Here is a 66,802-nt window from a genome sequence, read left to right on the forward strand (position 1 = left end):
AGCAGAGGAGAGGCTCAGGGACAGAGCCCAGGCTGTGAGTTCAAGCCCCAGGACCAGGGTAAAAAAGTGCCTGTGAAACTGGAGTTGCCAGTTTGGCCCTGGTTAGTTCTCTTCTGCTCTTTCTCCCCTTGTCAAATTGTCCTTCTTAGGAATCAAATGCACTTTTTGTTAAGATCTCTTCCAGTTATTGCTCATTCGACTCTTTACCCCTTGCTCATTCAATTCTTTTATCCTTTATATTTTTCTATTACATTCATTATTCTTGAAACATTTTGCATTTATACTATTTCCCTGATTAATACATTTTATCGTTTTGATGAATGATCAGTATGTACTTCAATGAACATATATAATAGGTCTTATCTATTTCCTTATTTTTATTTCTTTAGTCTCCTTAGGTAATAATAAAACTAAGAAGCCAGCCAAGTTCTTGTTAGAACTCCCTAATTTAGGTGAGGGCGAGCCAGATATTAAAATTAAACTGGCTCACTCATGTGAGACTACATGGTAAAGTCCTAAAAATGTGGGAGATTTCAAAGGAAATTTTTATGTCAAATACATTACATAGTCAGAAGAAAGGACTGTGGTTAGATGGAATTTCCACAGGCTAAATCTGAACTTCTAATTACAACATCTGATACTCAGTGGCACCTTCTCTGGACTAGAAATGAACAACCAGTTACAGGGCATATGAAAAGAGAGGGAAGCAAGGTACAAATATTCTACACTAAAGCAAAGGAATAATCTTGGGCAGGAATGCACCAACAACAATATCATCAAAGTAAGATAGATTTGTGGATTTGTTACATGTGATTTTTATCAAACATGGTTAAAAATAACAAAACACCAAGTTCAGCCCAAAGTCCTACCAATAATTAATAATATTAGTAATTTCATATTTTATCATATCCACTACAGTACCACCAAAACACATGAATACTAAACCAACATGCTAATAATAGCAAAATTAAAAGAAATAAAAAAACGTTCAATTTAAGCGTATTTCTTAAATAATTATGACAGTTGTATATGAAAGCTCATATACAGCAAAAGAAGTTGGGTGCAGAATGATGACAATGCTCCTCCTTTCCATTAGGGGGCAGCAAAGCTCTTCCATATTTTTAAGGTGTCAAAGCTTCTGTTTTCTTTCTCCATACTAACTTGGACAGCTTATACCTCAAGCTGAGAAATCATGTTTAATTGGTCCTTATGGAAGGAAGAGAGTTCATAAACATTGAGATTAATGATACATTGACTTCAATGTTATTGGTTAGTAAGAAAATTATCTTAATTTTTTTAAAAGTAGAATTATTTTACTCTTAAATGTAGTCCAAAGAATTCACACCAATTATATTTCTCAACTTCTATTTTTATTAACTTTTTTTTGTCAGTCGTAGGGCTTGAACTCAGAGCTTGGGCACTATCCCTGAGATCTTTCATTCAAGGTTAGCCAGCACTCTACTACTTTGAGCCATATCTCCACTCCCAGTTTTCTGGTGGTTATTTGAAGATAAGGGTTCACAGATTTTCTTGCCCAGGCTGTCTTTGAACTGTGATCCTTAGATCTCAGCCTCCTGAGTAGTTAGGATTACAGGCATGAGTCACCAGCACCCAGCTTATTTTTATTAATTCAATTCCAACGAGTACAACTTCACCTAAAATCAGTAAGTGTCTGCAACAGAAGAAAAATCAGACTATAACTCTCATCTCCTCTCTCACCAATTCCTATCATCTAACCAAAGTCTCCTCTCTTACCTACAAAAGTGCTTCCTTGACTAGAAATTGGAGCTGGCAAATCACCATAACACAGCATGATATTCTATTTCTCTAGAGGTTGTAAAGCAACGGTAGAGAGACTTCGTTCATCTTCAACTTGAGGAGAACTGGAAGGCGTCAGCATTCATACACAGGATTGCTTACTTGCTTTATGTTCAATAAAACTTAAGGTTTGGGTTCTAACTGTATGATTTTTCCCACCCCTGTAGATAAAATTACGTGGCACATTGTTCCCGGTGGAGATCGATAGTTCTAGAATATAAACAGTAAATAACTTCCTGGAATGTTCTAGACAAAACTTCCTATTTCCAAATATTTCTCTTGCCCCTGACATAATTATTCATGCTTTGACTCATGTCAGGGGGAAGCTAACTAACAGAAATGAACAACAATAACTACCCTTGACCATGAGTAACGGATGGCAAAATCATTCTGGAACGTTTCACAATACTTAAGCTGAAATTTCTCCATCACTCTCCTCCTTCCCCAACCTAAATTCAGCCTGTTTGAAGTAGTAATCATTCATGTAGGAGGTCATTTTTATTGTGTTTTGTGGCAGCTGGGGTGTCACTCGGGACCTCTCATTTGTTGGGTAAGTATGCTAACTCCTTAAGCCATTGCTCATGTGTGTACTACTGAAACAGGGCGATTCTGAAATAGGGCTCCTGTTTGAAGAATAACTGCCTCATAAAGATTTGTTGATAGGTAGTTAAGAGAAAGCAGACAGGGAGCAAGCTTTATTTTTTCCTGTAACATAAACTTATGATTATCTATATGTCATAGACTCCAACAGGCCCTGGGGACATATTGATAAATAGGTTGGTGAGGATCCCTGCTCTCATGGAATCTGCTACTTAACTACAACCTATGTTGTATGTTATTTGTAATCTAACAATCAATTTGACTATAATCCATAGGGGAGTTAAGGAATAAAAGGTAATAATAGGGGAGCTGATGGAAAGGAAAGCAAATACAGGTCTTCTACACTTTAGACTTAGAAAGTGTAACAGGAACCTGAATTCAAAAGAAAAATGAGACTTTAGAAACAAAGGCATTGACATTAAAATTAGGTATTCTAGCTAAACCAGCTAAACCATAAGCACCAACTCAACAGACTTGCAGAAACGAAATCCAGATGCTGTTAAAATGTAAACAATGAAAAGAAGGGATTATTAAAGTTGGAAAAATGGAGTGAAGTGAAAGTTATAGGCATAAGATTAAGTACAGAACTATTTAGATTTCTCAAGGGAATAAACATTTTGTGAGAGAAGAGGATTAATGTAGTTCTTCTTAAACATATTTCTCTATGTCAGTTGCCAGAGGCTCATGATTATAATCCTAGCTATTCAAAAGAGATGCAGAGAATCATGGTTCAAAGTCAGCCCAGGCAGAAAAGTCCATCTCCAACATAACCAGCCAAAAGCCAACCTAGAGGCATGGCTCAGTGGTAGAGTACCAGCCAAGCAAGCAATGCTCAGAAATATGAGGTCTAGAGTTCAAATTTCAGTACCAATAGAAGGGGGGAGGGGGATGATATTTCTCAATCTCTTGGACGACTGGTAATGATCTCCATGGAATTCTAGTTACTAACGTGGAATTCTGACAAAAAGTAGCCCTAGACAGTGCACACGAATGACTCACTTCAGCTGGATTCAGCTGGAGAGAATTAACTGTAATGTATGAGATCTTTAAAATGGCTTCCTTAATCCCACAAGGTCTTCACCTCTCCATTCCTATGCAAGTCTTTCATCTGGGCCTTGCCATCTCTCTAGCCTCACTCTCCAAATTTTCCCCATATCTGTTCCTCCCCACATGCACAGGAATCTGGTCACACTGAAAACTACTCAGTCTGCCAAAGAACTTAGAGTTTTTGATAGTTACTTGCCTTGTATATTCTCTTTCCTCTGCTTAGCATAGACTTACTGTCTTGAGAGATGAAAAAAAAAAGTCAGACCAGTTTGCTAGGACTGCCATAAAGAAAGTATCACAGGAAAAATTAAACACATTTTTTCCCTCACAGTAGCTCTGGAGGTTAGAATTCTAAGGTCAAATGTCAACAGAGTCGATTTCTTCAAAAGCATCTGCCCTTTTTGCATCTGGCTGTCTTCTTCCTGTGTCTTTGCATTGTCTTCTTTCTGCAGATGCCAATGATGGGATTAGAACTCACCAAACTTAGCTGTCATTCCACAGACTCTACATGCAAATATAAAGTGACAGTCTAGATCACTGGAGTTAGAACGTGTGTGGACAAGGGAAAGGCACACAATTCAGCCCACAATGTGGATGAGTTGTTGATGTAATAATGGTCTGACATCAACTTCTTCTGGACAACTTTGGGGTGAATTTTTCTTTCTCGGGCTGGGTTAGATTTCTTTCCTAAGAACTCCCAAAGTAGGATATATATTCCTCTGTCATACTGGCAGATTTGTTTCTGTATGTCTTCCTTTTCCTTACCCCATCACCTACCCTATGCCTAGCACATGACAAGTGTGTATGACTTCATCTTGAAGATTTATTGAAAGTTGACTGAATTGTGATACCACTTCATGAAACAGAAAACACAAGATCAGCAAGTTTAGCATTATGTTTCCAATGAAGCATGTTGAGTTGAAGAGCTGTATAAAGGGAAACATCTCCTGGGAAATTGGAGATATATGCATGAAGCTACAGTTAGAAGAAACATGCTGAGAGAATGGTTTGGTTAATGGATGTGATCATTCAGGGAGAGCAGAGAATGATAAGAATGGCATGTAAGACATTTTAAAGGAAATAGTAGAATGTCAAAGAGAGAAAGAAAATGATATAAAAAGGTCAGAAATGTAAAAGAAAACTCAGTGAAGATGCTTCGATTTATGCCATTTTCCATTCTAGATTCAGTTTTGTAATGGGCTGTTTTTCTTTTTTATTGCCACCAGAGGTCTCCAACTACTTCGACAATATCCTGGAATATCATTTAGCTCTAGTGAGAAGGTCTTTTTCAGCAGTGATGTTTAGAGAGCTAGAAAGTCAGGTGCGACATGATAGTTGCAGTATATTGGATGTCCAAGGCTCTTGTAAAAGTTGAAGTTCAGATGAGTGACTTCAAATGACTTCTCCTGAAATTACTCATGGTCTGCTGAATGCTAACTTCTAGACAGTGTCTTGTACTTGTTCACCTTGTCACATGTTTTGGGAGTACAGGGAACAGAACCCAGGGCCTTGTACATACTGGGCAAGTATTCTATCACTGAGCCATGCTCCCCTCCCCGCTATAATGTGATAAATGAATGAGATACATTCTTACCTATCTTCTGCCTAGAACATACTGGAATGCAATACATAGATTGCATTAAAGTTAGTAACTAAAGATCTGTTGGAAGCAAATGAATATTGAAAAAATTACTTTTCCTTTAAAATAAATTTATAATTAATCATGTATCAGGCACTAGGAATATAATGGTTTTCTAAAAATCATATCGATTTATGTTGAAATAACTGTTCTTGTGATTTCAGAAATTTTACTTCTATCTTCTTAAAAAATAACTGTCTTTAAAGAAAGATCCCTAGATGAGAAAAGATTAGTCTGGTTGAAACTGTCCAATTTATTATTTCCTTCTCCTAGTTATTTTGACAGACAAAATTATTTCTGCAGTGACAACTTGATTGTATTCAACCGCTCATCATGTAGTTGATTAGGCCATCCAACCACCCACCCTGCCACACACACACATAAAATTTAAAAGCTTACATCAACTTTTAATGTAGAAAAATAAAGATAGCACAACAATCCTATAAAATCATTCAATACCCTATTTAATTAGTATTTTTCTATGGTCATTTCTTCTGTATGTGTTTGCTTAACCAATATAAAATAAATTATAATTGTTATGCTGTATTAGCTTAATCAACCTAGCATTTATTTCCAGAAAACAAGAGCATTCTTCTGTCATATATCTATAACATTTGACTTCAGAAAGCTTAAGGACACCTACTTCCCAGTCCAATAAGCCATATTTTTCAAGTTTATTTTTAAAATTTTCAAACAAGAATTTAAACAAGGATCATGAGTGTTTATCTTTTTGTTTGTTATGCTGGTCCTAGGGCTTGAATTCAGGGCTAGGGCCTGAATTCAAGGTTAGCACTCTACCATCTGAATTACAGCTTTACTTTCAGCTTTTTTGTATTTTTTCTAGTCTTGAGGCTTGAAATCAGGGCATGGGCACTGTCCCTGAGCTTCTTTTGTTCAAGGCTGGCACTCTACCACTTGAGCCCAGTGCCATTTCCAACTTTTTCTGTTTATGTGGTACTGGGGAAGTGAAGCCAGGGCTTTACACATGCTAGGCAAGCACTCATCCACTAACCCATATTCCCAGTCCAGCTGTTTTGAGTTAGTGGAGATAAGAGTCTGAGGAACTTTCTTTCACTGACTGGCGGGCTTAAAACTGATCCTCAAATCTCAGCCTTCTGTAGAGCAAGGATTACAGGTGTGAACCACCACCATCTGGCTCTAAGGGAAGAATTACTGAAGAAAAGCTGATGAAATGTGTTAGACTTCACAGCATTAAAGTCTAAACAAACACCAGCTCTAAACTGCCACCACAACCCTTGGGAGAGAGGGTGTTCTGACTTCCAGATCTACTGCATTATTTTATTTAAAATGTTCATTTTTCAGTGGAAATTATGAAACATGCAAGAAAAAAAGAAACTGGAGTAGTCTATATACAAGGGAAAGGCAACAAATAAAAATTGTCCTGAGAAACCTCTGGTGCTCAGTTCATTATATAAAACTTTAAATAATGCAAAGGTGATTAAAAATATTTTAAAATGCTGTGTCTCAAGAAATAACTTAAAGCATAGAAATAGAATCTGACCAAGGAGAAAATATGTAAATGATAGAAATGATTGCGTTAGGCAAACAGAATTAATGAGAAGTGCAACAATTAAAATGCAAGCTGGCCTAGTCAATCCCAGTGCTCAGGAAGGAGGTAGGAGTTTGAGCCAGAATTACACAGCAATATCTATTCACTTGATGATGATAAAGAAGAAGAAGGAGGAGGAGGAGGAGGAAAAGGAGGAGGAGGAGGAGAAGGAGGAGGAGGAGGAGGAGGAGGAGGAGGAGGAGGAGGAGGAGGAGGAGGAGGAGGAGGAGGAGGAGGAGGAGGAGGAAGAGGAGATAGCTTTCTTTAAAAATAATAAAAAAATTTTCTATCTTAGATTTAGGAAAGCATTATACTCTTACATCTTTGTACTAAGTGTCATATTGACAAGGAGATAAGCTCTCAGGAAATGAAGTGAGTTGAATTAACTTAAATGAAATTAGTGTCTTGCTTCCGGCAAAGAAATCATCAATTAGCTTTCTGTTGATTCATCAAACTCAGAAAAAAAAACCCACAAAATTATATACATAATTTACAGAGAGACATAAATCTTAACCCAAAGAAAACAAACCAATGAAATCATCTACCTTTGATACTCAAAAAAAAAAAAGAAGCTCATGTACAGAGGAACACAATTGTCATGCACATGAAACTTCTATAATCTGTCAGAAACTGATGAAATAGGATGAAAATTTTGGTGCACAGTTTTTCACAAATGGTAGCCTTACTTGGTTTATCATCCATACTAATCCAAGTGTTTAAATGATAGTCTTCTAGAAGCTGCCACATTCTCTTCTGGTCGAGGCCAATGTTATGTCAGAGTGCATTTTTATCCAAAGAATAAAAGCCTGCATTTTAAGTGGAAAGAATCCACTCTTCTTTCTGAATTATAATTGATTTTCCTTCCTATTTAAGGATCACAACAAAAGCTACACTAAAATAGTCACCAATAGATAAATGCTACCCTTTTTAGGACTTCTTCAACTTATGAAAAAATAATAAATGAGTAACTCTGTTCACACTGAAGCTTACCAGAGTCTCTTATTTATATTACTGTTAAGAGGCAATTTTAAAAGTACATAAAATTCTGAGCTCTGGAGAGACCATATGCTCACAGAAAGGGAGTTTTAAAATCTGAGATCTTTTTATAAATTTTTCAGGTAAATAAATTATCATATGAGCTGGATGCTGGTGTCTCACACCTGTAATCCTAGCTACTCAGGAGGCTGAGATCTGAGGATCATAGTTCAAAGCCAGCTGGGGCAGGAAAGTCCATGACACTCCTATCTCCAATTAACAAACAAAAGGAGGAGGAGAAGGGGGAAGAGGGGGAGGAGGTAGAGAAGGGGGAGGAGGGAGAGGAGGAGGAGAAGACTACGACAGAAATGGAGCTATGGCTGAATCTCAGGAGCAATGGCAGGCCCTGAATTCAAGCCCCAGGATTGCTTTCCCTGCTTTAAAAAAAAAAGATAATTTAATAGATACAAGAGTGTTTTTGTTACCAGAGATTCTTATTCTAATTCTACATAAGAATACTCAGTTAAGACAAAGTTTTATGTCATAATTAATACAGAATTCAAATGCAATGTTTGTCAGCCTTCTAAGTTGTGTAGAAATATCACGTGGCACTTTAGGTTTCCTTCAAACTAACTTCTTTTATTCTGTACTAAATAATACAGTGGCCCCTCCTGGAGAAACATAATTATATTATTCAGAAAATAGAGTTCTACAGTAGTGGAATAATGTCATATCTAATGGCATTTGTCTCCACTTATGTCACACTCCTGGCTCTTTGGTCACAGAATGATGTTTCCAGTGGTATTCTGATTCCTGTCTAAAACATTCAAAGCCTTACTACCTCTAAAGACATCAGTCTACCTGGGGAGCATACAGTCACAGGCAGCAATTCCCCAAATAACACTCAACACTGTCTACATCTGCCCACAAAGCAAAATAAAAGTATCCTGTTCCAGCACACACAAGATTTCCTAGGCTATTACCTCAATGCTAGCTAGTCAAATTCCAATGCTCTCCTTCAAATCTTCTTTTTTTACAATTCTATTTTTAATCACATTTTCTTTGCCAAAGAAGTAGTGAGCATATACTTAGCATTGCTGTTAATATTTAATACTAATAGGTTAAACAATCTAGATCATTCCTTTCTGAGCAAACTGCATGGTAGCTACAGGCAGAAGCCCTCACAGAGATGTTTTGCTCATGTGATCACTTAAACAGTAACAAAAACAAATAAAAATAAATTTTTAAAAAATCCTACAGTCTGGGGCTGGGAAGGTGGCTCAGTGGTAGAGCGCTTGCCTTGCATGCATGAGGCCCTGGGTTCGATTCCTCAGCACCACATAAGCAAAAAGAAAAAAGCCAGAAGTGGTGCCGTGGCTCAAGTGGTAGAGCGCTAGCCTTGAGCTGAAGAACTGAGGGACAGCGCCCAGGCCCAGAGTTCAGGCCCCATGACCAGACCCAAAACAAAAAAATCCTACAGGCTGTCAGAGACCATCATGGCTGACTGACATACCTTCTGTCCTGTGCTTGGTATAATGGCAACTCCATAATTATTAGCCTTATAAGACTTCCTCATCATGCATCTGATCCCATGGTACCTCCCAGAGTTCCAGAATAAACCCTGTCCCAGGAAAAATTCCAACCCCTTACAACCCTTTCCCCAGGAAGAATAATCCTCTCCCCTACTAAAATTTGACCATAAACCACATTGCTCCAAACCCTGGTATTAAGCTCTTAAATCCGTTCTCAAGCTTGACTGTATTTCCTGTCTGAAATGAAACTTTCTCCTACTTCCTTACTCTGTCTTCTTTGAATTCTTTTCTTATGGTGATAAGAACCTAGAGACATTAGGTAGAGGTGTCAGTCTCCTCTCTCTGTCTCTGAGAAAGCCTTCATGTACACCACCATGATGAAGGTGACATGAGAGAATAAATCTGGATTATAGTAATAAAAGAGACAGAAATGGAGAGACAGAGACAGAGAGAATTGACTGCTTTTTGGTTCCAGTGATGACCAAGTCTCTCTTCAATTGTTACTCAAGAAGACTTTATAACAAATTTTAGGGTATTTATTGGAAGGTGTTGGTAACTTCTTGAACCTTTCAACAAGTTATATGGCTGAGAGGATCTATGCTCCAAGCTGTCTCATTGGAAAGAAAGAAAAGAGTTCATGACAGATCAGTAATTCTGTTGAGAAACTTTTTCTACCTACTAAAAATCGAAGTTAGTAGAAGGTTAAAAAAGCACATGACCAGCTAAATATAAAGGCTATACAGGGCATATAAAGTATGCCCTGTCTTGTACGTTGGCTTGGATTTTTCAGAAGTCAGAGAAATGGGAACAAATTATTCTCCCTGTGTCATCAAGTATCTCCTATCTATTCCTTGCTTGATTCTTTCTTCACAGTCTTCGTTTTAAAGCACAGTTGCCTAGGATCTTCCCAAGGGTCGGTAGGATGAAACTCGCTGTTTTCTCTGGCTGAGTCAGTAGGCTCAACTTAAAACATTTGAATGGAGGATAATAATCCCCCCCCCAAAAAAAACTTGTTAATATCTTAATTAAGAACTAGGGCTGAAGAGTTGAGATGTAAAGATTCTACTTGGCAAGTGTACAGTAAAATATCATCATCAATACGGTCCATTAAACGTCTGTAAGTGATATTGGCCCTTTCCCCATTGCATGAAGTGGACAATGCTCCCTTGAATCAGAATAGATCTTGATGACTGCCCCAACCAAAAAGAATCTAACAAAAGAATGTTAGATTTATGAGGCCAGGATATACAAATAACAAGCACTTCTTACTTTCCGGAGATACGCACCCTTGGAAGCCAGCTGTCACGCTATGACAGGTGAACACAACTCTTGCAGAAAGAATTGAGAGGGAGGCCTTGTGTGGCTGGCCATGGTGATAGGCCTTATCAACAAGACAGGTGAAGATAATTCTATCCTTGAATCATGGACTCACTCCTAAGCTTCAAGTCTTCCAATTAAAGATTCAGCCACAATGGAACAAAAAACCTTTTCTGTGTGTATATCCTCACAACCTCCCTGCAGTTCAGTGAATGATCCGGTGAAATATCTGAGGAATTTAGAAAAGCTGTTATTTTCATGGCAGATTTTTCTTTTATTGAGATTGGTCTTCTTCCCTTAAACTTGGACAGATTTTTGTGATTATCTGAAACTATAGAGCATGGTGGAGAAGACAGCATATGATTTTTTTGCAGTTATAGTAAGGTAATAAAGAGTTTATTTAATAGTGAAAGTAAAGGCGACTCAAAAGAATGAACAGTGGGACCTGGAAACTGATTGTCCCATGGAATATTTTCAAAAGGAAGGAAGTGAAGAAATCATCATGGACTGAGAAATAAATGACAAACCACTACTGGTGTTTTAGTGTATTTCCTTCATGTTCCTTTCCTGTACATGTTACAAAAAAACTAAATGTCATTGCTCAGTAGTTATGCTAAATCTACTATATGGCTCATTCATTACCTACTTAGTTAAATCCCAGTGTTTGGTCAATTTAAAAATAATTACAAGTAATAGCTTGCTCTGAGATATATTGGTACCTGTTTTCTATTAAAATATCCTCAGAGGATAATTTGTAATTTTATCCAAGATGCTAATGAACAATAATAGCTGTACCAGGCTCACATAGGAGACCTATGGCAAACTTCAATAAATGATTAACTTCTCTAAGAAGCCTCTTGGGACCACAGTAACAATTGAAGAGAAAGGTATATCCATGTTAATCTTGAAATGTTATTTCATCTACAATACAAATCGTTCTATACTTTCTTGTGGTGGTCACAGTATGTTTAAAACTGAGCATTTATTTAAATGTTTTTTTCTTTCATGCAATTGTTTCTAACATATTTATAAGATGATTTCTATGCTGCTTTGTATGTCCCTCCCCCATGATATAACCCCTGCTTTCACTGTATTTGTTGTTGGTATAATTTGTGGAGGGGAAGGGCAAAAACAAATTGTTTAACTAGGGATACAGGTGGACCCATTGCAACAATGAGATGTACAAGTCGTTATGTGGAAAATGATCTTTACAACTTTGGTGGGGGGGGAGGATAGAGTGGGGGAGGTGGGGAGAGTATGGAAAGGGATGGGAAGGGGAAACAAAGAAGAGGCAACAATGCTTGATAAGAAATGTACTCATGGGGCTGGGAAGGTGGCTCTGTGGTAGAGCGCTTGCCTTGCATGCTCAAGGCCCTGGGTTCGATTCCTCAGCACCATATAAGAAAAAAGCCGGAAGTGGCGCTGTGGCTCAAGTGGTAGAGTGCTAGCCTTGAGCTGAAGAGCTGAGGGACAGCGCCCAGGCCCAGAGTTCAGGCTCCACGACCGGACCCAAAAAAAAAAAAAAAAGAAAAAGAAATGTACTCATTATCTTGCCCATGTAATTGTAACTCCTTTGTACTGTATTCTCACAATAAAAAAACTGAGCATTTATAAACACATACATTATATGTGTGTGTGTGTGTGTGTGTGTGTGTGTGTGTGTGTGTGTGCCATATAATCATCTGTATTTTCAACTTAAATGTTTCTTTTGCTCTACAGTCTCAGCTAGCTCCCACTGGACTCTCAAAATAAATTTATCTATCTATCTATCTATCTATCTATCTATCTATCTATCTATCTATCTATCTATCTATCTATCTAACTAACTAACTAAATTCGTTATTTTTCTCAAGTAGACTTCTTTCTCCTTTTCTATTTCCTATAGAAAAAAAAGTATATGGCATAAGTTCCATTTACTTTGTGACCCAAAGTAGATTTCAAGAAGATAGGATAGTAGAGTCCAATAGGATTCATACCCTCTCTCTTTTCAAGAAACAGATAATTCCTATATTTCTTACCTCTTTAATATCATTTTAAAATCCTTCTACTTCTCCATGTTCATTACTACATGAGCCCTCAGCATAGTTCATGTGGGCTTTAGCTAGAATTTCTTCTTTTTATGTTTTTTATTGCCAAAATAGTGTACAGAGGGGGTACAGTTACATGAATAAGGTAATGAGTACATTTCCTATTGATCATTGTTACCTCCTCCTTTGTTTTTCCCCCTTCCATCCCTTCCCTCCCTACCTCCCAAACTTCTCCCTACCCCATCTGCCAAGTTGTAAAGTTCGCTTTCAACATTGTCTCTTGTATATCTTATTGTTACAATAGGTAAAACTGTATCCTTATTTCAGCATTTTGTTATTTCCCTTCCTCTCTCCAAATCAGAAAAATGTATATACAAGATGCAGGGCACCCACATCAAATACAGTGAAAACAGGGGTTATACCTTGGGGGAAGCACATTCAAAAGAAGCAAAAAAAAAATCACATAGTACATTTTCAAGACGTTAAAAATAAAAGCAAGAAAGAAAAAAGTGTGTCCCTATCTTGGGGTTCATTTAACTTATCATCTTATATGGCCATATGTACATAGCTTTTGACCTTTTCTACTTGTCCTAGACTTATACTAGTTATTGCAAATAAGAGAAACCATGGGACCTATGTTTCTTTGGGCCTGGCTTCACTTAATATAATTTTTTCCAAGTCTTTCCATTTCCTAACAAATGGGGCAATGTCATTTTTTCTGATGAAGGACTACAATTAATATATATATGTATATGTATAAATATATAAATACATATATATATCACATTTGCTTGATCCATTCATCTACTGAGGGGCATCTGGGTTGGTTCCATATCTTAGCTATTGTAAATAATGCTGCAATAAACATAGTTGTGCTAGTAGCTTTAGTGTGGCCTTGTTTGTGATCATTTGGGTAAGTGCCCAAAGGTGGGATTGCTGGGTCATAGAGGAGTTCTATGTGGAGTCTTTGAGGAACCTCCATACTGCTTTCCAAAGTGGTTGAACAAGTTTACACTCCCACCAACAATGTAGTAGGGTTCCCTTCTGTCCACATCCCCTCCAGCATCTGTTGTTATTAGAGTTCTTGATTATAGCCATTCTAACTGGGGTGAAGTGGAATCTCAATGTTGTTTTGATTTGCATTTCTTTTATGGGTAGAGAATTTGAGCATTTCTTCATGTGTCTTATTTCCTCTTCAGAGAAGCTTCTTTTTAAGTTGATGGGGTGGTTGTTTGAGGATTTGTTGTTGGGGGATTTAGTTTTTTGAGTTCTAACTATATTTTAGATATGAGACCCTTGTTCCTTATATGGCTGGTGAAGATCTTCTCCCAATCCATGGGCTTTCTATTGATCTTGCCAGCTATGTTCTTTGTCATGCAGAAACTCTGCAGTCTCGTGCAATCCTATTTGTCAACCTTTCTTTGATTTTGGTGTGTTTCTGGGTCTTTTTTTTTTTTGGGTCCGGTTGTGGGGCCTGAACTCTGGGCCTGGGCGCTGTCCCTCAGCTCTTCAGCTCAAGGGTAGCACTCTACCACCTGAGCCACTGCGCCACTTCTGGCTTTTTTTCTTTTTGCTTATGTGGTGCTGAGGAATCGAACCCAGGACCTCAGGCATGCAAGGCAAGCGCTCTACCATTGAGCCACCTTCCCAGCCCCTATTTCTGGGTCTTTATTAAGAAATTCGGCCTGTGCTAAGGAGCCCTAGAGTTTCTCCTATTCCTTCCTGTAATGTTTTCAGGGTGTCTGCTTTAACTTTGAGGTCTTTGACCCATTTGGAGTTGATTCTGGTGCAGGGTGATATATAAGGATCTAGTTTTAGTTTTCTACAAGTGTTTAACAAGTTTGTCAGCAGCATTTATTGAAGAGGCTGTCTTTCTTCCATTCTATTTTTTTAGCTCCCTTCTCGAAGATTAGGTGGCTATAGGTCTGTGAGTTCATTTCTGGGTCTTCAGTTCTATTCCATTGGTCCTCAGGTCTGTTTTTGTGCCAGTATCAACTTGTTTTGATTACTATGGCTTTGTAGTAGAGTTTGAAATTTGGTATTGATATTCCTCCAGCACTGTTGTTTCTGCTAAGGGTTGGTTTTGCTATTTGAGGTCTTTTATTGTTCCATATGAATTTTTGGGTTGCTTCTATTTCATTGATTGGTACTGCATTCAATTTGTAGATTAGCTAGAATTCCTTAATCACTCTTAAATTCTTACATTTTCCCCATCTTCCTAAACCTATTCATCCCAAATAAAAGCAAGATCTATAATTGTTGGGCCAAGTAGGCTTTCTGGCTTATAAATTCTGTAGAAGAATGTTCTGAAATGTTCAAATGTCCACAGACGAATACCAATTTTCTTCTAGTACCCGTTATTCTTCTTGTATAATGCCTTATGATACTTGAAAGAGAGTTGTCTCTGAGATATTTGGAAAACCTATCCGTTTGGGCTTTAGTCAGTATGTTGTGCTACATGCCTCTGCATTGGCACCAGTCTTAACTGTTTGGGTCAGAAGTCCAAAGTTACCCAAGCTGGGATAAACAAGAGTCTTTTTGTCTGAGGGGTCAGAGGGCCATTCTTGGTCTTTTGCTGAAACTAAAAGGTTAACATTCATACGATGAGATTGCCTTTATTGGAAGTCCATATGTGCAGAAAATAGCTAAAGCTAAAGCTAATGCAGTCAGGGCATTGTGAGAGTCCACACAGCCCCTGAGGAAGAGCAGCTCTCTTGTTTGCAGATATTATATATTGCCTGGCTCCAATCCCAGATGCATGCTGGCTCTTAAGTTTTGAAAGAAACATCTGTGTCTTGAAAATAAAATGACACCTTTAAAAATTGCTAAATAATTCCACAGGGTTTCTAGTACTTTCAATTAAGTACTAGAACAAAAGCCAAAGAATACTCCTTTCAAAAGCTTTTGTAAACAGCAATACTCCCTTCTGCAGGATTTTCTCATTTGTGCTTTCTCCCTGCCTGTAACACCTCATTACTCTTACAGGCCTACCACCCTAACTGTCAACAACTTTAACAATCTGTAAACAGCTTAAGAAAAGAGGAAGTGTCTTACATGTGCTTATATTGCTCCACTTTCCATTATAGTACAGGGCATATAAATATTCACTACATTTCCCTCATCAGAGATAGTAATTTGATCACCTAGAGTCTGACCTGAACCTGAACATAAATTATTCTGGCCTTTATAAACAAAATCTATTTTAGCATGTATTTGTGTCTATCACTGTTAATACTTGCAGTTGCTTTTTAAAAGAACATTCTATAGTATCCAGTATATTGACTTCATTTCTACTTTATTTGATTGCCATTTATTTGGCTGATGTTTCCATGAGTTTTGTGGAGAAGCCAAGTCAAACTTTGACCAAAGCACTTTGGTAACCGCAAAGGGAGCTAAAATTGTAAAGTAATATCTATCTCCACAATTCCACCAGCCATACACTTCCCAAAGTCATCAATGATGTTTTTGTTAGGTCCAGTGTACATCTGACCTTTCTTTACAATCTCTCATTGTTAATGGATTCCTTCTTGTATTTCCTTTCTTGACTGACTTGGCTGACTTCTCTGTCTCATTTTTCTTTTCGGGGTCACATCCTTTGACTAACCTTTATCTCCTTTTCACTTATCTCTCATTCAGTCTTGCTGAATTATTGTCTTTGATGTTTCTTATTTTTCTATCTCCCAGGCTGTGTTTATTTCTGAGACTTTTATTTGTTTAATTTAGATAAGATGCTGACTTCTAAACATCATTTCAGTTTTAAGATTTCTATTTTGATATGTCTCAATTTCAAACTTACTACATACCAAACCATATCTTTTATCTTTAGCCCCCATAACTGAACAAAACTCTGCCTTTCATTTTGTATTTTTCTCTCTTCTTGAACTACCTGCAGAATGGATCAGTTTGAAATTGATCATAGCAAATTGTGTGTGTTGACTTTTGCTCCTTCCTCCTCCATCAACCACATCTTGTGGCCCTTCTACATCTTAATATCTCTATAGTTTTTCACTTGAATAACTAAATAAGGACTTATAATTTAATTCTAACACTTGCTACTTCAATTTTGTTTCTATAATTTACATATATTCTATAAATAATTGTTTAAATTGGCAGAGTGAGAATTCTAAGTAGATATAACAGAATTTCTGTGCTCATCCTTGCCAAATTGTTCCCATAAAAAGTGATTCTGGAAGGGCTGGAAAGAAAAAAAGAAGGCAAGCAGAATTTGATGGCGTCCTCTCTACTATTCTCCCAAATAAGTTCCCCAAAATTTGTTACTATGTTTGTCTGATACTTTACTTGACATTTTCCATCTTTGAAAAAGAAGAACTTGTTTTATAATAGCTAGACCACAGAGTTTGCACTGGGCAAACTACAGGAGCCCAAACTTATCAGGACAGCTTAGGGAAATGAGTCATAAACATTTTATGTCAACTGAGTTAAAACCAACCATAATCCATTTTTGTTCATTTTATTTTTAGTTATTAGCTGGAAAAGGAGAACATGCATATTATAAACAAATGCTCCGTTGAATAACATTAATGACTAATCAAGTAAAGGGTTGAAAGTCTTGGCTAAAAGGAGTTTTGAGTGTTTGTTGTACCAAATTTATTTCCAGAGGACTTAAATGTATGCAGTATGTAAAACTTTTCTTTTTCTTCTTTCTTTCCTCCTGCTTCTCCTCCTCCTTTTTCTTCTTCTCTTCATTATTATTTTCTTTTGTGGTACTGAGGATTGAACCTAGGATGTTGCACCTAGGCAAGAGCTTTGCCCCTGAGCTATATCCCAGCCCGAGAAGTTTATTAAGAAAAAAGGAAGTAGATGACAAATTAGGTTATTACTTATCTCTCCATTTTCACTTGCTATTATCAGTAACTGAAGAAAATTGCTTTATCCTTAGTAAGAATGTTGTTTTCAGTCCCAAATATCCTAAAGACGTTGTCATAAGACTTATAAGCACTTGTTGTATCCCCAACTGGGGGAGCGTGTGGCAAGTCCCTGAAATCCCAGGGCCTCAGTTTCCTGAGGAATAAAGGAAACCGTATTAATTAAGTCACAAGTTCTCATCCCCACTGATGGTATTCATGGCAAGTGCGCCTAAATAAGGGCAGAAAAGGGATCCTGATTCCGTGTGCCAGTGATGCTGTGAGAAGTTCCTCATTGCAGCCTCATTGAGACTCAACAGCAGCCCATTTCCCACAGGGGACAAAAGACAAGCCTTTCTCTCCAACCTGCTTCTGAAGTAGTCCACAGCATCTGGGAAGAATGGGATACTCAAAAACATCACAGCAATCTTCACTGACATTAAGAATACAAGTTAAAAGACCCAGCTGGTGTTTGGGACAACATGAAGAGAGGAATTCGAGCAAAAGGATATATCTCTTTAACTCTGGACGGCTACCTCTATCTTTCTTATCTATCTTACTATCTATATCTCTATATCTATATCAATCTGTCTTTCTATCATCTGTGGAGAGAGAGATTTACATCTCTAGATGTCTATAACTCAATAGTGAGTGAAGTTTCTAGAACACAAAGACCATCACTGACATCTCAGACAACCTTTACCATCTCCTCGTTTCCTTTTTTTTTTGCCCTGAAAATAAACCAAGAAGTCATCATTGTGATCACTGCTCCTCTGGACCTGCATCAAAGGTCTTCCTAAACACAGGTGGATTCTGCAGCCTTGGGAGGGGCTCTGCCTCTTCTCCGGCTCGAAGCCGTCGGATCCCAGCTCCCGGTGGCTGCGCGGAGATGGACGGATGAAGCGTGAGTCACCCAGCGCGCTCCGCTGGGCTCCGCCCCTCACCTTGCCGGCTCAGTGCTGGGGCCCGCGAAGGTGCGTGCGGCGCTCGATGATTGGTCGAGAACCAGCACTGCCGGGTTCCCATTGGCTGCTGGGACCTCTTTGTTCCCGGTCTCTGCCGCAGGACCGCTGTGGCCGACTGCGCAGCGGAAGTTCGACGGCGCGGGCTGAGTGGCTGCGGCTGCGGCGCCTCCCGCGGTGCTCGCAGTGGAGCGGGAGGCCAGCCTAGTTCGGGCGTGATATCCGGGACAAGGACGGATCCCCCCACCCCTCCGCCCGACGTACCACCATGGACCTGGAATCCAAAATGATGAAGGTAAGGGGGCTGGGGTCGTGACTTCACCTGAGCGGGCGGCGCCGCCCCCTGGTCACCATGGGCGAGTGGGGCCCGAGGACCGCCCGGCGGCGTCCCAGGACCCCGGGTCCGGGGAAGGGCACCTCGAGGAAGCACGGGGGCGGGGGTCCCGGCGGGCCCGCTCCTCCCCCCGCCCCCAGCCCGGGGATGCTAGGAGCTTCCTGCGGTGAGGGACGAGGCTCGCCCAGGTCCCCGCGCAGGGGTTAGGGGTGATCAGAACTTTTCCTGACTATGTTTCAGAGACCTCTTCCTCCCCCGGCCCCGCACGGGACCAGGCTGCGGGGAGAGCAAGTTCGGGCTAGACCCTGACACATCTTCCTGTGTCGGGAAGTTCAGCTCTACCCCGCCTGCCTGTGTGGTGTAGGGGCGCAGATGTGGACTTGACACACACACACACACACACACACACACACCGCCCCCCCCCACACCCCGCCCCCAGGGCTCTGAAGTGAGTGTTGAGTTCCTGTGCTTTCTATCACGCCCGCTGGGGCCTGATAACAGATAAAGCGATGATGTATTTATTTAGGTTTGGTCACTCAGCACAGGGTCTGCCAGAGCCCCACCTCTCAGAAAGTTAACACCAAATGTTCCCCGGATTAGGCAGCCGGCCACCCACAGCCACAGATGGTCCACCAGCGCTGGGAGCCGGCCCCTGGGGGAAGGGTTACCAGGACACCACCAGAAGCCCTGCCTGGGTATGTGGAGTCTGAGGGTCGCTAGGGGGTTAAGGGGTGGGGACCGGACTGTGACTCAGTAAGAACACTGATGTCACCCACATTCTGGTGTTAACCTCTGTGTGAAACCGTCTGGTTCCTGGGAATTCCCCATTCACTTCGCAGGAAACTGAAGCTAGCAGTACCTTATCAAATAAGGAAGTTGTGCACAGAAAAAAGAAAAAGCAGAGAAAACGTACAGCTTCTCTCACTCAAACATCTATGGTACCGTCTTAGGTAAAAGCAGTTTTTCTCACTTGAACATTAATTCCATTTTGTGCTCGGAATTGAATTTTTGAGCCGATATGCAAATGCAAGGTGTTTTGTAAGAAATCTGTCTGCCACTTAAAACTAGAGTGGGAAACTGTTCCTTAGTTCCATAGGACTGAAATCAGCACTGACCAGGGAAGAAGAGGAAAGCAAGTAAATTCTGAGAGTAGTATAATTACATTGTTCCCTTTCCAGTTGATTTTTTTAGATTTCTCATGAATAACTTGCCAGCATATCATGTTTTGCTGACTCTGGTTTACAATGATGTATGATGGTGTATGTATGCCTGAATTTTGGGGGGGACAGGGGAGGAGACTCTACTTGTATATAAAGATTGTTTCTCAGTACTTACTAAAATTTTTGGGAAGAAATGACGAATGTAGAAAGTGCAGAGGATTTTTATGGCAAAGACATTTTTTTATGACACTATAGCAGGGAATATGTGTCATTAGACATCTGTCAATTGCCAAAAGTGAACCATAATGTAAAATATGAACTTTGGAGATGGTAATGTGTCAGTCTGTTTCATCAGTTGTATAAATGAATTTCTCTGATGTGAGCTGTTTGTAGGCTGTCATGTGGGGCATTTGTCCTTTCTGTTCAGTCTTGCTGTGAACCTAAAACTACTTAAAATAGTTTGTTCAAAAAAAAAAAGGCCAACACCCAAAAGCATTTAAAAAACTTGTTTACAATTAATTCTGACAGGAAAAGTCCAACATTAAAAAAATATGTACTTGTAAGAGAAGAATCTGCATAATTATTTATTAGTAGTTTCTTAAAGTTTCAAAATGTGGGTTAGGATAAGTAATGCTTTTGACATGTGATATAGTTTTCCTTCTCCATCCCCCTTTTTATTCTACAAGGATATATTTTCAACCAGGTATATGAGCCCTTTCTGAAATTGAACTCAGCTTGACCCCATTCCAAGAACTAAAGGCTCAGACCTGTAATTCTAAGCTACTCAGAAGGCTGAGATCTGAGGTTCAAAGTTCCAGCCCAGTCCAAGCAGCAAACTCTGTGAAACTCTTATCTCTAACATACTACTCAAAAAAGCGGGAAGTGGCTCAAGTGGTAGAGTGCTTGCCTTGAGCAAAAGAAGCTCAGGGACAGTGCCAGGCCCCAGAGTTCAAGCCCTAGACCTGCAATCCTGTAGCATTAATAAATCCCTCTTTCACTATGGCATTCTCAGAACAGGGTCCTCAACCAGTTAATTGGAAAGGGCAAGAAGACAATAAAGGCATGTAGTTAACCAACCATATCCTCACTCTTGCTTTCTAGGGGACCTATCAATGACAAATTTGATTTTCAGTTAAATAGACAAAATGTTTCTCAGTTTAAAACAGTCTGAAGATCCCAGAAATACATTTCTGTCTTACCTATAATCTTTTCTTGTTGTTGTTTTTCCAGTACTAAGACTTGAACTCAGGGTTTGGAGCTCTTGATTGTTTATTTCACTCATGACTAGGCCTCTAGTATTGAGCAGTGCCTCTAGTTCTGGCTTTGTAAATTGTAAATTTCCTTGTAAATTGGATATAAAAATTTCATTTGTCTTCCCAGACTAGCAGTGCCCAGTCTCCAGTGTCCAGCTTAGCCTTATCATAAAAATAAACTTACATTGTCTTTAGAAGTTGTTTTCAAACATACATGAAGAAGAAAAATTACCAGATTACAAGATCATTATTAGCCGAGCCTACTTTGATACTTAGAGAATTTTCCGATTGAAAGGATCCATCACATCCATGCCAGGGGACCACACAGAGGCAGACAGGCACAGGAGAAAGATTATTACAAGGTTTATTAGAGGAGCTATATTTCCCCCGGAGAGAGAGCACATGGCAGCCTCTACTATCCAGGTAGTAATAGGGGGGGTAGGAAGTGAGATAGATGGGAGCTCAGGTGGGTCCGGGTGGAGAGAGGGAGGGGCCAGCTATATGGTGGGAACTCCAGGGCAGGGAGGAGCTCAGGTCTGGGTAGAGCTGAGGACAGAGGTGGGCATAATGCTTACATTCCCTTCTCTGTTGTTTAATAAAAATAGGGAGTACCAGGCCGGTGCAGGGGGTATGGGTGGAGGTCGTTTCTTCTGGAGCTACTTCCTGCTGTAAAGGGGCTAAGTAGTCAGGGGTCTCTGGTTTATTGCTCAGCCAGGTACCATCCAAGAAGCATCTGCTTGACAGTGGTTGGTAAAGGTCCTCCTTTTTCCATGATAAATAGTTATCTAAAATGCAAAACAGAGTTAATAAAAGGCAAAAACTGCTGTCAGCAGAATATGCCATGGAGGAATTGATTTCCAGAAGGGACTATCAAAGACCTGAATTGCCTTTTCTGTCTTAGATTGGAGACATAACATGGTCCATGACTCCCGGCATCCTGGAGGAGGGGGAGTAAGACTTTTTCTGCTTTAGGATCACAGTAACCTGAGGAGGAGGTAGCGAAGATATTTAAAGGTACCACAGCCAACGGGTGTCACAGGCTCTTTTGGCTACTTCCTGCTGGCATGGGAATATCAAGGAATCCCCGGAGCTGGGGTCTTTAGGGTCTGGGTCTGCAATGGGCAAGGCAGGGCAGTGTAAGTGATGTCTGCAGTCGACTGAAGGAACAGGATGGCCTTGACTTGTTCCCAAGTCGTATAACATAGGAGAACACACATTGGCATGGGCCAGAAAAGTCCCATAATCTTTCTCCTGTGCCTGTCTGCCTCCGCATGGTCCCCTGGCATGGATGTGATGGATCCTTCCATTGATCCTTTCACCACTCATTTCCTTTTTGAAGGAAGTAGTGGTTTGAGTATTTGAGTGCTCCTTGACAAAAGGAAGGCTCAAAGTTGAAATAAAAATATAACTATATAGAACTAAATTTGACTTTAACATACATGACATTTTTTTTCATCCAAAGCTCTTATATTACATTGTTGATTTCATAAGAAATTCCTCCAAGCAGATAATAAACATCTGGGGGGTGGGGGGATGTCAGTCCTGGGCTTGAATTCAGGGCCTGAGAGCTGTCTATGAGCCTGTTGATGCTCAAGGCTAGCCCCTCTACCACTTGAGCCACAGTTCCATTTCAGGCTTTTTTTTGGTGGTTTATTGGAGTTAAGACTTTCCCACCTTGACTGACTGAATGACAGTCCTTAGATATCAGCTTCTTTCATGCAGCTGCAGGCACCTGGCTATCTTTTTCCCCCTATAAAATGATTTAGGATTATTTTAGGATTATCTTTACTAAACAGTGAATTAGGTGATGAATATTATTATAGGGTTCCTGATTTTTTAAAGAAGCACTTGTCCATATCATTCATACAAATATGTGTTGATTACCAGTTTAACCCACTATCACAGAACAGAGGTTTTTATAATTTGATTTAGCGTTATTTTGTTTGAAGTAAGTGTGCAGTTGTTAAAAATGGAGTAACTAGGTTCATTAGACCAAGTTTTTGTTTTAATATTTTAAAGCAGAGTTTGACTTTTATGTCTACTTTTTGTCCTCTGAGTTACTCCTCTGGGCCTTTCCCTTACATCTGAATGCCCTCATCCTAATTGACTTTGTGTCACCATAGTCTGTGTCTGCTTGACTCTGTTTCCCCTTGCACATACCTCCCAGGCCAAAAAAAAAAAAAAAGAACCTCTCCAAAACAGTAAGCTTTGAGAAGTAGAAAGAAAGTCTCAATTTGTGATGAATGGTAGATCATGGCCCACAACCAGCTATTTTCCTCTTTCCATTCTTTAATGAGAATAACTTTTTGTTTTCTTCTTTAAAAACATGCCAGAGAGAGAAAAACCTCCTGTAATTCCCCTTGTGCTGCCTAAATTGCTGCAGGGCTTTAACTCTACTGTGCTCATTTTTCACATTCTTTCTAACCTCCTTTGATCCATTCTGACATTTTGCATACTTTCCTTAGGACTCATTTTGGTATTTCTTTAACTTTACTTTTTAAAAAATGAGATACATCTTAAACATTAAACAGCATTAAAAATTCCCTCTCCATCCAGTTTATTTTAAAAACTTCGGTGATAGGCAAAAAAAAATAGGTAGTGATACAAGTGAAAAAACTACTGAATGGCAAAGATTATTTCTGTAAGAAATTAAAATGAGCCATATCTCATAGGTAATCCCAGTGAAGTGAAGAAAGCTTGATGCTCAAGTCCACAGATGGTTTCCTCTGCTTGTATATTGCTGCAAGAATCTTTGAAGCCACTTTTGCTGTAAGAGTCTTTGCAAGAGTTGGGGTAGCATGAGCACAAGACACATGCAGTCCTTTTGCTTTAGATGTGGGTTCTCTGTAGCTCAGAACAAGTACAGAAGAGAGTTTAATACCTAGCTAGGTTTTTAGTAGTTAGCTAGGGTTTTCTCTCTTCTAATTCATGATGGGACTAATTACATTGATTGCATATGAAAAAAGTCACTTTCGCTTTCTTGTTCTGATTAGTCTGAATGAAACTGTAGGTTTTTTTCCAAGACTTCTAAAACAAAATAAAAGAAAAAATAGATTATTAATGATGAGAGGAGAACTATTTGTTTTAATTTCCCATTCTGCATTTAAAATTATTGGCTGGAAAGTGGTGGAAAACACCGACATGATGATCTATTTCATGAGATTTTCAGTGAAATATCAGCATTGTAAGCATGGAATTAGCATTATGGTCCAACAGTATACCAAGAAAGGTTATTGAACAGAGCTTTCTCAGCTGAAAAATAATGATAAACTGGAAATACAGGGCTACTTTCTTGGTTCTTGAGAACTAGAAAACAGGATTTTACAAAGTTTACATACTATGGTTTACGAAACCATAGTCATATTTTCTGTTCTTATTTCCTTAAGTATTGGTAATGCAAATGAAATGAGAAAGGAGGTTTTGTTAGAATGTGCAAATGATTACTAATGGCTAGACTAATCATTTCAATGTTACATTTAGGGAGTACACAAATAAGAGGCTTTCTTAATTGCAGATTACTTATGAAAGCATCATCCTTAAGTTACTTATTTGCAGACCTCACAAATTTTTGTTTGGTACCTACTACCATGGTAATTGAAATGAAAATTTTTTAAAAGTTTGATCAATAGGTTATTAATATGCAATACATGCAGGAGATAAAATGCTTATGGAAATAATGTAAATCTTCACTAATGAAATGAACTTTTTCTAGGAGAGGACTAATAATATTAAATCCAATTTTTAAAACCTCTTTGATTATTAATAAATGTATCACCATTCTTTTAGAAACACTCAAAGTTTACCTCAGGCAGTCTTTAATAGAAGAGTACATTTAGAGGCTGTATTTTTCAGTTCTCTTATACAAGACCTACCATAAAGTTTATTTTCATAAATTATTTTATGTATTTTTTAAATCCAGGATTGTCCAATCTACCTGGCTTCCTACTTAAATGATAGAGAATCAGAGAGATAACGGTTTCGCCTGCTTTTATTTGGTCATATTTACAAAATTAAATGGACATAGTTTAGAATTGCCAGTTTATCTCATCATTTTTTGTTGTTGTTGTTGTTAGTCGTGGGGCTTGAACTCTGGGCCTGGGCACTGTTCCTGTGTTCTTCAGCTCGAGGCAAGTGCTCTACCACTTGTACTACAGTGCCACTTCCAGTTTTCTAGTAGTTTGTTGGAGATAAGAGTCTCATGGACTTTCCTGCCTGGGCTGGCTTTGAATTGCGATCTTTAGCTCTCAGCCTCCTGAGTAGCTAGGATTATAGGCGTGAGCCACCAGCACCCAGTTTATCTCATTCTTAATATGAAGTCTGTCTGGGTTTGGATGAGTTTTCAATACAAAGAGCTTTCTAAGAAGCCAGACAGGAGATTGCTGAGATCCTAATGGTAGCAAGACTGCTACTATATAAATATATTTAATCTCTGTAACACTGAATCATCCTTGAATGATTTAGCTTGTGTTTATTATAGTAAGGTTCTAACCATTTCAGAAAACTGTAAAAGGTATTGTAGGGTGTTGTGTCTGTTGCACACCTTATCCAAACAGTGAGCCTAGCCAAAAAAAAGTATAAATGTCTCCTTAAATGTCTCAATGCGGATACATTAATACATCAAAGCCACAGGAACATTCCTTGTTTTAGTGCCATCATCTTTCTTTGTAAACTGGTCATGCAGATATTAAAGTGGTCTTGTTTTTATCTGAGCACATCATAATAATGGCATTAATAGAATGACTCATTTGGTAAAAGGTCTTTTTTTTTCCCCTTGTTCCTTTATAGGGTACTGGACTACAATAAAAACAACTGGGGCTTAACAGAAAGTTATTTTTTATAGAGACAATTCTAGTTTAAGCCTTCAGACTGTACAACTCCATTTCTATCAATATCAACTCTTGAGCTTGTATTCTCTAAAACATTAGGCAAAGAAGGCATTCACAGGAGAATAAATAACATGAACTGTACATGATTTTGGAAAGACAGAAAACTTGATTATAATCCTTGCTATTCACACTTTCTGTTGACGTTTCTAAAATAAAACCCAAACACAGTAATTATAGTGCTTTGTAGTTTTCCCAAAGCACAAGTGTCACACTAGCTAATTCAAAGCCTAGCTGACCACTGAGTATCCACCCCTATTCGAACTCTTAAGTGTTGCAGCTTTGGACTTCAAGTGCCAGTGGCTCAGCACCCAGCATCTGGTGGGTGTTACAGCCTCAAGCTTAGGGTGGTCCTGACCTTCTGCTGCTAGTGTTCCAACTCTTCAACAGTTGGGACTAGTACCTCTCTGAAGCTTCTGGAACTCATCCACCAGCCAGAGCCCGCAGCTTTTACAGCCTCGGGTTTCTGCATTTCTTCTCCTTTGCAGTCTCCGCTCTCTGTACTTCTTCATAGCTTCAGCTCTCTGCAATGTCCTCTCTCTGGGCTGCTCTGGAACTCCTTAACTGCCCTCTAGGTGCTATTGGGTGTTCCTGAGGCTGGTAGTTCTATATGTTGTCTGCTCTCCTCTGCCAGTCAGTCCACTTTGACTGTGATAAAGATCATAAGTAGGCAATAAAACAAATAAGCTTTATTGATGTCTGGACTGCAGTACCAAAGGGTTAATGCACAAGTTTCCAGAATTGCTCCAAGGAGAATGAGAATTGCACTACTCACATAGCCAGTCACACAGGTCTATTAGCACCATGGATCTAGGAGGCACTCTTCTCTAGTCAGGTTGAAGACTGCTGCCAACAAAGAGGTCCTAGGGCTGTAAGCAGACTCAGACTCATTCATCTGTCTTGGCTACAGATGTGTGTGTGTGTGTGTGTGTGTGTGTGTGTGTGTGTGTGTGTGTGTGTGAGAGAGAGAGAGAGAGAGAGAGAGAGAGAGAGAGAGAGAGAGAGAGGTGTCAACTAAGGGTTTTTTTAAGTTGTCATAGCAGAAGCAAAGTCTCCCAGAACAAAGCCTCAGTTAGCCAAGTGGTGGCCATGACATCTAGAGATGGTGTTTCCCACAATGGGAAATAAGTCTTTATGGCCTGTCAAGGCTGGTTTGAAGTCTTCCCTGGGGCATAGGCAGCTATATCGGTGCCTCCTGCCCCCAGCTCCAAGCACTCATCAGATATAAAAAAATAAAAATGGCTGTCATATGACAGTTCAAGGAGCTGCTGAGGAAGTGGCTATTTGAGTGACAGCTCCTGTGGTTTGCACTGAAATTGTGAGCTTGAAGTTGTGGTTGACACTGCCCCCTATGGACCTTTAGAAGTATAAGCCGTCTCTGGATCCCTGGGGACAATGGTACCCCCCTTGGGGATAGTCCTTAGGTGCTGCTCCTGCAGTGACAGAGAAGCTGTGACAGCTATCCAACCCCTGAACTAATTGAGCCCAACAGCCTTAGGCATTAAAACCACTGAAGAATGCGTAGAGCAAATATCCAGAGCAAAATCAGCCTTCTTTTTCAGTGAATATTAATAATGCTTCTGCATGTCTGGTCACGTGACTGCAGGGATGTCTGAAGATTGACAGGGGGCACCCCCAGATGTGGGTGCAGTTTGTGAAGTGATCACACACCCAAGGCCATGTCCAGCTTGGCAGCCATGAGGCTATGGTAATGATAGAAGTGTTTAATATTAATAGTCAAGACCTGGGATCGAGCGAGGTGGGGTCACATGATCCTGGTCACATGTGGGTCACATGATGGGGGGGTCTTATGACATGGGTCACATGATCTGATGTCATGTGATATGTTTATGTGGTACGAGTTGTTTGATGTGTGACCATGTAATGTGGAGGTCACGTGACTGGGAAATCATGACAGGAGTCACGTGCCTGGGCCATGCGACACGGGATCACGTGACCAGGGCGTGCTTAGGAGCCACTCGAAGCCTCCAGCTGTTTTGGCGCGGTGGGGAGGCTGATTGTGGGCGCAGCCGCAGACCTGGCCATGGCGGTTGCCATGGCTGCTGCTGTTCCTGGCGGCGGTGGGGCTGATGCGGAAGTCATCCCGCGTGCGCTGGTGCGGTGGTCCGGTGGTCCGACGGTGCGCTGGTCCGACGTGGCCCCAGCCGGCCCCCTCCCTAGTACGCGGGAGGGCCCCCCGCTGGCCGCACCCAGCCGCCCGCCCGCAGCGGGGCCCTGCACCGGCTGCTGCTCCGGTGGGACCGCTGAGCCCGGAGGACTTCGCGGCCCGCGTCGCACCGTCCATCGGGAGCGGGCCTTGGTGTTGGCCCCAGCCTCGCCGGTGCTCTGCGGTCGGTGCTCTCCCCGCCTACCTGCAGGAGAGCGGCCCAGCCCCTGCCTACACCTGGCTGCCTTCTGGGGGCTGAAGCTCAGCGCTGGCCGCCCTGCCGCTCCTGCCCCGGCCGGCCGGCTCCGTCCCACCGCGCGCAGGCGGGTCCTCAGGGCAGTGATGAGGCCGTCGGCCGGTGCCCGCCGCGCTCAGGTCCGAAGATGCCCTTAGGCCGCCGTCCTCACCGCAGCCCTCCGTCCAGGCGGACCCCGGCCGAGCCGCGGTGGCTGAGGTCGCCGGCTGCTTCACACGCAGGCCGCAGAGCCCGGGCCAGACGACAGAGGCCCACGAAGCCTCTTCTGGGCCCAGAACCTCTCTGTGGTCTTGTACAGGGACCGTTAGGAAGACCTGACCGTGTTCGCCTTTGGGGTGCAGAAGCTCAACCTGACTTTGCTCCATACATTGTTAGAAGGCATATTAAAAATTATTTCAAACTTCTGACAGAACTGTTTTTTACTGGAAGAGTCATCTATGATTAGATGATAATGGCGGCAATTCAGTCAATACAGAAAGTTTATAACTTCTTAAAAATACAATCTTAAAAGGTACGAGATGTTCAAGGATGTTATTTTTGAAGAGAGACTAGTAATTAGAGGTACTGTCCATCTTGACACCCACTAACTTTGCGTTGTTTGCATTTTCTCATTCAATAAATGAGTATAATATTGGCATCAGCAAGAATAGAAAGGACACAGCCAACTATGTTGTATACATTAAGCAGTAACTGAAGAGGCAGGGCCATCCCCTGAGCCGGGAGTTTTCAGTTTTCATCAGGCATCACTCATATGTAACATAAGGAAAATAGAACTGTCACTTCATCCCACAGATGGTTAGAAGTTTCTTAAATCACTACACTTTCCAATATTTACCCCAGTATAAAACTGTGGAAAATAAGACTGTTTAGAGTGTTAGAATAAATGATCCAACCCCATAATCCTAGGGGCTCCAGCTGTCCGAGTCTCTTCCCAGCCATGCTCAGGGCTGAGGGGATCAATAACCCATCAGTAAATACTTGCCACAAGCTGGGAAGCTCAGAGTCAGAGCATCTACTGTTGTGATGGTTCACAGTGACCCAAATGCATCACCTACTATTTTTACTGCTTTCCTGTTGATAGAGGAGCACTGTGGGGTAACTCACCTGCATTTCTGTGCCCACTGGCTCACTGACTTTTATGACCTCTGTATGGTGGTGATAATATCTCCTCTTCCCGAGGTTCTGAGAATTCACAAAAGGATGAGCTCAGTGGAACCACCTGCCCTGCTTCCCTCAGGAGTCTTCTTATGGTACTGTTGTTCATCTAGGCTGGCATGGTCAACTATGTGGAATATTGATCCCATTAAATGAGATAAAGGGGAGAAAAAGGTTTAAAGGAAATGTTGACTTTATGCCAGAAAGATCCACGTAGAGATACCATGTTGGTCAGATGCTTTAAGATACATAGTCAATTCAAGAGATTGGATCACTCAAGGAACTTTTTTGAAAATAAAGATGACTTTGCATGTACCCTTAAATAATAGCACAATGTAAGGAATAAGCAGAGAAAGGTTAATAACTAAACTAGTCTGGGAAAAAAGGTAAGAAAAGTAGTAGTGTTAAAGAACCCAAAGGACAGTGGTCAGGACACTTAATGGCACTGAGTATATCCAACAATCTCTGTTATTTAGAACATTATTAGAACTACTTTTACCAGTGAACCAAAAAGTTCTTATGAACTATACTTCATGAGAGCAACATGAAATCTCATTGTGATTAAAATCTCGATGCCAGAATTTAGCACCAAAGTAAATAACCAACTTATCATTATGTAAATGTCAAGAAAACTGATGTAACAATTGGACTGACATGGGTGTCAGAAAATAATAGGAACTTCTTCACTAAGGAGAATCTACAGCATTAAATACTGGTAGAATTCTACTCACCCATTGGCCTAGCCCATAGAATCATCATAAAGATTTGACAAACAAAGAACAAATGGTAACTCCTGAAAGTTATGTGTAAATGCTTGATTGAATTAAAGTCTGTTGAAGATGCTAAATTTAAAAAGAAACGTGAATTACTTCCATCTCTGAGTATTTTGATTTGGCACAAAAATGTCTACTGTCTGAAATATGATAGTCTCTTTCCACAAAGAGGAATATTATCTTAATTATAAGTTATCATCAGGAATGCAGTTTTACACCGTTGCACCAGTTTAATTACTTGGAACATCTTTTAATCATGGAGTGTGTGAGTAAAAGATTAATACTGGTCTGGTGACTGCAATTCTAGTATATTTTGCTTGAATCCTTCTTTAGCAGAACAGATATATATCCAGCTTAGAGGCAGACCATTCTTAGTTATATATGGAAAAATTTAAGGGAATATAAGAGGACTATTTTGTAGAGTAACTACGAAGCTCTTTTCAGAGAACAAATCCTAAAAAAAGAAGCCAAATACAATGAATTAATTCCAATGAAGAAAATTTAGTTTTAAAAATCCTTGGTCATTAGAAGAGATGGAAAAATATTCTGTATATTGAGGTCTGTTTCTTAGGTTTGAAGGCAATAAGACTCATAGGTGTTATTTATAATATATATATTTATAATAAAGAGAACTTAGTTTTCTAAATATTAATGATTCCACAATGGCTCCTTCCTTGTCTCCATGGTATAGTGTGCTCTAAAAACACTATGTGTGTTTTGGCTTTTGGGTTATGAAGACACTTACCTTCTGGGATGGTACTTGACAAAACTCAGGGTTAGATGTTGTCTGGGATAAGCAGAATAGTTGGGATTTTCTCTCCAAATGGCTTCCTCAAATGTGGACACTAGATTCCTAAAAGAAGCATTCCAATAGAGAAATGCTGTCATTCTAATTATAAATTACAGTTGAGCTTCACATATTATCCATCACCATTTGTGTTGCATTCTGTGGGTGAAACAAACCACAAGGCCACTCAGAATCAAGATGATGAGAAATAGAATCATCATTCAGTGTGAACTGTGGCAAAGAATTCACACTCATCTTCACCACAATATGAGACAACCCCAAGGTATTCCTGAAAATATTTGAAAAGCATACTATATGAAGTCAATGCCTTATATTAGAAAGAGAAAGCATACATTAGTAGAATTGACTATAACTATAGCTCCAAACCTATCCGTACAAACCTAGAATAAAGGCTAGGAAAATTCCAGTCTTGACACAGCAACTTCTAATATACTTTCACAATCACTTGTTTATCATCACTTTTACAAAGATGATGCATTGCATACTCAGGCTGTCATGCATATATCTCGGGGATTTATCACATATGCAGCACCACACTCTCAAACTAGAATTTTTCAACTTTTGTTCTTCTCTTTTAACATACACCGTATTCCTCCTTGTCTTTCTAGTGCTTTAGGAAAACTTTCTAAATGGCCAGAATTGTGTATGCTTTAAATAAATTATTACTATCATGCTTAAATCAGCTAGAGCTTATTTCTGTTGCATCTCCCCAAAGCTCTAACTGAGAAGAGGTGAAAGCCAGCAAGGCAAATTAAATACAAAGTACTCAAACATCAGAAAGACAGGAGCTAAGGTGCCATCTTATATATACCTTGGAAACAAGGAGGGAAAGATCATAGGTGCAGTGTTAGCAAGGAAATAATATATGGTGCCCTGCTGGAAAATCTAAAATTAAGTGTGTGGTTTTTGTTTTGTTTTGTTTGGGGGAGGGAAGAGGTGGGCACATACTCAAACCACTTGTTGGACCCATTAAAAATTAGAATGGTTAATAATTAGTTAAGGTCGATACGTTTACAGGCATACCATATAAATACAATTCTGGTTTGTTTGTTTTTTTCCACACTAAGAGACAATATGGAAAGGCTAGGTAGGAAATACATTAGCAGAAATGAGGACCTGACAGTAGGGTTTCTGTATCTGTTCCCTCCTTTCCTGGATTTTAAGACCCTTATCTATGCTGTAAAACTTTGTTTATATTCTAAATGTACTTCCATGCCAATCCTAGGGGAAATTGGAAAATAAGCAGATTTTTTTTTTGGTACCCTTTTCTCCATTTTCTTGTCTCCTTTAAGCCATATTGTCCAAGTTCCCTTGGATTTTCCTGCTTTCCTCTAAGGCTCTTCCAGCTACACTGTGAGCATGGGCCTTTCCTCCCCATTTTGTTGAAACAAATCTCTCTGTGCTCCCTTTTGGATGCATGTGCTATAATCAGATATGGAATAAATGGCAATAATTAATTCTTTGTGCACCCACAAAGCAAACTATACTATAAACCTCAGGCATGCTGAGAATGATGGCAGTATCCAAGTTTTGGGTATAGTGTCTTGATAAAGGCCTCTCAATATACAACTGACTCACACTTGAATGCCAGCAGTTGGAGGTACTAACACAAGACCAAATTAGGAATACTTGCTGTGATCCAAATTCTTTTAAAGAACTCCTACAGGTACCCTTTGGAATCAGATTCTAAAATCTGTTTTATAGCTAGTAAATAGAAGGTTTGAGGGCCTGTGTGTAAGAACGTCATTGCAGAGTCGTTCAGTGGAATGAATCCTCGTCATTTCAACAAGTCATTGCCTTTATAGCATTGTGACACCTTTATAGCATTCATTGTCTTTTTCAAAGTAACAGGAGCTGCTGGAGGCCATTTCTTTGTAGTTTACAAAAGAGATACTCTATTGGTGAGCATGTTATAAAAGTAATTTTATAGTAGTCTGTTAGAAAATGTTTATAAGGAACCCATATAAACTAGAGAGACAGAATACATTTCTGTATTCATTTGATTACCTTGCTCCTCATACTACTGTGAGGAAAAAAATTAGTTTTTGGGTAGACAAGTAGAATGGGAAGAAAAGAATTCAGCTATAAGCACTCTGTTTATTTGAACCAAGCAGTTAACATCCTGATAGTATAGAGTGTTGGTTTTCTTTTACCTAATTCCAGCTCCAGACAAATTTAAATACTCCTTTTTTTTAATTTTTTTCTCTATTCTTTAAGGAAAATAAAAACATATTCTAAAAATTGTGGGCAATTTCTCATAAATATATTTCTGGAATTTTTTTACTAATCCAATCTGGGTCATAATATTTTATAATCCTAATTGTGACTATATATATATATGTGCACATACAAGTGTTTATAACTGTGTATATAGTGAAAAAGAGAATGAGATTTAGAGGGTAAAAACATACCCTGACATTCATAAGACAGTTTCTTGGTCCTTACTGTGTAAGCAACTAACACATTGACAGGAAGGGAAAGTATTTATAAGAAAGGAGCAAGATTCTATTTTACTATGCTTAGTAAAACTAAAGCCAAAGAAATTACCAATTTCTTTAGCTCCCTCTCCATTTATAATATGTCTAGTGTTTCCTCACAAATCATTTAGTCTTTAGGTTCAAAACCAAAACAGAAAGAGAATGTAGTATTCTGCCTGTAAAGATGGCCTCCAATGATTTCACTACTCTTTCTCATACTCTTGTGTGTTCCCTCTACTTGAGTATGGGCTAGACCTGTTCATTTGCTGCCAAAGAATGAAATCTAGAAGAAGTGATGGTGTCACTTCCATGCTGAAGGGTCCTGGCTTCCCCTTGATGTAGGCACTGTCTGGAGAAAGCTCACAGCCAGGTTTAATTTTCTGTGACATCTACCTCTTCTCTCTCTCTTTTTTTTGTTGTAGAAGTCTTAGTAAAAATTAGGAAACAGGCAATGATATGAAGAAATTGAAACAATTTATCTTCTCTTGTCAGAAATTAATCAATATGTACTGAATAGGAGGTGACACACTTTATAGATTACATTTGGTTTCTGAAAGAACAATGTGCTGGTATTATTTAGAAATGTAGTTCTTTTATCCAGGATACCCATCTATGTGATCAGGATCTAAAATGCTTCATCATAGGCTTAATATGAAACACACACACACACATATACACAAACACATGCACGCATGCATGTCTATTACAGGCAGGTATGTGAATGTGTGCATGCACGCTTATAGACATAGAGAAAGAAAATGTGTATATTTTATATAATCTGCCTTGGAAAACTTCATTCCAAAGTGATTAATGAAGTCTTAGTACACTTACTTGCTTAGTAACTGTATATGATTCTTTGCTCCAAAGGGAAATTTGATGATGAAAACAGTATGAATCAGATGATCTCACCCTGAATACTGCATAATATCTTCCAGATCCGAATCAACCCAAACCATGTTTGAAATACCAGATGTTTCATACCCTCCCCCCTTTTTCTTTAAAGTATCTGACATGCAATACCCTCTTCTGGGTCAAGAAGGTCACTTGAAATGTTGCCAACCTATCTGGTTGCTTGAAAAGATGAATATGGAGAAACTTATTCTGTTCCCATATCTTTTCTGAAAAATAAGCAGGGGAAAGGAGCTCAGTCAGTTTGGGGAGGTGCAAATTATGGAAGTGTAAGTTCTGGAGCACATAATAGATATATTTTTTAAAGTCCCAAAGTTCAACAAAATAAACACCAAGAAGCGGGTACTTCAAAGGGGTGGGATTTGGGGTTTAAGGGTAAAGAACTAGAGAAGAGGGAGGAAATGCAGTCAAGGATTCAATGGATATCCTACAAAATTAAGAAGAGTGAAGGAAGGGGTGGATGGGGTGGGCTGGGTGAAAGGTGACACTGATCAGGATGCATTCATGTATTATGTATTCATAAGCTGTTTTGTTAATAGAAACTTCTTTTCATATCTACTTAAAGATTTTTTTTAAAAAGATGCATTCCTGTATTTCAGGACAAATATGGGACATTTTAATTTTTTTCAGAGGATCCTGATAAGTATTCTTAAGCCTGACTGTGTTTCTCTAAATGTAGTTAATCCAGGGGACCTGTTTTCTTGGGCACTGAAGAAGAAAAATTAATCTGTCATATTTTTGTATTGACTCTGGCCAGAATGCGTTACTAAAATTATATGAAGTAGACAGCTTTGGGACTGTGTGCTTATGAAAACCATGTGTTTTTAAGTACTAAGTATGGACGTGTAGGGAATACCATTCACATTGCTGGGGAAATAGTTACATACCAGCGAAGTGAGTTGTATCACTCACAGCTCAAGTCTTTTGTTTCCTATTTGTACTTGACAGACTTCTCCAAACCGAGTTCCAAATGATTCTGACATACAAGAGTCACTTATATACTAGCTTTCTCAAATAATTCTCTATGTAGACCAAGTCAAATAGCAACTAATCTACGTTACCTGATGTATAATTCAGTCATAATGGTAGAATTAAAATTTTTCTTGAAGGCAATTTAATTCAATTTCTTTATTAACTAGATGGGGGAGAAATGACATCTAAAAGTTATTGAACTTGACTGTGACACTGGTAGTTTTCTTGAGTCTTCTGTAGCCAACCATTTTTATTTTTTTTAACACACAAACACGTATCTCAAATATTTATTATCAAAGGATCTGGATTTCACTTTCTAAAGCAGCCAGTTTGCCTCTGTTTACAAGATGATGTCTTCTTGGCTCCTCTTTTCTCAGTTTTCCACACCCCGAATGCATCCTGGGTATTATTAAATAACACATTCCTTATTCTTAATTCTCACAAAGTATTCTCAAACACAGACACTAAGCAGGAACTAACCTATAACTTTGTAAATCCAAGAATAATAGCCATGGCTCTTGAGAGAAGGAGACGAATATGAGCCAGAAGGTGTTGTCTGTGCCGAGGATAGAGAGAAAGGAGGTGATATTAAGAAATTCTGGATCCTGGCTTAAGGAATCCTGAGCATAATGTAAGGAGGAGGATGGACTCCTAAGAACATAGGGTGTTGTGTATCCTGGAACTAAAAAGAGTTAGGGAAACCTAGAGCCATTTAACAACTACCCCAAAAGGGATGAGAATCCGTTTTGGAAGGTGCTAGTTTTGAATCCTACACTCACTTAACCACATTAATAGAATTAAAATTTTTCCCCTTTATCTGAAGTTTGTAGAGTATGAATGCATGCCCTTCTTGTTTAGGTGGCATTTGGTTATTTATTTGTTTTTTTCATCCTAACGGAAGTTGAAAAAAGATGTAAACTTCAGAAGTTTTCACACAGTAATATGGTCTAAGAGAGACCTTCAGCTAGGCCTTAAATAATTTCTCATATTGAAATTCCCCTAGAAAAAGAATTTTATTAGCTGACAATGATCTTGAAAATGGGTGTCTTTGTCTTTGTTTTTAATTAGGCCCACTTCCCTGGGGTTATGGCAAATTATATTGCTGTGACCTCCTTCTACCCTCTTGCATTTACTTGTAGCCTGTGACATTTCCCACGCACCCTCTCTCCTGTCTGAGCATGTGGGGAAATGTGGGAGCTACAGTTTGTCCACAGTCACAATTGGTGCTGGAAAGAGCCTACTTGGAAGCTGAATTCACTTTCATTTTTTTGTTTTTTTACAAAAAAGTATTTATCTTCAAATGGTTGGACAAGGGTCTTAGGATTTAACACATATTTATGTGTAAAGCGCACTTTCATCAGTCACCTCTTCCATCGTTCTGCCCACCAACTACCCCTTTCTTCCAGCAGTCACATCAAGTTTTCCATTTCTGTTTCCATAAATGTACATTATTATGACTATTTGTCCCTTACTTCCTTGGGCATTCATCCCTCAGCCTCCCATTCGAAACACATTTCCATTTCCTTGTCAAAAAAGAAAAAGGGCAGAAAGGTACTCTACAGTCCAACAGGATTTCTTTGTTAGGAAACCCTGGGAAGGGCAACCAAGTTTCCTTCAGCCCAGCTGAAGGGGAGATGGAGCACCCCTCCCCCCACACTAGGGTCTGTTAAAGTATGAGGCAGAAAAAGTGATGTCAGGCAGGGCAAGTGGGAGCCAGTTGAGATGGAGGCAGGTGGAAGAACAGGTTATTTTGCCTGAGGAGTTTTAAGGTCTCAACAGTTCCTCTGTCCACTAAGAGTGTCAGCCTCAGACCTGGCCTTTCTCTCAGGCTCTCTTCCAGGACCACCAGGTATGTTTGTTCAGGGGGAAGGGAGGGGAGATGGTTCAGCAGGGTCAGCCACAAGGACAGTTCTAAAGGTGAGTGCTTTCAGTTTAAGTTATTTTCCATCATTACTGAATATCATTTTGCATAGGTTTTACACCATAGCGTATCACTCCTGCATCTACTGTACTTTAGTCAGCTTGATCATATATGTGTGTGTATATGTATATATGTGTGTGTATGTGTGTATGTGTGTGTGTGTGTGTATATACATATATATATATATGTATATATATATGCATATGCCCCTGTTTGTACTTACAAGAGAGGCAGTATTTTGGGTCTATAAGAGGAAAACATTGGCTCTTTGTCTTTCTGCGACTGGCTTACTTCACTCAGTATGATTTTTTTTTAAAGTCAAGATCCATCTATTTCCCTGCAAATGACATAATTCCATTTCTCTTGATGGCTGAATTAAATTCAGCCCCAAATATGATATTGCATGCTTCAAGATGGTATATTTCCTCCAGTAAGAAAGAAGTAATAAGTAGAACAAAACACCTGTCTGCTACAAAAAGGCTACTCCTTATCACCTTGGCACTCTTCCCTCTGTCAGGCAGTCAGAAAGGAAACTCCATTTAGAGCCAGACAGAGTTTTAGCCGAGAAGAAATCAACTCTCTTTTCTGAATTTGTGTTTTCTGATTTTTCACCTGAAATTCCTAGTCTTGTGTGCAGTGCTTTAGAAGAGAAGATATTCAGAAACACAACCAGTTCTAACTCTAATACATAAGTTGATTATCTATTGTAAGAAAATTAAAAGTAGGTAGAAAAGAAACACGGTGTCCTTTTGCAAATTGCCCCGATGAGTTCTTTAATGTAAACACTGTTGACAAATCGAGATTCTTGTTATACTAGCTGAGCTTTCAAGTTGCATTTAGAAATAGGGAAGGCGATCATATTTACTTCATCACCATACTTTTGGTGATATTTACACTTTAGCTAGTATTCTGGCAATGGTCCTTTTCATCAGGAAGAGAAATGAAGGGCTGCATTGACACTTTGGGGCTTTTTCAAGGCTGCTTTTCTAAGGAATGTTATTATAATGTCGTTTTGGTTGTATACTGATTAAGCTTGATAAAGTTAGAAAAGGGGGACATTGGGGAAAAATTTACAGTTTGACATTTGAAATACAGAGTAATCTTGTCTCTGGTGGTTTGCTCGGTGCTTTTGCACAGCCAATTGATCCTTCTCACTCTTAACTAGTCTGACAGAGGAGATTACATTGCTGTGCCCTTCCTCTCTATCCACTGCACCTCTTTAGCTTATCAGGCCACTTATCAGCAAGTTACCAAGGATCCTTGGTATATAGATTAAAGAAAAAACAATGATTTACTATCATAAAGATAATATAGATGATCTTCCAACCCTGGTAAGCACTCTATCCTTTGGCGTTAGAGCTCAGGCCTTAAATCAAGTTGCTGCACATGGATCTGTTTTCTAACCCTCATTGACATTTTGATCTGATGTAAGTTCTGAAGTATCTGTGGAGTGAAGTAATTTCTAAAATGGAGAATTAATATTATCTACTTAAGAAACATTATATGAGATTTTAAAGGTTTAATAATCTATTAAATAATCTATTCTTGGCATCCAAACACTTTTGTAGTTATGATTGTTGCATTTTTCTCAATGTAAAAATAGCATTCTCACATAAAATAAAATAGCATTTTTTACATAATATAAAATAATATTCTTCACACATTAGTTGTTTGCTGAAAAATAAGACATCTGTGTCCAGGTTGCTCTTTAAGCTTTGCACTCAGATCTTACTTTATCAAGAACAGGTTGGCCATGACATAAATTCATGACTTTCTGTGACTTACAATATTTATAGTCTTCCAAACAGCTGTATTTTGATGTTTTCTTACGATCAAAAGCAATGAGAATATAAAGTATGTTATCTATGTACTTGGAACTGCCATTTACATAGCTAAACAATGGGATACTCATAAAATATTTGTTTGAAAGTTGTATCAACAAGAGTGTTAAGTGGAATTGAAATTGCAATTTATTGCATTTTTTAGATTTTTTTCTCATACATAATAATAGGTCCACTTTGTTTTCCTTTTAACAGATGGGCTTAGGCCATGAACAAGGATTTGGAGCCCCCTGTCTAAAGTGCAAAGAATGTGAAGGATTTGAACTACACTTCTGGAGGTAATGTCTTGAAGAGTACAGCATCAGCACCTTTCACCTTATGGTTTCCGATAGTGCTGACCTTTTATATGTTCTTAAGCATTGTTGCTAAGTTTCAGGGCTGTTATTTTCTGAAAAATGAATGAAGAGTAAAGCTGCTCTATATTCTGGCCATTAATCTGTTTTTTTGTTTGCTTATTTTGCTGGTATGAGGATTTGAACTCAGGGCCTCACCCTTACTGTCTTGCTTGCTTGGCTGGTGATATGTCACTTGAGTCTTGCCGCCAGGCTAGCTTTATTGCTGGTTATTTTCAGACCTGGAGCCTTGTGGACTTGTATATGCCTCAGCTGGCTTCAAATTGTGATCCTCAAATCTTAGCCTCCTTAGTAGCTAGAAGTACAGATGTGAGCCACCAGAGTCCAGAGCCCAGCTCCTGGGTCAGGTTTTTTTGTTTGTTTGTTTGGTTTTGTTTTTGTTTTATCAATCATGGAGCTTGAACTCAGGGCCTAGATGCTGTCCCTGAGCTTTATCACTCAAGGCTACCCCTCTACCACTTTGAGCAACAGCGCCACTTCCAGTTTTCTGGTAGTTAATTGGAGATAAGAGTCTCATGGACTTTTGTGACTGTCCTGGCTTCAAACCATGATCCTTAGAGCTTAGCCTCTTGAGTATCTCGAATTACAGGCATGAGCCCTTGGCATGAGCCATTGGTACCTGGCTCCTGGTTAGTTTTGACTGAGTAGATTAGACAAAAAACACTCTATTTAGAGTTGTTTGATTTATTCACTGCTTTTCAGTTTACCTATTAGTGTAAAATATTGAATATTCCTTTTTTGAGTAAGCAAATAAGTTTGTGGTAATTGCTTGGATTATTAATTTAATCATGATTCTTCACCATTGCTTGTTTCTCATATCTCATCTCTGTAATTTGCACTGAATAATAAGTATGAATATTTAATTTAACATTTACGTATTTTTAAGAAAAAAATAATTTATTGCCAGTGTTCTGGTTTGAATAAAGTACATGTATCTGCAAAATAGTTACTTATATACTAGATCTTGGATAAAAATGTACATTTTTGATAGGTCTTATTTTAATGTTGTTTCTTCTTAGTTCTGAGGTTTGAACTCAGGGCTTTGCACTTGCTTGGCCTGCTTGCTCAATTGACATCTCTACCACTTGAACCAAGCTTCAGCTTTGCCCTTTGTTGGTTATTTTGGAGATGGAGTCTTTCAGACTCTTCTGCCCAGGCTAGCTTTAAAGAGCGATCTTCTGTATTCTCCGATCCTCCTGAGTAACTAGGATTAAAGGCCTGAGGCAAAAATATCTGGCTTGTTTGAATGTTTTACAACTAATTTTTTGTGTATCATTCTTATAAGAAATGTATCTGTTGTTAATTAGTGCCTATCAAGATCATTATAGTAGTTTATGTGTCTGCTCTAAGTTAGTATCAGCATGTTCTTGTTAGAAGAAAAAAAGCTGATCAATTAAATAATAGGAGACCAGCAGCTGCATTGTAACGATGAGCATCACTTGACAACTACTTTTGTATTACAGATTTCCATAGGAAATTCTAGAATAAACAGTCTAATCAGCCATTATAGTTGTGTCAATTAAAGGAGGGTATAAGAATAAATGAGTTTATTAGACTTCTTTAAGAGTTAATTTATTTAATAATTCTTAAGAAATAATTATTTGTTTTTAAAACAATGATAATAACAGAAACGGCAGTCTTCCCAGAAATGATGATACAGTATTTTTAGAGAGCTTTTTTTGGGAATATTTTCAAATTCCAGGCTTAAGTGTGTTGCCTCTCAGAGCACAGAGCAGTTAGTCATGTGCCTCTTGGAGTCTAAACACAAAATAGTTTTCATGGATTACAATACAGTTACCCCTCAAGAGTCAGTTTCTGTATGTACCACAATCAACCGATTCTCAAGTCTTATATTAAGTTGTAATGTTTGCACGTAACCTACTGATTATTTACAGTGCCTAATACTATGTAAATAGTATTATATAATTAATTTTAAAGGTCTGAATATGTTCTGTCCATATGCACCTTTCATTTTCCATCGGCTGCATGGATGCATAACCAAAAGGTACTGGGCCATTCCACTTCTGTATCCAGCACTTTCTCTGATGCATAGCAATTGAAGGGGACTCCGGCGCCCTCTGCTGGACATGATTTTTACTTTGTAATAGTAGTATCTTTTTAGCTCAACCACATAGTTGCCAAAATACTGCTAATAAGATTTTGAAAGGCCATTCCTAAGAAATAATTTCTGTTTTGTTTGGTCTATATTACTTTCATATTTCAGATTACTGAAATATGTAACACTTTCAGGTTAAAAAATATCAGGCAAGAGCAAATTTCTATGACATGAAACCACCTTTTTATTTTTGTTTCATTATATAAGTTTGTCTGATAAACTGGGTATGGACTTTGAGTCTAAGAGTCATAAAACTCTGGGGTGCTGGCCTTAAACTTAGCTGGTATTGATATAATCCATCCAGGTGGTTTTTCTTAGTTCTGTCATCTTCTTGGCATGAGTCCAGACATACTTCTCTGTTATATTCTTGATCATTTCCTGACTTTTTATTTTACCGTAACTGGAAGAGCAGAGACAGATATCTTTGACCTCCAGATCCAGCCATGTCTTTGAGGTAAAATATTCTAGACTATTAGTCCTGAGTATAACAAAGATTGCACCTGTAGTCCAGGGTCACAGGGCTTGCTTCCCACTTAGCCTCCTCCTTCATCTTTGTGGTGATCCTTGACTTCGAAGTTTCTTTGAGCTTCTCAGACAGTTAGCAAACCTGAGTTTAACTGTCCTCCCTCCACCTCTTTACCAGTAGGCCTTCCATGTAACTGTGGAAAGGTATGTTGAAAATGGGGAAATGAATGCTATTACAGTCTTCCTATAGCTTGAACCCACTGGACTTACTCTTTCAGGCAAAATCTTTGGTCTTTGATGGCAGGCAGAACTCAACATTTGGCTTCTGTTTGCTTTTCCAGCTTCCCTCACTTAGTTCTGAGCATTATATGATTCTTGCTCCTTCCTGAAATGTTCTGAATATCTTAATTCTTTGTGTCCTTGCTTGGGAAGACCCTACCTCCCAAATCCAGGAAACAAAAAGCCTTGCTGTAGCACTGCCTCTGAGAAGTATTTCTTATACCCTAATTATTCTCCTGTGGACATTTTAACAAAACATCGTAGATCTGGTAGTTTAAGCATAATTTGCTTTCTGGAGAGTTGAAAGTCTAAAAACTAAATGGTTGAGTTTTGATAAAGGTCTTCTTTCTGCCTTGTAAACAACCACCTTCCTTCTTTCCTGTGTGTGTGTCTGTGTGTCTGTGTGTCTGTGTGAGAGAGAGTGGTTTGTGTGATGGTATTGGGGCTTGAATTTAGAGCCTTATACTTCTGCTTAGCTTTTTCATTCAAGGCTTAAACCACTTAATAAACCACATGGCCCACATGGCCATTTCAGCAACCCCCCCCTCCCCCGTGTGTGTGTGTGTGTGTGTGTGTGTGTGTGTGTGTGTGTGTGTGTGTGTGTGTGTGTGTGTGTGTGTGATGGTCAGTTGGAAACAAATGTTTGCATATTCATCTGCATTGGCTTGCTGTGAACCTCAGTTCTCAGATACCAGCCTCCTCCTCCTCACTAGCTAGGATTACTGACATGAGCCAATGGTCACACCCAACTTAGCCACTTTGTATATCATGAATCCTCACATGGTTTTCTTTCTTCGTGTGTGTGTGTGTGTGTGTGTGTGTGTGTGTGTGTGTGTGTGTGTGTGTGTGTGTGTGTGTGGAGAGAGACAGAGAGAGAGATTGAGAGAGAGAGAGATTATTCACTTATCCTTTTCTTACTTAGTCACAAATCTATCTACCCTTTTCTTATGACCTTATTGAACTTTATACCTCCTAAAAAACAAACCTTAAATCCACTATTGTCACATTAGGGGATAAGGATAGGATATGTCTTTAGACAGTAACATCTCCTTCCCCTACACCCACACATCTCCAATGGAGAGATCACTTTCCCCTTTAGCCTACTGAATACACTGTAGAAGTCAGGAAGTAACTATTCAGAGCTCATACTTCCTTGTTGCTTTGCTCTCCAGCTGCACCTCCTGTCACCCCACTGCTGAGAACCAGGTTGTTCACTGGTGCGGGCAGCCTCCCGCAGGCTAGCCCTGTCCACTGAAGGGTAGAGAATTACCTAAGAGGGGTGAATAGAAGAAACCACTTGAGAATATGTCACAAAAGTTGAAAAAGTCTTTAAAAAATGAATTTTTAAACCTAGAAAAATTTAGAGTAGAAATTGCTACTTTGCAACTTTGCAAACTTTATTTTATAGATCAAAGAACTAAAACTCCGAAAAGTCAAAATGACTTGTTTTTGCTTTTAGGCTATTAATAGAAATAGAACTTATCAACAAGTCTTGTGTAGAGTATCGGAAGCACCTGAAATAGTTACTACAAAAAATTGTTTTGTTACTACAAAACAAATCACCAATGTAGGAGAATGAAACATCTATCGATTAACTCAGCACCTATTTATTCTGTAGGTTAAAAGTCTGGCTGACTAGGAAGGAAAGGGTGTTGGTTGGCCAAGCTCATTCCCTCCGTCCTGGGACCCAGAACTACAGGAAAAGAATATGCTTCTAAGTTCATTCCTGCTGTTGATAGAATTTGATTCTTGTGGTGGTTGGAGAACTAAAGTTCCTGTTTCCTTTACGTTTATCAGCAGTAGGCTGCTCTCAAATTCAGGAAGCTACTCTTTCCTTGACATACAGACCCTTCCATCTACCCTCGATGCCAACTTCACTTTGTGCTTGTGCTTAGAATCCTTTCTGTTGTTCTGATCTCTCGGATGTCCTCTTCTCCTTTTAGCCATAGAAAATATGTTGCTTTTTACAGACATGGCTAGCTTAGGCACACCTAGATAATCTCCTATTCACCATATACAGTAAAATAAACATGGGAGTGGTGTCAGGGCAAAGGTTTTAGTATCTGTCTTAGGATTCTGCTTAGCACAGAACTTTATGTACCTGATTGTACCTAATTTTCCTAATACTCATTTTGCACATGAGAATCTTGAGTGAAGAGAATATTATCCCCTGTTGTCACTGTATTTGATTTTCGCACTCTGATATTGTATGTACATCTGTCTAAATTAGGGAAGGGAAAGAGAACAACAGAATGGTAAGACAAAGGACAAGGGAGGAACCAATGCAACAGCGATATACACAGACAGTATATTAGAAATAATATGTACAACTTGGGAGGTGGTTGCAGGGGAGGAAAAGTGGGAGAAAAATGAGGGACCAGGTAACAAGATTGACAAGAAATGTACTTATTACCTTATAGTTACCTAACTGTAATCCCTCCATACATCACCTTGACAATAAAAATAAATTTAAAAAATGAGATAACTTACCAAAGTCATGGTTTATATATGGAAAAGCTGATTTTGAAATTGAGTCTAGATGACAGGTTCGAAACTAGAACTTACATTTTTATTCCACAGCCAGGGGACTCTGAACTTCCCCAAAGTGTCCTCCTTGTGACGTACACATCCTGGTGAACAATGAGGTCCTTTAAATGTGAGTCCTCCCCTTCTTCAATATGCTGATGATTTCCAGACTAGAGGAAGAAGGAAGTTTGACAACTCCTGATGACTATGGGGGAAAAAAATCTACTATCCATTCACCTATATCTAGACATAAATATTTCTGAAATGTCTGAGGCAAACCCAGGATTTCAAGTAATTCATAGTTAATAATATCCTCTTGAATTTAGCAACATATAGATAGAAATATCATTGTAGCCATAGATTGCTTACCACAGAAGTGATTATTAATTAATTATTAATAATTAAAAATTACTGTTTTGCCTTACCTGGGCAAAAATCTTCCAATAAAAGTTACATTTTAGGGGCTGGGAAAGTGGCTCAGTGGTAGAGTGCTTGCCTTACATGCATGAGACCCTGGGTTCAATTCCTCAGCACCACATACGCAGAAAAAGCTGGAAGTGGCGCTGTGGCTCAAGTGTAGAGCACTAGCCTTGAGCTGAAGAGCTGAGGAACAGCGCCCAGGCCCAGAGTTCAGGCCCCACGACCGGACCCAAAAAAAGTTACATTTTAGAAAAAGAAAAAAAACACCAAAGTTATTACTGTGCATCTGCTCAGAATTTCTAATTAATGAGTGCTGGCAGAAAAGTGACAATTCCCCACCATAAATGGCTTAATACTTGTGTTGAATGCTAGAACAGAGACCCATGTTCAAGTCCATATATGTATATCCCTGTTACAGAAGGGCAGCCAGCGTCCAGCCCTTTTAAATTACGGTTTGTAGCCATGCCCTGGCCTTGCCTTTAAATCACTGTGAGTACTGGCAGCATGTCAAGACACTCGTTTCTGCTACTTGCTGGAAATATAACAAATTTTATGAATAGCGATTCAAAAACAACTCTCAGGCAGATGGATAGTTTCTTCACTGCTTTTAGCTTGGGACTCTTAAATCTATTTTTCTGTGGTTTTTCTCTCTTCCTCTGATTTAACTCAAGAATTTTCAAGTTGTTACATCAAGTGTTCAGTATACGGTTTTGGCTTGTCCTGGATATTAGTGTTTTGCATATGTATGTGTATTAGCTACTAAATTTTTTGTATAAATAACTTTTTAGTACAAATTCCTACCCTTTCACACGCATACACACAAGCCTTCCCAGGCTACCTCTCTATCTTTTAACTAATTCTGAATCGCCTCCTCTATATTTCCCCCATAAATGACACTGTAGCGTAAAGCCATGAGAGAAAATTTTAAAACCATTTTAAACTTTTAAGCAGTAAATGCACAGATTTCCACAGTGGCTAGCCCCTGGTGCCTGGACCTGATTTTATGGGTGTCTTTGCTGCAGAGTGGTTTGTATCTGGCTCTTCTCATTTGGAAGTGGGACTGCAGTGTAAGGTTGCTGAAAGGATGTGGTCACTTCCAGCTGTTACTGTGATGACAGCTCCAACCCAATGGACCAGCATGTCATTTCTGAGTCACATTCTTACCAAACATTCTTGAACCCTAACTCACATGTGGGAATGAGAATACAAAAGACTGGGCACACTTAAACATTATTAATAAATCAACCATAGGATTTCTCCCTTTAGAAAGCTGATAATTGAGCACATGTGACTGTTTCAGTTATTTCTGTTCTCCTTATCACTATTGCTGGTGTGTTGTGTTTTGTGTTTTTTTTTTAACCTGATTTTACTTGTCAAATACATGTACATTGGATGCATAAGAAAATAGGCTACTTCCAAATGTGAATCTGCCATAAAGTGGCCAAGAGAAACAATTGTAGAGATGGTTAAAAGAAGCATTTATATTTAGCACTTTCACAGGAAATATAATTTGTTTAACTATGCTTTAGCTTGCTATAGCTCATGCTTTAGAAACCAGCAGGCTTTGTTTCCTTTACTTTGTCTTTTATTGTTCATTTTTCAATATCTAAAACCTGACTCCTTAGTTTTCAGTATGTTATAGTGTAGAACTTGACCATAAACATTTTCAAAGCCCAGACTTTATGTCCTACATCTTTAAGGCAATCACATTGCTCATTAGGATGCATGCCACAGTTTACAGCCATATAAGGATCTATTTAGCAATATGAAGGGATAAATTTCTACTCAACCTATTCTTACCACCCAGGAAGATATAATTTTAACTTTGAGCCAACACCAATGTGAAAGTTTTGTAAATAATTCCATTGTTCTTGGTAACTGAAGAACAAGAATAAAGACCACACTGTATAGTAGAATAATATACTTCTTTCCACTAGATGGGAGTATGAGATAACCAGATGGAAGAAAGAATCTTTTATAGCTGTAATAAAATATGCCAATTCTCCACAATTTTTTTAACCAAATAAAGTTTCCTGACAAATGTGTATACAAGGACAAAAGCTGCTGCTATGTTTTCCTCCTCCTTCTCTCTTTTCCTTCCTCTCTTTCACACTCCAAATAAGATCCAGTATTTTGAATTTATATACTGAGAAGAATTTTAAGAAAACTCAGGACACAAAAATATGTAGTTGCTTGATAATTTGTTATTTGGCAAAGATTCGTTTAAGGTTTTATTGTTTGTTTTTGTTTCAGGTATAGGGAAATCTTATGGTTTATGTTCATTTTTCCCCCCATCGGTTGTACAGCTTGAACTCTGGGCCTGGGTGCTGTCCCTGAGCTATTCAGCTCAAGGCTAGCGCTCTACCACTTGAGCCACAGCTCAACTTCCAGTTTTCTGGTGGTTAATTGGAGATAAGAGTTTCACAGACATTCCTGCCCAAGTTCTCAGATTTCAGATCTCAGCCTCCTGAGTAGCTAGGATTACAGGAATGAGCCACCAGCATCCTGCTAAATTTTAACTTGAGAAAATCTATTGAACTCTCCTTTTTTTTTTTTCAAATTTTGTATTGTGATTAAGTGGTTACATAATTTCCCAAATTTCACAGTATTGTGGGATAGTGATGCTCAATTAAAGTCACAAACATTCTAACTTTCCTGGAGCAAATTATCTATCACGGTCTATAACATTTATGAGTTATTGAACTTTTCTTAATGATAATACATTACAGTTATTTTTTAATGAGTCATACTATCTGTAAATAACTACAGTATAGTCTATTCTGATAAATTCTGTTGCTTTTGCATTTTCTTATAGTTCTAACTAGTACCAATTTAACGATATTAATGATAAGATAATTTCTAATTAATTGGAGTTATGTGCTAAGTATACCTGGTATATGTTATAAACACACATATTGTAAACATACATATTTGTGCTTATAACATGTGTGTATACATGTACATACAGATGGATATGTGTACACACGTGCTATGAACATATATAGGTCTAGCTTCCACTATGAGAGAAAATATGTAACCTGAGTCTGGCTTACTCTGCTTAATATTATGGTCTCTGCCTCTTCCATTCATTTACCTTCAAATAACATAATTTTATTATTATGGATAAATAATGCTTTTGTATATATACCACATTTTTAATATATACATCCATCCATTTATGTTTTTAAAATTTGTTCATCTGAGCTAAGTGCTGGTGGCGCATGCCTGTAATCCCAGGTATTCAGGTGGCTGAAATCTGAGGATTGCAATTCAAAGCCAGCTTGGGTAGGAAGGTCCATGAGATTCTTATCTCCAATTAATCACAGACAAAACTGGAAGTAATGCTGTGAGTGGCTCAAGTGGAAGAATGCTAGCCTTGAGCAAAAAAAGCCCAGGGACAGCACCCAGTGCTAGAGAGTTCAAGCCCTAGGACTGGAAAAAAAAGAGTTCATCTGTTATAAGTCACCTGGACTATTTCCAAAGATTGTTAAAAATAGTGCAATAAACATAGTAATTTCAGGTGCTTGTATTATGTCCTGGCTTATATTGCTTTGAATACATGCCCAAGAATAGCATCACTAGATTGTATGGTAATTCCTTTTTTTTTGGGGGGGGGTCTGGTTGTGAGGCCTGAATTCTGGGCCTGGGCACTGTCCCTCAGCTCTTCAGCTCAAGACTAGCGTTCTACCACTTGAGCCACAGTGCCACTTCTGGCTTTTTGTTGTTGTTGTTTATGTGGTGCTGAGGAATCGAACCCAGGGATTCAGGCATTCAAAGCAAGCGCTCTACAACTGAGCCACCTTCCCAGCCCAGTAATTCCATTTTTTGTTCTTTTAAGGAAGCTCCACACTGCTTTCCATAGTGCTTGCATTAATTTACATTCTCACCAACTTTTATATTCTCATCAGCACTTGTTTGTGTGCTCAATTATAGTCATTCTGACAAGTGAGATGTAATTACAGTTTTGTTTTTATTTAATTTCTTTGCTAACAGGGATACTGGGCATTTCTTCATGTTTTTATTGCCACTTGTATTTCTTTTTTGGAGAATTATCTGCTTAATTTTCTTATTTATGAAGTTGTTGATTCTTTCAATAATTTATTTTTTAATTTTTTATTTATTTTTTGTTGGTCGTAGGGCTTGAACTCTGGGCTTGGGGGCTATCCCTCAGATCCTCAGCACTCTACCGCTTGAGCCACAACGCCACTTCTGGTTTTCTAGTGGTTTATTGGAGATAAGAGTCGCGGGGACTTTCCTGCCCAGGCTGGCTTTGAACCACAATCCTCAGATCTCAGCTTCCTGAGTAGCTAGGATCATAGGCGTGAGCCACCGGTGCCCAACTACTTTCAATAGTTTAGTTTTTGATCTCCCTCTAGATTTTGTAGGATCACATTGAATTCTTGACTGCATTCTCCCTCTCTTTTCCACTTCTTCTTTTCTTATTTTACAGGTATTTCAAACTTAATGGATAAGTCTGAGGCTTAATGGATAACTTGGAGGTTTTTACCAACCTTCTCTGCACCTACTCCTTACCTCAAATTTATTTCTCTTTTGTGTTTATTGTCTCTTTATGGAGGGATACTAGGATTTGGTGCTTGTATATATACATGCACGTATGTATATATGTATGCATGTATGTATTTTGGTGAGATTGCAGAGTACAGGTCAGAGTCAGACATAACCCTTTGAAACTTTCTAACCATCACCTAATTTTTCAGTCTTACAAAGCAAGTACATATTTTTGCATGAATTTCTTCTTAAATTTATGAATATTATTCCTCCTTGTGTGAAAAAAGGCTTGACTATACATACCTTTATAGAGAGAATATATTTTGTAAGTATTTTCTGAACCAGAAATGCATGCCCATGCTTTATTACTATTGATTCACCATACATAACTACTTTCTCATTATTTCCTAACTTATAGAAAAGTATGTCGTAACTGCAAGTGTGGCCAAGAAGAGCATGATGTCCTTTTGAGCAATGAGGAGGATCAAAAAGTGGGGAAACTTTTTGAAGACACTAAGTATACCACCTTGATTGCAAAGCTAAAATCTGATGGAGTTCCCATGTATAAGCGCAATGTTATGATACTGACTAATCCTGTTCCTGCCAAGAAGAATGTCTCCATCAATACGGTTACCTATGAATGGGCTCCTCCTGTCCACAATCAGGCATTGGTAAATACTATTGGAAGAAGGTTTAATTTATTGAAGTTCCTGGGACTATGTATTTAGGACACTTTCCTAAGTGACCTGGTCAGCCTCACATATTCTAAATCTATTATTTTTCTGAAGTTGCCATTACTTTAACTTCTTCCTACCATTACAGTCTTTGGAAACTAAATACCTCATAGACTACCTAGATCTGGGTTTTTTAACTTATTTGTGAGAAATTTAACATTTTTAATGATGACATGAACGTCACATATTATGGCAATCTAGTAATTCTTCTGGTTTATACTTGAGAAAATTTCTGTCCAAATGGTATGGAATATCTAAAGAGTGGAATTTCTGCCTGGACAAAAAATATTTTACTATATAAGGCCAAAAAATGCAGTTTGGTATCAAGCTGTTTCCACTATAATGAAAGCTAGATTAAGCATTTGGGAAGCTTTTTTAGGAAGGTTAGTTAGATCCTTAAAGTGAATCTTGTGATATTTTTATACAAAGAACTGTTATTAATCCATAGGCCATTCCAGCAGTGCCCCCCAAGACAGTTATGATCCCTTTCAATCTGACATTTATTGATTTAGACAAGTAATAATCCAGTTGTTTTTACAAACTGACAAGAAATTTCACAGAGGAAAATATGTTGATTTTCCCACTAAATTTATATAAAGTACCATTTTTAGTGCATTAAAATCAAGGTATTTTTACAGGATGAAGATAAATTCTTACTAATGGATAAAACCTGCTTCTTTCTTAATAACTTGCTCCTGATGTTTGCTATGAAAGATTGCACGGTCTAATGGCCAGGGCTGCTTCTCTCAGTTAACAGGGGTCTCCCTCTGGTTCAGGCTAGACAGTACATGCAGATGCTGCCTAAAGACAAGCAACCAGTGGCAGGCTCTGAGGGGGCACAGTACCGGAAGAAGCAGCTGGCAAAGCAGCTCCCTGCACATGACCAAGATCCATCAAAATGCCATGAACTGTCTGCCAGCGAGGTGAAGGAGATGGAGCAGTTTGTGAAGAAATATAAGAATGAGGCTCTGGGAGTAGGAGATGTCACACTCCCCTGTGAGATGAACGCCCACGGCCTTGACAAAGTACATATCTCTGGCGGGGACAGAAGCACCCCAACAGCAATGGGAGCCCTGGAGAAGAAGTCTTCCGTCAACAAAAAATCCCAATATGTAAGTAGATTGGTCACACTGTTGGTCTAGTTTGTGTATTTTACAGGTTCTTTCCCTTTCTTCCATCTTTAATGTGGTGCTGTTCCTCATTTTCTAAAAATAACAGATATAGGAAAGACTTAACAAAATTAGTATCCATTTGTCTCAGAGTTTGAAACTTCTAAAGCCAACTTTTGTTTGAATAACCATGAACTTACGTATACACAGTAGTCAGCATTGGCGTCCTGTTAGAAGACAAAATCCCAGTTTACTATTAGTTTCTAAAGATAATTTTGGTGTTTATTCCTTCCCAGAAATTAGAATGATATATGCTTAGATTAATTCAACCTTGCTTATGAGACTATGCCTGAATTTCAGACTTAAATTTATTTCAAAATAAATTTTATTTATTTATTCATTCTATCATTTGTGTTTATATGCTTATTCAGTGGTACTGGGAATAGAACTTAAGTTCTTGTGATTGCTAGACAATGGCTCTACCACTTGATCCTTAGTCCTAGTCTTTTGATTTTAATTTGTTTTCCAAACAGGGTCTTATACTAACTTTAGCCCTGACTAGTCTCCAGCCAATATTGTCCCATTTCTGCCTTCTCAAAATCCTCCTGTGTATCTAGTGAAGTATTTTTCTAATGATTTGAAATTAGAAGACAATTGTGACACAAGTGGAGAAACCATAAAAACTGTACTTACTGTGCTTTGTTTTTCATGGATCCATTGAGCACCTAAAACCAATGAGGTTTAGTCTTGAAGAGAATTTACTACTAAGCTCTATGATACTCATTTTTGCAAGAACTCAGTTAAAATTCAGTTGAAAATTATGATCACCCTTTCCTATAAGTAAATTCGATTCAGGAAAGTGCTTTATTATAATTAGAGTGAAAAGTAAACTGAACAGCCTAGAGACAGACAAGACATTGGAATATGTGCAAGTATCAACATCTCATTTATCGTCTAGATAATACAGATCGATAGCTGCAGTAGAAATTTCTTCCCTTGAAGTTGTTGGTCCGAATTCCTCCCAAAGCTGAGACTGATAAATGCCATTGTTGCCTTTTAGTCCTGCCACAGCTGCAAACTGGCTATGAAAGAAGGAGACCCAGCCATCTATGCCGAGAGGGCAGGCTATGATAAACTGTGGCACCCCGCTTGCTTCACCTGCAGCAGCTGTAGTGAACTCCTGGTCGACATGATATACTTCTGGAAGAGCGGGAAGCTGTACTGTGGTCGACATTACTGTGACAGCGAGAAGCCCCGGTGTGCGGGCTGTGATGAGGTATGCTCTGAGGCCACCCGCAAGGAGATCCTCCTTTTGTCCCTTCACGGCTGCCGTATCCAGAGGGCAGCAGGAATTCAGTATTCATTGCTTGGTTTTCATCCAAAAATGACATGAGAGAAACTTTTGGTTTCTTTCATTCTGGGTATCTGTCTTAGTGTTGTTGACTAATGAAAGACTATCCTGAAACTAAAGGTTGATGTGGACTAAATAATAACATGAATCTAAGCTTAATGGTATTTTCAGATGTTAAGCTCCAAGAACCGTATTTTCTTCCTCTTTGCAGTTGATTTTCAGCAATGAATATACCCAAGCAGAAAACAAGAATTGGCATCTGAAACACTTCTGCTGCTTTGACTGTGACAACATCCTTGCAGGTGAAATATATGTGATGGTCAGTGACAAGCCCACATGCAAGCCCTGCTACGTGAAGAACCACGCCGTGGTGAGAATCTGTGGAGACATCAGTCTCAGCCTGTTTTGTGACTTAAGCCTCTTGAAAATGGGGAACAGGGCTGGAGATGAACACTGTCCTAGCACTCACAACCCTCTGGGTTATATCTTTAGCACCACAAGAAAACAAAATGTTTCTTCTCATTTGGCATTGGGGATTTAGCTCAGTGGAAGACTGCTTGCCTAGAAAGTTCAAGGCTCTAAATTTGGTCCTCAGCACCACAAAAAAAGGAAGGGTGTGCAGAAGGCAGTCAATCCTGATTTCACCGTAGAGCATTAAAACCCAGGCACTTCCAAAACAATACATGTATTGGCTGTGAGCCACCTCAAAATGGGTCATTCTTCCTGCCTGATTATAATATAAGATTATAAATTCTACTTGGGAAAATCCTTAATGGGAATAAGATTGTTTAATCTCATGGGTATAGATCAGATCCTATTTGAGTACATATACTTAGTGGCTGTTTATATCTGTAGCCTTATTTCAATGTATGTAGTTTCTATTCATGTTACTGGACCACCCAGTAGGATTTTGGTTTTGCTCCATGAGATTAAATAATGTGTTTCTTAAACTCTCATTGAATTGATTTAATCTAACCAAATTTGACCTGCATATTTAGATTTATTGTGTAGACTAGGTACTTAATGTGAGATTGCTTACACAGACATGCCTGCCAAGATATAGGTAATATACATCCATGGTAAAAAGTGTGTGTCAGTACTAAAGCTTGAACCCTCACTCTTGTTTGGCTTTTTTACTCAGAACTTCTCACTCTACCATTTGAGGAATAGTTCTGCTTCTGATTCTTTACTGGCTTTGAACTGGGTCGTCAGATTTTAGCCTACTGAGTAGCTAGGATTAGAGATTTGAGCCAACATCTGGCTTTTTTTTTTTAAATTGTGTTATCTGCAACAAACCATATTAGTTATAGATCATCATCAGCTATCAATTTGGGGAAAGTCTTGGTTAAAGAGTAAAATAGTGTTTTGGGGGCTGGGAAGGTAGCTCAGTGGTAGAGCGCTTGCCTTGCATGCATGAGGCCCTGGGTTCCATTCCTCAGCACCACATAAGCAAAAAGAAAAAAGCCGGAAGTGGTGCTGTGGCTCAAATGGTAGAGCACTCGCCTTGAGCTGAAGAGCTGAGGGACAGCTCCCAGGCCCAGAGTTGAGGCCCCATGACAGGAACCAAAAAAAAAAAAAAAAAGAATAAAATAGTGTTTTGAAGATTTCAGTTGGTCTATTTTCTGCTATAATAGAAAATAGTTTCCTAATTTCTTCATATATTTAGGAAGCAAAATGTATATATATGTATATATGAATATATGTGTATAGGTTATTTGTGTAGTTAACACATGTATAATACTGAGTGGAATGTATTAGTGATTTATATATAAGGTTATACATAAACTTAATTGCTTTTTATGACAGAACAGAAGCTAATTCACTACAAGTCATATTTTTGAGTGCAAACTCAAATGCTGTCCAGGTTTTTAATTGAGTCCTTAATTACTTTGAACATGATTTTAATTTACTATTGTCTAGAAATCAGTGGGGTTAATAATCTCATGTGTCATAGGCAAGACTGGTGAAATTACTGCCTCAAAGCTTTAATAAGTGAAACACTATCATCTTGTCAGCTTCTTTTTATTTACTGATGTGCAGTTTATTCTAATAGAATACACTGGAACCAATGCAGTGTTTTGAAGTTTGGTGTCAAGACATTTCGTCTTAAACACCATGGAGATATCTTGCAAGCGTCAAATCACCTGTTTGGATTTGCTTGCTGTTTCTTGCTGTACTCAGCATGTAAGTCCCCACTAATGATGCCTGGCTAAAGAGGCTCACTGAGAGATCACTCTCGGTTGTGTATTCTTGAGGTAAACATTGGTTTAGCTTATCTCCTGGTGAAAATGTTCCTGGCGTAGTTGAATCCCTCACTCCCTTTCCCTTGCTTGTTTTATTTCTGAACAGGTGTGTCAAGGATGCCACAATGCCATTGATCCGGAAGTTCAGAGGGTGACCTACAACAACTTCAACTGGCACGCGTCCACTGAGTGCTTTCTGTGCTCTTGCTGCAGCAAGTGTCTCATTGGACAGAAGTTCATGCCTGTGGAAGGGATGGTTTTCTGTTCAGTGGAGTGTAAGAGGATGTTGTCTTAGGAGGTGAGCGCCAAGCAATACTGAGCTGTAACAATCCAAAGCGGCCTGCATTTCAACAATAGGATGCAATTTCAAAACAATAAAAGGGGGAAAAATCTATAAAGGCAACCAGAATATTCTGTTCTCTGTAATTTTTTCCCCAACTTTAAAACCTGCTTTAAGCATTTGATTTTTATAATGGTGAAGAACATTTCATTTCCTAATGTGAAATCTTAGTTGAAAGTTTGCTTTTAATTAGTCTTCATGTTGCTATATCCTGGTGCCAAATTAAACATTAAAGATAGTGACCTGAATAAAATGCAGAGCATTTCTAATTCTATACTCTTTTTTTTTTCATTCATGTATAAAATGGAAGGGAAATGAAATTTGCCCTGAGGCTAACACTTTACATTTATTGTTCATCTTATTCACTGAACTTTATAATATACAGTGAGTACTTTTTATCAGAGAAAATGAAAATTCAGCATGGTATGGTTAGCTGTTTTAATGCCTATGTATTTGCTGTTTCCTGATTTAGGAAGAGGTGGCATTTTTTATTGCATTTCTCTATATTTACTTTAGCTCTCATTTTTCTTTTGTAAGCTGATAACCTCCATCTGTGGCCTTGAATATTTTACTATCACATATGGCATAACAATATGCACATTTTTTTTACTTTTATTGATCTTTGTCTTGGAACATAAAAACCAAGCCACACATTTGTATTATTTTCAAACCAAAGAACATGTAGAGTTTTGTATCTAGAAAACCATAACTTTACTGATTGCACTTGCCTACCATGGTTTAAATAGATTTTTGCATGATTTTTAATCTTGTTTTTGATATCTCCAAGCCTGTTTATAGATACATGGAATATCTTTGCATATATACTTCTATCTTTATTTCTTATGTTTAATTTCCTATGTGCTTCCTTCCACACATAGCTATGCACTACAAATATAAAATGGAATGAGTGATATGTATATTATTTTAAAATAAAGTTTCATTTTATTAATTGTCTTTTTTCTCATCCTTCTGTAGCTAAAGATCTCTTACAGCAGGGGGCGATGTCTCCAAGCGTAAGAACAGCCTAGTGACAAAAACAAGGCTGCTTCTGAAAACAGAACAGCAACTAGACTTTTCTTTGTAGAGAAAATCCTTGAATCGGGGCATTTAGTTATATTAAAGTCTTGCAGGAGGTTGTCTTTGAAAAGTGTCTAGAAAAGTGTCATTGTAATTGAAGTTTGGGAAGACAATAGTTGAATCTAACAAGTGTTTCTCTAACACTTGAGTAGTGATGCTGTTCTCCCAGGAGCTGTTTTTGTGGCAGCCAACAGTGAAAAAGGAAACAATGGGGAATAGTAATAGATTCTATTCATATTAGCAGACTCTGAGGGTCTTTATATACTTTTTTCTGACATATACTTAAGACAATTTGTGCGGGATTTTTTTGCTGTTAATCTGTTGCATACTGATTCTATTTATCTTTCACACACACACACACACACACACACACACACACACACACACACACACACACTTTGTACAGGTATACACATTTGTACTCTGCCTTGTCCAGCCATGAAAATTATGTTTTGAAGCTTGAACGTAGTATAGAAGAAAAGTGATCTAATATCACATTAATATCACAGAATGCCCATAAGTGGCTACAAAGTTTCATGGTTGTTTATCATTTTAGCCTTTGACTTAAATAGTATCAGTTATACTTTTCACAGGTGAACAGCTTACTTTTCCCAGGCATGGGCTGATTGAGGATAAACTGAGGCACAACCCCTTCCATATTAACATAGCAAGTCTTCATGTGTCTACAGCCTGTTGGATTGGGTTATAAAAAACTGAGGAATTTGACCTACTCTTGTCAATTACTGCCCAAGAGAATTTTACTACCCACTATTCATATATTAGGCTATTTCCTGGAAGAAAAAAAAATGCCCTGTGTGAGTAACACTAAACTAGGTTTGGCTATTCCTTTACTGACTTTAGATTGACCTTGTAGGGCATGCCTCTTAAGAGGTTCCTGGCCTAATTTTTTTATGTTCTTCTAAATACTTGTACTATCAAAAGAAGAGTAGGCTGATTACTAAATTCTTCCAAGATTTACTTTTCTTCCAACGTCAAGGATACATTTTCTTCCTCAATCTTTTATGTTCTTCATTGTCCTCACTTCTAAGTAATTGTTTATAAATATATAATTATATAAATTATATAAATATATAAATATATAATTTTTTTTGTTTTTTTCATATTTTTTTATTTTTATTTTTTTAATATTATTTTATTTTATTTGAGAACATACTGTACAGAGGGGCTACAATTACATGGGCAGGATAATGCGTACATTTCTTACCAAGCATTGCAGCCTCCTCCTTTGTTTACCCTTCACCTCCCTTCCCAGCCTCCCCCCTCCCCCCACCCAATTATACCCCCCTCCCCCCCCACCGACATTGTAAAGCTGGTTTTGACATGACATTTTGTACTTCTCATTGTTGCAACAGGTCCACCTGAATCCTTAAACGACTTGTTTGCCCCCATCTCCTCCACATGTTATACTGACATCAAATATAGTGAAAGCGGGGGTTACACTGTGGGGGAGGGACATACAAAGCAACAAAGAAATAATCTTATAAATGCGTTAGAAACATATGCATGAAAGAAACGAAAACATTAAAATACATATTTAAGGGTTAATTTTCCTAACATCACATTATCTGACCTTTTCTGCTTGACTCATACCTATACTAGATATTGCAAATAAGGGAAACCATGGGACCTATGCTTCTTTGGGCCTGGCTTACTTCACTTAATATAATTTTTTCCAAGCCTTTCCATTTCCTAACAAATGGGGAAATGTCATTCTTTCTGATGGAGGCATAGAATTCCATTGTGTATATATACCACAATAGAGTTATTTTTTTTTTTAATTTTTTATTTTATTTTTTTTTGTCGGTCGTGGGACTTGAACTCTGGGCTTGGGCGCTGTCCCTCAGCTCTTCAGCTCAAGGCAAGCGCTCTACCACTTGAGCTACAGCGCCACTTCCATATAAATATATAATTTTTATAAATACCAAAATCCTTCCCAGAAGTAGGGAAAGTTATAAAGAGGGTTTTCATATCTGAAGCATGTTTTTTTCTCCGAACTTGGATAATATAGAAAACCTTAGATTCTTCTTCTTTTTCTTCTTCTTTTTTTTTTTTTTTTTGAAACTATGAATTAAACCCAGTACCTTTTGTGTATTAGGCAAGCACACTAACACTGGGTCTGTGCCTCTAGCCCTATTGGTTTAATTTGTTTTTGATATAGCTTCTGGCTGCTGCCTTTGCCCAGGCTGGCCTTGAACTTTTAAGATCCTGGGATTATAAAGTTCCAGCACACTGAGTGTAGAACATGTTCTTAAGCCTTAATTTCCTATTGATCAATTATGGTGAATATCTTTAATGAGAATCCCATACAAGTTCTGATACCTACATAAGCATTAGACAACCCTTTGTGGAGTTTTCCTACCTTCACTGGGGGGAAAAATATTCAATTGTATGGAGCCTCTAATCACATAACAGATCTAGAACCCATATGCCATTGTTCTTTGTTTAAAAGATGTTCTTTTAGGGTTTATAGTGACATCTGCTTTTCCTGTCCCCTAAATAGCAACAGTAATTTGAAACAAAAAAAAAGGAAAGAAGAGCAGATATATCTTTCCCAGGAAGTTAAAAAGATTTTGACACCTCATTAGTTAATGAAATTTACCATACTAATACATTTATTATTTTTAGTAGAAGAATCACGCCACATTAAAATAATCATAATCACAAACTCATTCATGAGATCTGCATGTACCCTATTCATCTCTAAAAAGAAGGCTGTTGCTTATAACCCTTGGATATAGTTATAATTTTGAGAAATCAGTGGAGTTTTGTTACTTAACCTCATTTAAGAAATCCAAATTGCCCTTGAGACATATTGGCCTTTCATACTTGTTTTATGCTATCTTTATCTTTTTTTCCTCTGAAAATGACAAACAGGATTGTTCACATAAGCTAAAACTTAAGTGACTCCAAAGTCATCAAGCAGAGATTTCCAAATCAGACTCAAGTATTTCAACCCAGTTTCGCCAAAGAAATTCACTATTGACTCATCATTGAGCAATTTCTAACACAGTGTTTAAATGCATCCAACTTCGCCATGGTTACCAAAGATACACCACCAGCCAACACTACTATTAAGTATTTGCCTCAGAATGCCCTGGCATATCTAAACTTGCTTCTGAGTATTCATTTCATTCCTTAAAAAGCATGACTCCATCAGTGTCTCCATGAAAAAGAACTTTACCCAATTTCTTACCAGATCCTCTCTGCTCTTTCCTGAACCCTGCTGATTTAAGTGCTCAATGACAACTCCGATGGTTTTCTTGAGTGTTCATATGTATGAAAGGGACCCACTACACAGGAACACATGAGCGTGTTGAGCATACAACCTGACAAACTTCTGGCTTGATTAATAGAATCCTTTTCTCGTGTATTTACCAGACACTTAAATAGTTTGGGCTAATTATTTTGTCCTTTCATGGAGCCCATGTCATTGCATCTTCCATTTAATCTGATAATGTATTTTGAAGCAAAGCAAATTACCACTAACCTTTTACATTTGTTTTGAATGGCATTTGAATGACATTTCTAAAGGCTGCTATTGATTTTTCTTCAATGGTGCTTCTCATTGGGATATGTTGACCTTCCCATAACAGCAAAAGTAACTTGTACGCAGCTATTACCAGCATCCACTATTATTGAATACAGAGACGTTAAAGTCAATTTCTCCCTAAATGTTGACTCATTGTGAGGGCTCCATGGTATATAGTTCAAAGGAAATCTGGATTTAGTTTAAACAGACACCTTCTGGCTTGTCCCATTGATCTCTTTCTCTCCAGTTACAGCAGAGTTGGGGAGCCTAAAAATAATGGTCCAAGTATTGGGTGGATGTCAGGCCATCAGGAATAACAACAAGGGCATCAGCTGTAAAATCTGCCCCCAGGAGTCCTGTGGGCAGGACCTTAGGGAAGAAACTGAAAACCTTCTTGATGTATGGTGGTGACAGCAGAATTTTTGCCTTGCCTGGGCCAGACAACCTGTTTTCTTTTTTTCTTTTTGAATGAGAAGGGATTATTGATGAAGCAGCTAACACAGTATATGGAGATCTGAGGTATAAGATCTGCTTGGTGTGAACAAGTGTCTACTTTTATTACCCAGGATGAGATTCCTCACTCTGCTACCACCACAGCATGGACTACCAGGATAGCCTGCCTTTACCTATACTATGCACACATCCAAACCTCAATCTTGCCCGTTTTCTGTTCATTTACATTCTGCCCTCTCTCCTGTGCATTGGATTATTTATTCACTCACATGGTCAGTCAGTCACTATGTGCTAGAAATGGTTGTAGAAGTGGGAACAACTTAGTGAGCAAGATCATTGCTCGGCTGGCAGTTGACATTCTAGAAGGAATGCAGCATAAAGAAAGTAATTGATCAAATGTAATGGATCAAATGAAATCATGGCCAATGAGAGATGGGGGAACTTAAGATTAGAAAACTTAGAAATCAGGAGTGAAAAACTCAGAAAAAATGAGGGAGGAGGTGACACTGCTATGTAAGTGTAACTTATGATATATAACTGTAATTGACATGTAATTGTAACCCCTCTACACATCATCTTACAATAACAAAATATTTTAAAAAAATATTAGGCTTCATGTAACAGAAATTCAGAGTTAAGGGTGTATAGCCATTATCTATAAATCATATCAAATTCTAGTTTAGTAGACAATAGATTTGATGCTCTATTGTATAGGAGTGGTAACTACAGTGACCAACAATGTATTATGTATCTTAAACATTCTAAAAGAATAAATTTAAAACATTTTCAATGCAAAAAAAGTGAGTAGATGAGATGGTGACCATTTTAATTAGATTAAATTTTTCTACAATGTAAAATATATGCAATTACTACTTGTCAGTTTAAACGATAAACTTTAAAAAATGCACTAAAGTTCCTACCATGTCTGTGTACGCGGAGTGCTCGTGTGAAGGTATGGGCATTTCTCTGTACTGCAAGGCCTTGTTCATTTATAGCATCTAAGCTATAAAAGGTTCTTATTTAAGGACAGAGGAAGAAATTGATTACCATGAGTTTCCAAATATGGTGGACATAAAATTTAACCATCTTAAATCTCATAGAAGAGTCATTTAAACAAATTAGCAATCAGTTGTAATGAACACAAAAGCAGAGATAAAAGTCTAATGATTGACCTAGAGGTAATGTCCCAATGTCTAAATTCGTATTTACTACCCCAGACTGTCACATTGAGAAATCTCTTTCTCTTTCCTACAACACTGACAAGTCACTTTGTCAAGACCACATAAAAGCAGTAGGGATTTGCTTGTTTTCTTTTAACTGAGAATTCTTCACATGCCTTTGTGTGTTTTAGAAGCTTCTGTCCATCCTTAGCAGCAAGCTCTTCAACATGTCTTTAAGGACTTGTTCGATCATGGAGCTCTGGAGCCCGCAGAAGTACTCTGTCAGCCTGAAAGAGACAAAACCCTTTCTGTTTCTCAATGAAATCCCTGGTTTGGGGGGTGAAGCAAGAACCACTTTGCTCAGGTGCCAGAGGAAACAAACTTAGATTTTGAAGTGTTTCTAAGAAATATATGGGAGGCTTTAAAGTGATAGCTTTCTAAATATCCAAAGAATCCAACCAGTAACCCAGTCCTGCACACCAGCTTTGCAAACCAGGCATCATTTCTGTGTTGTGTTATTTATTTTTTTAATTTGTATTTAATGTTATATTTTTAGAATCTAAAAACCAGCACCACTATTGCAGTAATGCCCATTTATACATTGTCAATGATACCGACAAATCTTTTCTAGGGTTGAATAATGAAAATGGTCTCTCAGGCAGGTCTTTAATTTTGAAATATTTGCAATTTTATTATAAGTTTGGCATTCTTGAACAGAACCTCAAAGGGGAACCAAAGGTTTATCTTTGTAACAGTTTATAATCATTCCACAAAGTTCAAGATGTTTGGCAGTAGTTGGGAAACTTTAAAACAGTAATAAAAGGTTGCCATGAGGAATTCAAAGCTGCCTTGTAGGGCAATGCTGATTCAAGCCACCACATACTCAGGCATTACAAGTGTTGCTATGATTGGAGGGCTGGATTAGTCCTACATAGCTGCACAGCTAGTTAATGGTCCTTGTTAATGGTGAGTAAGGGACTTTGGAACATTGGACATTAATGCTTTAGCTCTGCAAACACATAAGAGAAAGGAGAGAGGGAGGGAGATAGAAAGGGAGAGAGGGGAGAAAGAGTATGCACCTTTTGGCTTCATTTATTAAGTACTTATCAGATTGCTTGACTATTCTCTGGCTCTAACAGCTCTACCTTGCCTTGCAATTGTAAACTGTGAGCTTTTGCCAACCTAAGAGGCACACTGTGTTTCTGCCTAGATCAAGCTTCTCCTAAATCCATGCTCCCTCAAGTGCTGGTATCTCAGTTCTTGGCTTGTTGGCAGCCAGTAAAAGGGGTTTCCTAATGAATCATAGTGGGCAGGGAGGCTGAGTGATACATCCTCGTCTTGCGCCATAATCTGTATGGAATGTATTTGAAACAGAGACAGGAATCTAGAATTTAGTTCAAACACATTCTCAAGAAATCAGACAACAATATGTGGAAAAAAATAGTCTCTCATACTATGGAAAAGTGTGCTTTCATAGCATTCTCTTCACAGGGACAGGAGTGGAGTTGCATATACTCAAACTTTGAGGTTTCTGACCCTTCCTATTTCCTGCTGCTGTTAGATAACCAGCTTTCCACTCAAGGTAATAAAAGCACTTAGTCCAATGAAGAACTGAAGTGGAAAGGAGCTCCTCTGTGGAATATACTGGTTCTGTAGTCAACGGATTCTGTCAGTTGTCTTGAATGAGTGTAAATATTCAACTGATCACCTCATATCTTTGACCACATGAAGGCTAAAATATATTACAAGAAGCTCGTGTCTCAAATCCTAGCAGGCTGAGAGCTGAGGATTGAAATTTAAACCTAGCCCAGGCAAGAAAGTCCATTACCCTACCAAAGCTAAGGAACAGCTCCCAGGCCTTGAGTTCAAGTCCCAGTACCTGCACACACTCAAAAATTTGCAATAAAAGGTTTATTTATACAAAAAAATCATAGAATTTCCATGAGAACATGGTTCCCCATCATGTTCTTAACCTGTCTACACTAAGTTGAAAATGTGTACTTGCTTATCAGTAATGTTCACCTAGTTTCACAAAATGAATTAAGAGCAGCAGGCAAATTCTAAATTTTAGTTCAGAGAAACTGTATACTGCACTAACCATATGTTCTGTTTTTTCCTCTTTAAGTCTTTCAAAATACCCAAATAGCTAAGATTTTCAAAGTTAATGAAAGCATTTTTTGAATGAGCAGAAGAGCAAGAAAATGTGTGGCTAAAGCAGAAAAATGCCCTTAAAGCTAACTACATGGAACTCACATATTATACATAATTAAGCATGTTTCAAAAATTTAGAATGTACCTATGCCAGAGTTTCCTCTGGTTCTTAATCTTACATTACCAGTTCATAAATCTTACAAAGTAATTGAAATTGAACTATATCTGATGCTAGTACATCATCACTATTTAAAGAAAGATTTCCCACAGTATGTAGAAAACCAGTGTTTATTCATTTCTTCACCAGACAACACTCATAGCTTACTAAGTTTTATGATATTTACAAGGTTTACAACAAGCTTATGTGCTCAAGATGCTTAGCATGTGGAGAAGGAGGCTGACATGCGAACAAGTAATTGCCCTGGATATGGTCAGAATGTGTAGGCCTTCCCCAAATTCTTATGTTGAGATTCTCACTTTCCAAGGTGCTGTTATGAGGAAACAGGGCCTTTCGGAAGTGAGTAAGTTACAGTGGTGGAGCCTTCAGGAAGAACAGAACCTTGAGTTACCTTTGCTAAAGGATAGCATTCTACCATTTGAGGCACAGTTCCACTTCTGTTTGAGCTTCTTTTGCTCAAAGCTAGCACTCTACCATTTGAGCCACCGCTCCATGTCTGTTTGCTGGTTAACTGAAGATGACAGACTTCCCAGGCTGGGCTGGCTTTGAACTATGATCTTTAGATTTCAACTTACTGAGTAGGGAGGTTTACAGGAGTGAGCCACTGGCACCAAGCTCATTAGTGCTTATATAAAGAAGTTCCAGGGGCTGGGAAGGTGGCTCAGTGGTAGAGCGCTTGCCTTGCATGCATGAGGCCCTGGGTTCAATTCCTCAGCACCATATAAGCAAAAAAAAAAAAAAAAAAAAAAAAAAAAAGCCGAAAGTGGCGCTGTGGCTCAAGTGGTAGAGCGCTAGCCTTGAGCTGAAGAGCTGAGGGACAGCGCCCAGGCCCAGAGTTCCTGGCCCAAAATAAAATAAAATAAATAAATAAGTCCCAAAGAGGATCCTGTCTTTCCTCTAAGTGACCCAGCATAGAAGAAGACTGTCAATCAGAAACAAGCACTCACCAGATACTCAATCTGCCAGATTCTTGAGCTTAAACCTTCCAGCTCCAGACTGATGAGAAATAAATGTCCATTGTATATAAGTCTGTTTTATTATAGAAGCCCAGTAAACTAAGACATGACATGCATCATGGTAAGTTCTATACAGACAGGAAGCAAAGGGGAGGAGAGCAGAGCAGACCTCAGGCAAGAAGACAGCATTGGAATTGAATCTTTAAAAGGCTGTTAAAGATTGTTAGTGTCCAGGAGATGGAAGGGAGGAGCACCAGTAGAGGGAATTCCAGTAAGATCTCACAACAGCCCTGCAAACAGAAGGCATTGGTCAGTAACAATCTATGACTATGCATGCAAATGGAGAAGTAGCTCTGGAGAATTAATTAAAGGGAATATTGGCAGGAAGAAGACTAGGAAAAAAATTATATCAAGTGAAGTAAGCCAGGCCCAAAGAAACATAGGTCCCATGGTTTCCCTTATTTGCAATAACTAGTATATGTCTGGGACAAGCAGAAAAGGTCAAAAGCTAGGTACATATGACCAGGTAAAAAGATGTTAAGCAAAATCAACCCCAAGATAGGGACACAAGTGGTTTTCTCTTTCTTGCTATTGTTGCTAACGTACTTATAATGTACCATGTGATTTTTGTTTGTATGTTTCTCCCCCACGGTATAACCCCTGTTTTCACTGTATTTGATATCGGTGCCCTTCATCTTGTATATACATTCTCTAATTTGGGAAGGGGAAGGAAAAAACAAAATGCTTAAATAAGGATACAGGTTTACCCATTGTAACAATGAGATGTACAAGACAGTATGATGAAAACGAACTTTACAATTTAGGCGAGGGTGGGGGTGGGGGATGGAGGGTGGGGGAGTGTAGTAGTGGAGGTGAGAGGGAAGGGACGGTAGGGGAAAAACAAAGAAAGAGGTAACAATGCTTGATAAGAAATGTACTCATTACCTTGCTCATGTAACCATAACCCCTCTGTATAGTATTTTTACAATAAAAACATATTAAAATTTAAAAAATCATTGTAAGTTGCTCATAGTTCATACTACTAAATCATATTTTCTCAAACATATTTTGCAAAATTTGACTTCACAGCCATTTCTTTGTAAAACATTATATTAGTATATATGTGTTGTACAGGGATTTTGTTATATTTTCATGCATGTGTATACTGTACTTCGACCAAATTCCATTCTCTTTTACTGTTTTTCCCCTCTCCCTAGTCCTTTGCTTTATAGATTTTAGTGGGTTACATTATGCTATTTTCATAATATATACAATGTTCTTAGGACATAACACCATCCACCCCTTTCCCCCATCCCTTCCTGCTAACTTACCCCCAACAACCCATTTTACATTTGTTTTGGTGGAGTCTTTAAAGGTTTTTAAGTATAGGATGATATCATCTATAAATGAGTCTAAAACTTGACTTCTTCCTTTCTTATTTGTTTCTCTTTTATTTTCTACTCTTGCTTTATTGCTCTGGTTAGGAAAAGTCTCTCTCACATCTTGGAATAAAACCGAATAATCTTTTTAGGCAGTTCAGGGATATTTTTTTGCATATATTTTCTTGCAAA

General features: G+C 38.6%; 1 protein-coding gene across 3 annotated transcripts; it reads left to right on the plus strand.

Moving 5' to 3' along the window:
* The first annotated feature begins 18,468 nt into the window (after positions 1 to 18,468).
* On the plus strand, positions 18,469 to 56,655 carry Tes (testin LIM domain protein). 3 transcript variants are annotated; one of them, XM_069996610.1, is made up of 7 exons: positions 18,469 to 18,647; positions 39,457 to 39,539; positions 50,348 to 50,600; positions 51,440 to 51,775; positions 52,833 to 53,048; positions 53,335 to 53,493; positions 55,473 to 56,655. In XM_069996610.1, exons 1-7 carry the CDS (start codon positions 18,621 to 18,623, stop codon positions 55,659 to 55,661), a joined length of 1,263 nt encoding a protein of 420 aa, XP_069852711.1. In that variant the 5' UTR covers positions 18,469 to 18,620; the 3' UTR covers positions 55,662 to 56,655. The 3 variants fall into 3 exon arrangements, with proteins under 3 accessions (XP_069852711.1, XP_069852713.1, XP_069852712.1); XM_069996612.1 differs by lacking the exon at positions 18,469 to 18,647 and adding an exon at positions 19,299 to 19,381; XM_069996611.1 differs by lacking the exon at positions 18,469 to 18,647 and adding an exon at positions 19,488 to 19,636.
* Positions 56,656 to 66,802: the final 10,147 nt, after the last annotated feature.

Source organism: Dipodomys merriami, unplaced genomic scaffold (genome assembly GCF_024711535.1).
Source record: "Dipodomys merriami isolate MVZ:Mamm:240054 unplaced genomic scaffold, mDipMer1.0.p SCAF_5, whole genome shotgun sequence".
In the NCBI taxonomy this organism is placed as follows: Eukaryota; Metazoa; Chordata; class Mammalia; order Rodentia; family Heteromyidae; genus Dipodomys; species Dipodomys merriami.

Bases quoted from the DNA above. Each gene is read 5' to 3' on its own strand.
- Tes (XM_069996610.1), top strand. From the start codon at position 18,621: ATGGACCTGGAATCCAAAATGATGAAG. The intron at 18,648-39,456 runs GTAAGGGGGCTG...TCCTTTTAACAG, and splicing joins TGGAATCCAAAATGATGAAG to ATGGGCTTAGGCCATGAACA. The intron at 50,601-51,439 runs GTAAATACTATT...CCTCTGGTTCAG, and splicing joins CTGTCCACAATCAGGCATTG to GCTAGACAGTACATGCAGAT.